The sequence below is a fragment of the Hakea prostrata genome, chromosome 7, assembly GCF_041222555.1.
Source record: "Hakea prostrata isolate BN-2017 chromosome 7, UWA_Hpros_2, whole genome shotgun sequence".
Lineage (NCBI taxonomy): Eukaryota > Viridiplantae > Streptophyta > Magnoliopsida > Proteales > Proteaceae > Hakea > Hakea prostrata.
This window is the reverse complement of record NC_142606.1, coordinates 67,875,139-67,947,227: the sequence shown is the minus strand read 5'-3', so window position 1 is coordinate 67,947,227 and position 72,089 is coordinate 67,875,139. Positions and strand designations below refer to the sequence as shown.

General features: G+C 36.9%; 3 protein-coding genes across 13 annotated transcripts; 2 read left to right on the top strand and 1 right to left on the bottom strand.

Moving 5' to 3' along the window:
* The first annotated feature begins 6,635 nt into the window (after positions 1-6,635).
* LOC149011810 (threonine synthase, chloroplastic-like) lies at positions 6,636-9,698 on the top strand. Its single transcript, XM_089164027.1, has one exon. It carries the CDS (start codon positions 6,774-6,776, stop codon positions 8,373-8,375), a length of 1,602 nt encoding a protein of 533 aa, XP_089020153.1. The 5' UTR covers positions 6,636-6,773; the 3' UTR covers positions 8,376-9,698.
* Positions 9,699-17,415: 7,717 nt separating this feature from the next.
* LOC149011809 (xyloglucan endotransglycosylase/hydrolase protein 8-like) lies at positions 17,416-20,136 on the bottom strand. 2 transcript variants are annotated; one of them, XM_089163146.1, is made up of 2 exons: positions 19,816-20,136; positions 17,416-18,558 (listed from the first exon to the last, which is right to left on the bottom strand). In XM_089163146.1, the coding sequence occupies exon 2, from the start codon at positions 18,402-18,404 to the stop codon at positions 17,760-17,762; it is 645 nt and encodes a 214-aa protein (XP_089019272.1). In that variant the 5' UTR covers positions 18,405-18,558; positions 19,816-20,136; the 3' UTR covers positions 17,416-17,759. The 2 variants fall into 2 exon arrangements, with proteins under 2 accessions (XP_089019272.1, XP_089019271.1); XM_089163145.1 differs by having other exon boundaries at positions 17,416-18,489; positions 19,816-20,135.
* A 19,098-nt stretch (positions 20,137-39,234) lies between these two features.
* LOC149011808 (protein THYLAKOID ASSEMBLY 8-like, chloroplastic) lies at positions 39,235-59,434 on the top strand. 10 transcript variants are annotated; one of them, XM_089160862.1, is made up of 6 exons: positions 39,235-39,598; positions 46,026-46,123; positions 47,026-47,231; positions 48,217-48,639; positions 49,287-49,677; positions 55,631-56,233. In XM_089160862.1, the coding sequence occupies exons 4-5, from the start codon at positions 48,268-48,270 to the stop codon at positions 49,674-49,676; spliced, it is 762 nt and encodes a 253-aa protein (XP_089016988.1). In that variant the 5' UTR covers positions 39,235-39,598; positions 46,026-46,123; positions 47,026-47,231; positions 48,217-48,267; the 3' UTR covers position 49,677; positions 55,631-56,233. The 10 variants fall into 10 exon arrangements, with proteins under 10 accessions (XP_089016988.1, XP_089016989.1, XP_089016992.1 ...); XM_089160863.1 differs by having other exon boundaries at positions 48,200-48,639; XM_089160866.1 differs by lacking the exons at positions 47,026-47,231; positions 55,631-56,233 and adding an exon at positions 59,085-59,434.
* The last annotated feature ends 12,655 nt before the right edge of the window (positions 59,435-72,089 follow it).

The window sequence follows — 72,089 nt, the reverse complement described above, 5'->3', positions numbered from 1 at the left end:
CATTGTCAACGTGAGAAATGAGAGGTTTTATCTAGGATTAAAGCTGGAGCTAGATTTCCCCCCAAATCATGAAACAACGTTTTACAAGTAAATTAGATAAGTTGAAAGAATTTAATATATAAATTTTAAAAATAATATCAATAAATTTTTTATTTTTTTTTTTAACAATTTTACACTTGTTTTTAACCGTTGGATTTCCCAACACCAGGTGTTGATCATTCCTAAGTTTGCATAGGTGATATCTACATAGGTGAAAATGAGAATCATGTTAGATGTGCCATTTAGATAGTCCCACTTAAAAAAAGTCACTTTATATCCAAAATAATATACATAAAGTTAGTCTTTGTATTCTTTTCTTACTGTAAAGGTATTCTTTGTAAAATTAATTTAACTATTGCAAATTGTGGCCTTTTCTTTTTCTCAATATTTTATTTAATATTTATTTTTTCTACACACGTATATAAACACACACAAAATAATATTTATATCACCCTAACATATAAAGATGGTTGTTTAACTAAACTTAATCTTGTATAAGCTTCCCCTGTAGCTAAAAAGAATTTATGAAATAAAATTTTTACCCATTTCTTGGACTTCCTAGGGTATACTTAAATAGTTTAAGGATATTGAAAAGATATCTATATAGTCTTTACACCAACTTCTATCATCCATAATGCTTTATTCAAAAAGTATATGATCTTATATTTAATGATAAGTTCTTACCAAGAACATAAAGTATTAAATGATGAGCCATTATAAATTTATTTGGTTTTTTCTCCTTTGTTTTTTTAATCATAAATTACAAAAGTTATAGTGAAATTAACAAATGCAATTGTATTCAATAATTTTATTTAACCACCCTTTTTTGACCAAGAAGTATTGGGGATGAAGGGATGAAGGGATGAAGGGATGAATAAATATTCATTAAAAAAAAAAAAAACCCAAGCAAACAATCACATGATAAAGGGAGTTCTTTGAAATGAAGGATTTTTTTTTTTGAGAGGGTTCAAAGAAACGAAGGATTCTAAAGAACAAACATATGTATTACTTTGTAAATGTTTTTCTTGTCTTTAAAGCATAATGTTTTTCAGTAAAAAAAACCAAGATTGCACCATACCTAAATCACAAATCATTCCGAACACAAAATGATCATACAAACCGAGATCACTCATTCTGATGATCTTGAAAAGCTAAACCCATTGCATGCATCAACAAAATCTTCATCAATTAAATATGTAAGGAAGATCTACAATTGATCTTTGCAAACATTGGGCACTGAGAAATGAAAAGCATCGCATAGAGATCAATCCCCGTGGTCACTAACTTGACAAATATATTTGGGTTATCTTAGTCTGCAGTGTCACTGTGTTCTCATGTTGTCAAAGAATTTTCTAGTTGATGTCAGTAGTTGCTCGCTAGGTACATCATGTTGCTCTGGAACTTAATCAATCAAGTAAGCCGAGCTCTACAGTAGATCACCGGACTCCAATGGAGGTGACTTGTTCAGTTTCTACTCAGTTAATGAACAATGGCTAGAATTTTGCTCAACTCATTTTCCAACAGTATGGTGAAAAACATCTTTTTATAAATCCTAATTTAGACAGGGTGGTTTTTTTTATAATTTAGAAAAGCTGCTAAACCTAAGAAACCTAATGACCAAATTACTCATTCCTTCTTGCCCTTAGCCATACGACCTCTCGTACCTGTGCCAAGTTGCCAACCAGTAGTGATCAATTGCTTGCTCAGATAGAAATGCAGGGTGCATCAATCATCTCGTATGGAAATCTTAGATTGTGAAAGTGGTTTTGGGTCCCATTCAATCTTCTTTTTATAGGCTTTTAGTTTGATCTATATGTTATTATGGAATTGGGACCCATTGCCTTTACCATTTGGCATCTTGGTCCGAAAATTGTTGTTATCTTGTTGCAATATTACATATGAAGCTTTGTGCATTTGATCTAAAGGTTGAAGTGTTACTTAGTCGGTTCATGTTGGTTAATATTTTATGTTATTAGCATTTTCAATATGGTGGTATGTCTTTTATACTTTTATGTTTGATGATAACATATAGTTTTTTTTTTAATATGATTGATTGTTTCATAAAATAAGAGTTTCTGCCCGTGATCTTTTTATTTAAATTTTTTTTTACATGACTTGTTGTGCATTTTATATTGATTTCATGAAAACACCAATTAGGAATAGCAAAAGTGGTGTACTCAATTTTCTTGATAATTCAAAAAAATTATAAATGAGGTATGTAAAAACAAACATAAAATGTTTCGAGGAAAATATACACTTTTTTGCAATTGAAATGATTTATCTATTCAAATTTCTAGTTGATTTGTTTGTGGTAATGCTTGTTGAGTGAGAGAGAGCCAGTGATTTCATAATTTAGTTGATGTTGATAATACATTTTTATATTTGATGTAGGAATTATTTTTTCTATAGATGTTTTTCACGCATACATGCATTAAACTATGTGATTGTGATAGTGTATTGGAAACGATTTTTTTCTTTCATTGTCCAAATGTAGTTTTAGACGCAATTAATGGATTCATCATTGACTATGGCATTGGGCTTGAATGTGTGTTTGGCATTTGAATATGACGATATTCAGGTGTATGATGAAGAACCTACATAGAAATAATATTATTTATGTAATTACAATTGCTAGAATTTATTGTTTATTTATCTCATTTTGGTTATGTTAATAAATAGAAATTTGTTATGATTGATAAAATTAAAGACATATTCCACCTGATGAGGTATATATTATGGTATTGTTCGACATTGTAAACTTATTAATTGGGTTAATGATTGATGACAGATTTTGTGAGTGAGATTTCATAACCACATCGATTGATTTTGATAGAGTAATTAATTTATCCAAAGTGAAAGATTGTTAGGTTATCCTAGACGATATGTGAGTTTACATTATTTATTGGAGTTAATAATCAATGGGGTCTCAACATATTTGTTAAAGCAACCTAGAGGGGGGGGGGTGAATATGTTGCACATAGTGGATTTGCTTATTTTTTTTGTTTTATTGCAAATACAAGATTAATTGTAAATTTAAATGAAATTAAAATATTGCAAGTAACCACAAGACAAATTATTTTATAATGGCTGACTTTACAAGTCTATGTCTACTCCTCTCTTGGCCTCAAGAGATATTTCACTAGTTATTTTCTTTCAATACACTGGATAGATATCAAACTCTTACAATTTATGTTCAATAGGGCAAGAGCACCCTTTATAATATTTGTTTATCCTAAGGTAAGTTCATCCCTAACCAATTCTAATCAACCTAGACTTAGAATTGAACAAATACAATATAAGAAATGAAAGATATTATCTAACCAAGAGTAGTGTGATACTTTTTTCCTTGTGTGAGTGTGATGCAATTAGAATGAATGCTCAAATGAATTTGGATGAAACACTAATAGCTTTCAATCACCTCAAGCTTGGCTCCAATGAGCTAGCTTAGAATCCTTGGTATGTTCTTCAATGTTGAGTGAGGATAGAAGGCAATAACAAATAAATATTTACAAATTTGAGAGCTTTAAGAGTTATAGGGGAGTAATTGTTCAATAGGCAAGGTAGAAGCTCTCAAATTGGGTTGGGTAGGCTTATAAAGATAGCATTCAATTCCTTGGCCCAACCTCCCAACGCATATAAATTTCTGTGACATTTAAGCCCAGACAGATCGCCATTTGATTCAAACGGAGCTTCGTCTTTGAAAATAGTCGTTACGCTTAATTTTACTAGATGGAGCTCCATCTAGTCAAATGGAATTTTCGTCTAGGTCATTGTGACCAGACAGATGACCGTCTGCAGCACAAAAAGCCTAATAATGGAAATACAGGGACTTCATTTTTAGGAATTTCTAGCCAACCCTAAACTTCATACACTCTTCTAACATGTCATAGGTCAGTCTAATGACTGATATATTTGATTTTGATAAAATTAAGTGCAATTACATATGAATGTGCATGGAAGTTGCTTAAGTCCTAAATTTTATAAGTTTTCTTGCTTGAGCTTGACTTGGTATTCTTGAATCTTTTTGTGCTTCAATCTTCATGCTCATCTTGACTTAAACTTCTTGTTCAAAATTGGCTTGGCTTTGACTTGGGCTTGAACATCCGGTGAATTGGATCCAGGCCACTTGCTTTTATATTAAATTTGACAAATATCATTTAGTATAGACATCAACACTTCATGTTTATTAACATCAAAATTAATGGTGGCTGATGTGGCAATGTTGACATGACATTTTCCATCAATATTGGATTGATGCACTGTCATTTAGTTTGAGATGGGATACATTAGTTTATTGTTGAATGTGGACTAGGCTTACATTATGATAGGTTCATTCCAATTACAACAAGTCCTTTTTTTTTTCCTTCTCTTTGTTCTGCACAAGAAGGAGATATACAAAGGAAGACAACAAGATTAGAGAAAGCTTTATCATTTTAAAGGTTTCAGTGTTTGGATTAATATTCTTCATATATGTTGGAATAAGGTGTGTGCAAAGGTTTCATCATTCTAAAGGTTTCAATGTTTTGATTTAAATATTACATGTATCCTAATTTTTATATGCATGTCGACTAGAGTTTTGAAAATTTTTATGAATGTTCTAACACTTTTCACTAAGAGGTATTTGATCATTGCCAATTAAGTAACATTTTGATGGTTATTTTAAAAAGTGTTTGCCTTTGGTTGCTATAAAGGCTTCACTTAAAAGACAATATATTGGAAAAAAAATTTAAAAAAAATAAAAAAGCATTTCCACCAATGGCTACATTATAAAAGTATGAACTCAATGTAAATGGCTACATTTATTTCCACCAATATCCCTTTGAATTCACTCAATTAGATTTTAGCATTTTTTTTGCATTAATTGAAGATGATGTCTATAATGGTAGATTACCTCGTATGAACTGAAAGGATATTTCGTATTTAATTATTTATGAACTTAAAAGACATTCCCTACGTAATAATTATGTATGAACTCATAAGGAGAACAGCTTTCACTGTTTTCCATGTAATTATCTATGAAATCACTCAATTAGATCATGTCTATAATGGTAAATTACCACGTATGAACTTAAAAGACATTTCGTATGTAATTATCTATGAACTTAAAAGACATTACCTATGTAATAATTATGTATGAACTCATAAGGAGAATGATTTTCACTGTTTCCCATGTAATTATCTATGAAATCACTCAATTAAATGATGTTTATAATGGTAAATTACCACGTATGAACTGAAAGGACATTTCATGAGTGGAACAAACAATCATGTATGAATGAAGGTTTGTTGTATCTCACATTACCCCACGTGTTTCCTCTATAAATTTCCTAACCAATTGTAGCGTAGTTGTTTGTAATTGCAACCGTTACAGAATGGACATGAAATGACATATTTTGTGGGAATTTAAAATCATAATGAGGACTTTCCACCAATGAGCTTCAACACGTCTCTCACTAATGCCGTACATTCTTTATTGTTTCCAAATTCTGTTGAGCTTTTCAAGTAATAGACCATAACCTCATACACAACATAATTGAGAAAACAACATAAAATCCTTCACGTGCACAATTCCAACCTCACGTGCACAATATTTTTTTAGTACTGTATGAAAAAGAAGAAAGAAGAGAAACGAAATAGTGAAGGAAAGAGAAGAGAATAAATATGTAAGAATTGTAAGGATCGAGGAGTTAAATTTTTATCAGGATTTAACTACTTCTTCCTTAAAAATAGGATCTTAAAAGGGGAGAGAAGACCCTATGTAATTCTGCCTTGGTGAGCATGATCTGGCTGAAGTCACGGCACCTAAGAAAAGCATAGACCGTTAAACATCGGATGACAAAACAACTGTCACTAGAAAGGAATTCAAACCTAATCACGATTTTTATCCGGTACACAGAAATGGACTATTCGTTTCTTTATACATCAGCGACATATGTCCAAAATTATATCTAATGTTTGAATTTAAGTTAAAATAAAAAAAAATTTATCTTCTAAATTTAATCTCATCTTTTAGATCTAATTTTAAATACATATTATTCATTCATAAGAAAATAAAAATGAAAATGAATAAGATAAAAGATCGACAGTCCGAACACGGAACGGAAATTTATTAGGTCTATTTCTAACAAGAAAATGGACCATCAATTTCTTTATAGATGTGTGCCATGTGTCACAACCCCATATCAAATGATTAAGATTTGTTTATCAGTCACAATAAAGAGTTGATTGATATGACTGACAAGGAAATGCACCTGATTTTGGTCCGGAACGTAAATTTATCAGGTCCATTTCTAACAAGAGAATGGACCATACCTGATTTTGGTCCGTCACTGATACCTTCCAGCCTATCCAAACGAAGCCCATGGGCCTTCCAACTTGTCCACCTGGCTGCCGACCAGTTTTGATGCATTTCTACTTTAGGGAAGAAAAAACCAGTTGAGATGTAACGTTACCGCCTACCCAAATGGAAACCCAGGGTGCACCGATGGATCATCTCGCATGAGAATTTTACATCGTTAAAAGTGGTAGTGGGTCCCGTTGAAACTTCATTTTTATAGGGACCCACCGCCTTTAACATTTGGGATCCTTGGCTGCGGAGCCCTAAGGCTATAAAAAACCCGTCTGTGTCTGACTGGAATTTGGCTCTGCAACTTTTGCTTTGATCTCTTGATCTTCTTGAAACGCAAAGAAATCGAAAGCGGAAAAACCCAGAGAGAGAGAGAGAGAGAGGAAGAATGGCTTCCTTGTCACAGCTCCATGTCTCTCATGGCTTCGCCGGGCACAAATCTGTATCGCGGTGTCGAAACCCCAAAAGAATCGACGGTCGTTCTTCTGCACAAATGATAATCCGTGCTTCTTCCTTGTCGTCGGAAAACTCTCCAGCACCGAATTCTGCTGCTGCTCCTACTGTTCTTAAGCATCGCCGCCCGGCAGACGAGAACATTCGAGAGGAAGCTCGCCGTCACAACAACGGCACTCACAGTCTTGGCTTCTCTGCCAAATACGTCCCATTCAACGCAGATCCCTCATCTACGGAATGTTATTCCCTTGATGAGATCGTCTACCGTAGCCGCTCCGGTGGACTTCTCGACGTCCAGCACGACATGGATGCTCTCAAGAAATTCGATGGCAATTACTGGAAGTCACTCTTCGATTCCCGCATCGGCAAGACTACTTGGCCCTATGGCTCCGGCGTCTGGAGCAAGAAAGAATGGGTTCTTCCTGAAATTGATGGCGACGACATCGTCAGCGCTTTCGAGGGTAATTCCAATCTATTCTGGGCTGAGCGTTTTGGCAAACAGTTTCTGGGCATGAATGATCTTTGGGTCAAGCATTGTGGTATCAGCCATACTGGAAGTTTCAAGGATCTGGGCATGACGGTTTTGGTCAGCCAGGTGAACCGATTGATTAAGATGAAACGACCTGTTGTTGGTGTGGGCTGCGCTTCCACCGGAGATACTTCTGCGGCTCTCTCTGCTTATTGCGCTGCTGCTGGGATTCCATCCTTCGTGTTCCTTCCTGCCAACAAGATCTCGATGGCCCAGTTGGTTCAACCCATCGCTAATGGGGCTTATGTTCTTAGTATTGATACAGATTTTGATGGTTGCATGCAGTTGATTCGAGAGGTTACGGCGGAGCTGCCTATCTATCTTGCCAACTCTTTGAACAGCCTGAGGCTTGAAGGCCAGAAGACCGCTGCAATCGAGATACTTCAACAATTCGATTGGGAAGTACCAGATTGGGTTATTGTTCCTGGAGGAAACCTTGGGAATATCTACGCTTTCTATAAGGGTTTCCAGATGTGCAAAGAATTGGGGCTAGTTGATCGGATCCCCAGGCTTGTTTGTGCTCAGGCTGCGAACGCCAACCCACTTTACCTGTATTATACTTCAGGTTGGTCTGAGTTCAAGCCTGTGAGAGCTAATACTACTTTTGCTTCTGCCATACAGATTGGAGACCCAGTTTCTATTGATCGAGCTGTGTATGCTCTACAGAAGTCAAATGGGATTGTGGAAGAAGCAACTGAAGAGGAACTTATGGATGCCATGGCCCAGGCTGATTCCACTGGGATGTTCATATGCCCTCACACTGGTGTTGCGCTTTCAGCTTTGTTTAAGCTTAGGAAGAGTGGGGTTATTGGAGCCACAGATCGAACAGTGGTTGTCAGCACTGCTCATGGACTGAAATTTACCCAGTCCAAAGTTGATTATCACTCCAAGGAGATTCCAGATATGACTTGCGGGTTTGCTAACCCGCCTGTGAGTGTCAAAGCAGATTTTGGATCAGTTATGGACGTACTGAAGAAACACTTATTGAGGCAGAATTCAAAATTCTAGTTCCATCTTCGGGCACTATAAGTTCAATCCCAGAACTCTAAACTGCTATGTTTGCTTTTAGCCTTTTAGGTTTTTCTTATTGCAAGTTCCCATTTCTTTCTTTGATGCTTCTTTGGAGATTTTGGAATGGTCCATCCCTATAAGGTTTTGGCAGAGGAAAACCATTTTGTAATGGCCTGTAAACTACAAGATTGTTAAGCAGTGTTCTTTTGTGGACCAAAGGACTTGTATTTTTGGTGTCCTAACTCCAAAGTGGTTTTATAGTGCAGATTTCTTTTAGCTCCACCTTTGATGTGATGGTAGACTCTACATTTTCAGAGCAATTGCGGGATCTATACTTTGATTGATTGTTTAAGAACTGGACTGGTATGTTTTCACTTTTCACTCTTAATTGGTTGTATCATACCTCATGGTTTGGAAACCGGGAACCCAAAATCCTGAGTTCCAAGGTTGGAATCGGTTACAATTTTCTTAGGATCTGATATTTGGCAAACCCGGGACCTTTCAAGAAAGTATGTTCTAACAGCTGCCCTGATATTCTCCCACTCTTGTCAAATTGGATCTCAACAAATTTACCAAAACGACTTCATCGTGATGCCATGTTGAACATGAAACAGAGTGTGTTAAGTTCCTCGAACAAGGGTTAAAATAGAAACAGAATGGGCAGGAAATACTTGTTGAATAACATTCTGGAGAGTATTTAAATTCTAATCCCAACAGGTGCATGTATAATGAGAAGTTTTGTAGGGACTGAAAAATCATTCCCATTTCTCCTAGTCATTTGGGGCTGCTAAGCTTGGTTGCTTGAGGCCTTCTTGTCAAGTTGTCAAGGTGACTTTCCATTTTCCTGTCTGAACGAGCAGCTAAGGGAGACTCATCATAGCCGAAATTCAACCTTCCTTGAAGGCTCAGGTTCTTTATCTCCCCTGAGAGACTCTAAAGTAGTAGCAGGTAAGCTCGGGGATTTACAGTTTGATTCTTTAACCTCATTATTGCAGATTTGCCAAGCTCTTCTGCAAGACTGAAACTTCACACCAATAGGGCTGGGCCGGCTGGCTAACAACCAATAAAAGCGCAAGTGGACTGATGGGGGTGGGGTGGATTATATCCAAACTGAGGTCTTTTAAGTTTACATAATTGTTAACCAATCAAGTCCTGTAATTAACTTTGGTATTCGTGAGGCTCTTCTAGGTGCGGCTGCGGAGGGGTTTGATCATCACATGGTGGACAATGATTGTTAGCCGTTGGTCAATGTTTTAAATTTTAAAGTTCCTACTCATGTTGATATTTTGAATATTGTAGAGGATATTATCCGCCACTCTTCTTATTTTATGGATTGTAGTTTTCACTTTGTTCTTAAGGGATGCAGCATTGTTGCTCATTCTCTAGTTGGAAAGACAGTTAACTTAACACGGAGGACTAATTGGCCAAATTCCACTACTTGGTTGTTGGATCTTTGTAATTTTGACACTTTGTCCTCTCCCTGTTCTTTGAAATGGGTGTTGATTTACCACAAAAAAAAAAAGACTTTGGAAGACCACATATTAATAGAATTATGGATGCACTGCTTCAGGGTGGGGAGTAAGAGTAAGATAAGCACTGAAAATCACCTGAATGCAACATTATGCAATTCAATAACATGAGGACTCAACTCCACAAAAAGCTGCACCTTTATATTGCTCCATCATATGGGTATGAGACAGGTGAGGTAATCTTTGAAATGGATTTATTGCAATAAGGATATTCCCAGAATATCAGGAGCAGCTGTTAGAACATACCTTCTTGAAGGTCCCAGGTTTGCCAAATATCAGATCCTGAGAGAACCTTCCATTGCTTTTACCTTCTTTGTTGTTGATCGTAAACTTGAGTAAGATTGATGTGTCAAGGTTTTACTTTTGTTCCAAAAAATTCGATCTGATGTTTATTTGATTGGTAACAGATTCGTCTTTTAAGCATTTTGGAGGGTTTCATCCATGCTTTTTGATTATTGAAACTTGAGAGAGCCAAAGTGAAACTTAATCCACTGGGTAGTCTGCATTCACTTTGAAAAGTGATTGATCATCTCTACATCCCATGACTTTTTTGTTCCATATTCTGGATATTTTCTCTTCTAAATTTCCCCACTTTTCTTTTACAGATATGTACAGTGACAGGTCTCTGGTTCCCCAGCTTTTCTGCATATCCAACAAGAAAACCTTTGGACAAGTTGACCCATCTATCTTGCCAACTCTTAGAACAGCCTGAGACTTGAAGCTAGAAGACCGCTGCAATCGAGATGCTTCAACAATTCGATTGGGTAGTACCAGATTGGGTTTTTGTTCTCGGAGGAAACTAGGGAATATCTATGCTTTCTATCAGGTTTCAGATGTGCAAAGAATTAGGCTAGTTGATAGAATTTAAACACCAATCCACTTTACCTCTATTACACTTCAGGGTGGACTGAGTTCAAGCCTGTGAGAGCTAATACTACTTTTGCTTCTGCTATACAAATTGGAGACAATTCTATTGATCGAGCTAGTGTATGCTTGTTAGGATTAGAGTGATCAATCACACACAATCGAATAGAGAACAAGGAAGAAAGGGACACAAAATTTACCCTGGTTTGCCTCCATGTGATGTTACGTCCAGCATTAGGTTCTCAAAACAACTACTACAGATGTTCTTTACAAGAGAATATATATATACACTTAGAAACCCTAAGCCACAACTATTCATAGACCCAAGCGCAAACTGAAAGAAATTCCAAGGCCCCAAGAGATGTGGATCCTCTATAGGCTCCAGGGGCGTTGCCCCCACACCTTTGTTGGGCCGCCTCCCCGGACCCCTACCGTCCTTCGGCAACACAATGTGATGCATGAGCCATACTCAATATTCTCCACTACGTGAATGCTTTACATGCTTCCTCAAACCCAAAGCAGTTGTCCACCATTCAAACTTCTCATAAATTAATTATCGTGGTAAGAAAATCAGCACTATTTACTTTTGTGTCAATTTTCTCTAGCATCACAACCTTTTGTTCTATCTTCTCTCTGATAAAATGGTACTGTATGTTGATATGCTTGGTCCTTGTGTGAAAACCTAGTTTTTTGGCCAAGAATATTGTACTCTGGCTATCACACTCAATTGCCACTCCACCTTGTGTAAAACCAAGCTCTTTACAACCTACACAGCCAAATCACTTCCTTGATAGCATGTGTCAAGGCCATGTACTCTGCCTCTGTTGTAGATAAGGCAATTGTGTTCTACCTCTTGCTCATCCAATTGACAACTCTGTCAAATAAAGAAACAACATATCCACTGGTAGATCTTCTACTATCAATGTCACATCCCCAGTCAGCATCCATAGAGCGTTGTAGCTCTAATTGTGCCTGTTCCTTTGAGCTCTTTATGCGTCATAACATAACCCAAAATCAGATGTAGCGCAAAGATAGCAAAACATACATTTCATTGCCATCCAATGCTCTTTCTTTGGCTTGGACATATATCTGCTCAATACTCCCACTGCGTGGGCAATATCTAGACGAGTACAAATCATGGTATACATCAAACTCCCAACAACAATTGCATAGGGAATTGGTGCCATATCTTCTTCCTCCTCCTCAGTCTTAGGGCACTGGAGAGTTGATAACTTGCAACCTGTAGGCATGGGAGTTTTCGCTGGCTTACAATCTGACATATTGAATTTCTTCAGAACATTTTCAATATATTTCTTGACTCAACAACAACCTTCTTTTTTCACGATCTCTCTTAATCTGCATCCCCAAGATTAGATTTGTTGGGCCTAAATCTTTCATCTCAAACTACTCTGCTTGCAGTCCTTTAACTGCACGGATTATCTTCATGGTGTTTCCAACAAATAACATGTCATTTACATACAATGTTAAAATAACAAAATTACCTTCTAACTTTTTTACATAGACACAATGATTAGCATCACAACTATCAAACCCAAACTTCAAGACATATGAGTCAAATTTCTGTTACCACAACCTCAAGCCATACAAGACTTATTTAACTTGCACTCTAAGTCTTCATTTCCTTTGACCACAAATACCTTTGGCTGCTTTATGTAGATATCCTCCTCCAAATCACCATGGAGGACTGAAGTCTTTACATCTAGTTGCTCCCCCTCCATTATATACAGCCGCTATAGATAGAACAAGTCTTATGGAATTTAATTTTGCAACAGGTGAAAATACGTCACCATAATCAACCCCTTCTATCTGAGAGTATCTTTTGCAACCAACCAAACTTTGTAGCTTTCTATCTCCCCATTTGCACCAACATTTTTCTTAAACACCCACTTGCATCCAATTGCATTGCGATCTGCAGGTAGTCTCACCAAACTCCAAGTTTTGTTTTTATTCTAGGAGTTAATTTCAACTTTCATAGCCTCCTCCCACTGTTTGACATCATCCGAGCTTCTAGCTTGCTTTACTGTGCTTGGATCATCACCTATGACATTAAGCGCACAATTATCATTACTGGTATAAAGAATATAATTACTAGGTGTATACCTCTCAGATGGTATTCTTTCCCTCGTGGATCTCCTTGACACTGGACCAGCTATTGCTTCAACCTCAGCCTCAGCCTCAACCTGTGTTTCAAAATCTATATCCTTTGCCTCATTAGGTTCGACAAATTCAGAATCTGAATTTTCTGCTGCACTTTGTGTACTGACTAACTCTTCTTCAAAACCCACATCTAACGTCACTGTGTGTGGCCTTTCTAGAGCATCTAGAAAAATTTGATTCAAATTTGATTCTCTGAACACAACATCTGTATTGTAAGAGATATGTCTGGTTTCTGGATTCCACAACTTATATCCCTTGATACCATATTTGTACCCAATAGAGATGCACTTCTCTGACTTCCTATCAAGCTTGTTTTTTTTTTGGCCTTTGGCACGTGTATATATGCCTCACAACCAAACACTCTGAGATGAGAAATTTCTGGCGTCTTCCCAAACAATGCTTTAAATGGGGTCTGATCCTTCAAAGCTGATGTAAGGGACTTGTTTTTGAGGTAACAGGTCGTAGCTACTGCTTCTACCCAAAATTCAGCTGCTAAACCTGCACCGCTTAGAAAGCATCTTGCCTTCTCCATGAGTCCCCGTTCAACCTCTGTTGAGGTGAATATATTTGTGTATTTTGCCTTGTAATCATCCCACTGTTCGAACAAAATTTGTTAAACTTCGTTGAACAATATTCTTTTTCATTGTCAGTCCTTAAGACTTTGACTTTTCTGTCAAACTGATTTTCCACCAAGGCTTTGAACTCTTGAAAATTTTCAAATACCTCATCTTTGCTCCGCAAGAAATATAACCATTCATATCTTGAAAAATTATCAGTAAAAGAAACATAATACCTTGATTTTCCAAGTGATGCATTAGGTGTACGTTCGAAGACATCATTGTGGATCAAGTCCAGAATACCTTTTGCTCTACCTCCTTTGAATTTAAATGAAACCCGCTTTTATTTCCTATATAGACAACGTTCACAGAACTTAAATCCCATAGAACATCTTGGCATTCCATCCATTAGCTTCTTTGTTGTCAGGGTCTCTAGTCCCTTCCAACCAATATGACCCAACCTTCTATACCACAACATTGAAGTGTCCTCCTCCACCTGCTCAGAGATATAGCTATCGCCACTGAACACTGTGTTACACAGTAGTTTCCATAGCTTTCCATGTCGTTCTCCTCTACCAATTACCATAGACCCATGAGTTAGTTTGCATTAATACTTGTCACTATTGAACTTGACACCAACATCTGCCATTGTTCTTATTGAGATAAAAATTTTGGTAAGACCTGGAATATGCATCACACCAAGCAAATCGTTGATTGTTCCATCTTTCATCTTCAGCCTCACCTTTCCACGACCAACTATATCAAGTTCTGTGTCATCTCCTATCCTCACTGTACATGACATGGCTCATAACTACAGAACCATTCCCTATGATGTGTCATATGGAAAGATGCTCTAGTAACAATTATCCATTCATTGCAATCACTTTGAGGTGAACTACCTACCATGTACAGATTTCATGTGCTACTGTCATCGTCCTTCTTTGTAGCAAAAGATGATAACTCATCTCACTTTTCTGGGCATACACTTTTACTTCTGCAATCCTTCCTCAAATGTATAACCTTTTTGCACTTCCGACACTTTACTTCAAATTTATCTCGGGACTTAGATCTTCCCCTAGATTTACTTCTATCACCAAATTTAGATTTCTCACTACTCCTCCCTCTAACCATCAGAGCCTCATTCGTGGTACTTTCAGAACCCATCTTTCTCATCTCTTCGGACAACAAGGCTGCTATTATAGCCTCAAAAGATAGTTTGCTAACATCAGAACAAATCGAAATAATTATATGCTCCCACGAGTTAGGTAGTGAACAAAGTAAAGTACAAGCTTTATCTTCCTCATCTAGATTAACATCTATAGATGCAAGTTGTCCACATATAGTATTAAATTCATTTATATGCTCAAAAAACGAATCACCTTCACTCATCCGTAGAGTATACAACTTCTTTCACAGAAACAACTTATTCACGAGTGGTTTGCTTTGATAAAAGCTTCCTAGCTTCGTCCAAAGATTTTTTGTTGTCTTCTCAGAAGTCATGTTCACCAAAACATTATTTGCAAGGCACAACTAGATTAGACTTCAAGCTTTCCGATCATTTTTTTATCCATTCCTTCATCTCAACAGAGACAACTGCCTCGGATGATCCATCTTCTGTGGTTTTCGTTGGCATAGATGGTTAGTCGTCTTTAACCATGTACCACATATCTCTATCCATGAGCAAAGTCTCCATCTTTAACTTCCATAACTCAAAACCCTTTCCTCCGACTTCTCCACCTCAATTCACGATTGACCAGTTGACATCTTTTACAGATAGATTTGCAGATTATTCTTCACCAAGAAAACTATATCGCAAATCTTAATTTGCAAAAGAAAGGTAACCTAATCGCAAAACCTAGCGCTCTAATACCAAATATTAGGATTAGAGCGATCAATCACATACAATCGAATATAAAACAAGGAAGAAAAAACACGGATTTTACTTGGTTCACCTCAATGTAAGGCTACATCCAACATTAGGTTTTCACTATATTCTTCTCAAAACAACTACTCCGGATGATCTCTTACAAGAGAATATATATATATATATATATATATATATATATATATATATATATATATATATATATATATATATATATATATATATGCTTAAAATGCTATGCCCAGCCCGAAACTGAAAGAAAATCCGAGGCTCAAACAGATGTGGATCCTCTACAAGCTCCGGGGATGCTGCCCCCACACCATTGCGTCCCAAACTGAAAGAAAATTCGAGTTCCCATAGTCAGGCACTGTAAGTTCGATCTCAAGACTCTGAATTTCTCTGTTTGCTTTTAGCTTTTTAGGTTGTTCTCAGTGCAAGGTTTCCATTTCTTTCTTGGATGTTTCTTTGAAATGGTCCATCTCTTTTAAGGTTTGGTAGCGGAAAAACATTTTGTAATGGCCTGTCAGTCAATTACGAGATCGTTAAGCAGTTCTCTATTTTGGACCGAAGGATTTTTTGTGACCAAACTCCAACAGATTTCTTTTAGCTCCATTTTGATGTGATGGTAGACTTTAGATTTTCATAGAATTTGTGGGATCTTACAAGTTCTGATTTCTATACTTTGATTGGTTTTTTATGTTTTTTTCTTTTTTGGTTCAAGATTGATTGTTTAAGAATTGGACTGGATATGTTTTCACTTTTGACTCTTATTGGTTGTATCATACCTCATGGTCCGATAAGTGGAATCCAAAACCCTTAATTCCGCAGCTGGAATTGGCGTAAACCAACCTCTTCAATAAATTTAACATTTTGAAAAAAGTTTAAGAGAACTAGCAAGAAAGGATATGCATAGCTTAGACCTTGTATCTAGCATGATCTCAAATAAAGCTGATTAGAAGGTTAGAATCTATATAGCCGACCCCATTTAGTTGGGACAAGTTTTGATGATGACGGTGATAATGAAGAAAAAAATATGGTAATTGGGTTAGTAGTTTTGTGCAGAGATTCATGGGGATGCAAAATGATCGACCTTGAATCACCTCCCCATTGAAGGAGCACATACTGCTCCCTAATGCTTCTCCACCATCCAGTTGGTGTAGCTCTAATGTGGATTTACTGGGTCCACATCTGAATTAATTTAATAGTGCTTAGACTGGATTCCACACCAAATGTGTGGCAAAAAAGCATCAGGGGACAGTATGGCTCCCATGTCCCACTTCTGAATTATTTTATTATGCTTAGACTGGGCTCTACACCAAATATGTGGTGGAGAAGGGTTAGAAGAGCAGTGTGTGTTCACCTGATGGGGAGGTGATCTAGACTCGAAACGATCACCCTATTCCCATGGAAACACACACAGTAAAATGACCTCTTCCTTTTTTTCTCTCTATTCTTGATTAATGTTAAAGGATCAAATTGTAGTATAAAGTATCTCTTTGTTTTTTCTGAAATCAATCCCTTTAGGCTAGGTTTGGTTGACAAGGGATGAATTGGGATTACCATAAAAAACCATGTTGTTTTACTGATGAATTGCTAACTAGAATTGAGCATTCTAAACTTAAGAATACACTTCAGCAGAATGTGTTCAATGTTCTCATTCTTACTTTGAAATTATGCATCTAAACCATGTTTGCATTTTCAATTAATTTCATTACGAGAATGGGGATGGCAGTGCATCTTTATCAAACATAACTCTAAATTCGAAACCATTTTTATGGAAAAATGTTTTCTTTCTCAGACAAGATCGCATTTTAGATAAAAGGCTGCTTCTGTACTCGTGTAAAGAAGTGAGAATCTAGTTGTGTACTATGGTAAGATCTGGCCCAAAGTTTTCTGCAGTTTCCCTCATTTCCAAAGTGTGAGAAAACATCGACTATTATGATCCAAAAGCTAAACCTGGCCATCTTATAATCCAAAAGCTAGTCATTTTGATGGAAAAGGAAGAACAGAAATCAATGCATCAAAGTCCATGTATTAGTTCAGCCATTTTCCATCAATCAGTCATTTCAAAATCATTGAAGGACGATGCAATGTTCTAACCATGTTACAGAAAGAAAAAAAATATGACAATGGCAGTAGCCAGGGAATGTTACCATATGGCAAAACTAGGTTGGCAGAAAAAGGCTAGAAGAAGAAGCACAACTCTAACACCCATCAACCACATATTTTAGAACTGCATGGCACTTCTCCTCAACTGCAATGGTAGAAAGGTACGGTTACAGAACCTTATTCAGTTCATCCAACAAAGCTATTGTACAGACAAATGAAAGGGAGAACACCAAATGAGAGAAGCAAACTCAAAGTCCCCTCAGTCTTCTGCCACAGCTGCGGCAGCAGGAACTCGAACATCCTTGTAACGACAAACATACGGTGCATCGCAACCAATGTAAGGCCCTGTCCACCGTCCTTCATCAATATAGCTGGCATCCCACACTGATGCATAAAGGAACATGGGTTTCTCAGGAAACGCTTTGCTCTCCTTCCTTTCTTCCCTCCTAACAACCTTTCCATCGATTGACCACTCTATGAATTCTCTGGTCCATTTTATCTCGTAACTGTGATATCCATCAGAGCAATCAAACTCTAATTTGTGAACTTTCTCTTGGTTCCCTGTCCCTGATGTGTAAAAGTTCGTCTGAACAATGGTTTTGTCTTTGCCCAAGAACTCAAAATCGATCTCGTCTTGTGATTTATCTCCTTCAAGAGAGGATAGGTAGATGTTGAAGTTGAGACCACTAGTATTGCCTTTAGGGCACTCAATTTGAGCACCAAAGGTGCCAAACTGAAAGCGTGTCTTGGATCGCCAGCGAGCACCACCCCTCTCATCAAATACAACGATGATTTCATCAGATTCTGGTGAGTGAGTGCACATATCAGGACAATAGTCAACAGTAATTTCTTTGAGCTTCTGAGTATGGTGAACTGTCTCGGGGTGAAGTGCAGGACTGGCCATTGGAATCTGCACTATGCTACCAAAGGTTGTCGAAGATATAGTTGTCTAGTGGAAACCAGAATTTTGTCTTGCAACTGCTACAATTCTATTACAAAAAGAAAGGAAGGGTTTGAGAAATCTTGCATACTCGATCAACAGATGTCAGAGATCAATTCTGCACAGTAATTTGATAGAGATCATTGTTACTGTTACAGTGGTATACCATGAAATCATGTTATAAAATCCAATTGTTACTGTTCAATCTAGTCTACATTCATACAGCTAAACCAAGTGCACTGAGAGCTACATAAAAGGAGATTAACCTTAAAAAAAAAACACACAATCAGGACTCTGGTTTTTTTTTTTTTTTTTAGGCTGCCTACAGCAACAACTAGGGTCAAGCAGACATTGTTTATTCTTGCCATTTGTGACAGCAGGAGACTTCCAAGTTCCAATTCAACCAAAACAATGTAGAAAAACCAACGGGAGAAAGAGAAGGGGCTTAAAAGCATAAAGATTTGCAGGTGAATTTAATAATGAACGAATGAGAGGAATCACATAAAATTCAATGATAAACAACTATCAATGTGGTAGAAAACTAGAAATGTCCATCAAGGAACTTCAGTAAGGAGACAATAAGTGGGGTATCCAGAGGCCAGAGCATTAAAATGATCCTAGCTCTAACACTTTGAAGCTGAAGAAACTCGTTAATCAACTCAGAAATCCAAACCAACAGTAACACCCGCTGGGATTTTACAGAAGTGAGATGATTTCAGCTTTCAAATGTTGTATCAAATCCAAAGCAACCATTCTACGAGCACTATGACTAATATTACTAAAAAAGAGTTGGCCCCATTCCAACATTCACACTAGAAATGTAAATTAGATGGTAACACCAGTGGATTTACAACAAATTTTAAGTGTTTGTGCATAAAGACACTCAGTTCCAAAGCGACAGAATCATAACCAAACTCTGCATCACCTGATGATTGACACTTCTCCTTTCAATTTTATATGTTTATGTTCCAACAACAGAGCCCAAAGGGAAATGCATTCAAAGAGAGGACTGAGCAGACTCATGTGAGTCCCTTCCTCAAAACAACTCATTTGGTTCAACAAACCAAGCAATCCCAGCGAGACAAAAAAGAATTAAACTCCAATCCAGCAGCCAAGGGATTGAGACTAGTCCAGCCATGCAAAAACCCAGAAGCATGAGAAGGATAAAGACCAGTAGAGAAGAGGAAAAGCATCGAACACATGGTAGCCTATACTTGATGAATACCAAAAGAGGTTCGGATGGGTGGCATTTCTATTCCTTCACCGGAAAAGGGAGAATAGGTCAATTTTCATGTATTGTGAACTGATCCATTACAAATCATATAGCTAAGCAAAAACCCATCAAACAAGCAATGCCAGAAAAAAGAGTATTTACTTCAAGAGTTGATGTGAATCCGCTCATGTATCTGCTTCGATAAAAGACTGGGCATCATTGCACGAAGTTGAAGAAGCAGAATATATAACCTAGTTTTGAATCGTTTTACGGTGTCGGAAACTGTCAGGAACAAATAATTGAAGATGAACACTTCGTGAAGCCGATCAGCCTCTTCAGATTTATGAAACGTGCCAACGACAGGATGAGTCGTCGTGGACGTTGTTAGACCGTTGGACTCATCAAATTGTCCACCGGCTCTCTGATTTTCCCTTCTTTTCTCAATGTTTCCTTTTCTTGGTGAAGATCATCTTTACCTAATTAGTCATTTCACTCATACAGTCATATTCACATGTAGACCTATAAATAGATATCCTAAATTTGTCTCATAAATAAATATTCGAAAGCCTCTAATTTCATTCGCATTCACTTAAGGGTGTCTGTATCCAGAATTTTCTTTCCAAAAAAATATTTGTATATATCCGCTAAGCAACCGAATTCAGATAATTCCTTATCGAGTCAGATAACATCCGAATAGAGTAAAATATACAGCATTATTTTCTCTGAAATGAGATGATAATCGGATTCGCCAATTCGAAAACCGGAGATTGGTAATCGGATAATCGAAAATTTTCTGGTTAGAGTAAAGTATTAAATATTTTTCTCTAAAAAAGGGTTGATAATCGGATTTGAAAACCGGTAATCTGAAATTGGAAATCGAAATTAAATTAAAAAATAAAAGAAAATAAGACAATCACCAATCAATAATCGAATTATTATCGAATATCCGATAAAGTTACGAATTCGAATTTGAATTCGGATATTGATGTATCCAAGCTGAATCTGATCTGTTTATAGGTCTACTCACATTGTATCCAAGCTGAATCTGATCTGTTTATAGGTCTACTCACATAAGTATGAGACTCACATTCATATAGCTTGTATATGCTCTTCCACCCATACAGTCATACTCACATGAGTATAATACCACACTCATAGAACTTGTTTGTACTCCTCTATTCATATAGGCACGCTTACATGAGTATGTCTCATACTCATATGAGTGTCGTTGTATTAGTAGAGAGACAAGCTAGGTGGAGACCAAAGAGGATCTGAACTCTTTCTTTTGGCGTTTTACAGCTAAATGTTCTTTTTCAATGGCTTCAGCCTATAGGCTATAGCTTTCCCTGAATTGAATGATAAATGTAGCAGCATGTGGTTGAAACTGTGGCATTTACCAATGCCATGGAAGGTGCTTCACTTTCTTTGGAAACTGATTCATCATGAAGGCTCACTCTGTAGGAAGTCTTAAGGAAAAAATTAAGTGCTCATTTTGATCTATGCAAATTGTGCTCAACACTAGAGAGTTCCAAGAATGTTTGGAAAGACATTCAGAGAGTAACATGGAATTCTTCTATTTCAGTTCAGCAACAAACGGCAAGGACGATCAATAAAATGCAAGTGAAGGTAGCCCTTCCTATTCATCTCTCTCCAGCCTGATGATTCTGTGGACTCTTTGAATCAAAAATTTTCCTTTTCTTCAAGAAATTCTGAATCCTTTTTTCTTTTCACCTCATCTTTTGAGAAAACTTATTATATAAGTCCAACGGTCTCTTCAGTAGTTATTAGCTTGAAGTCTAGACACACAGCAAAATAGTGTAGGAAAACCACGAAAATCACCCATGGACTCTGTTTGTGCGAAAGCCTTCTTCAACACCGCGTTCTTCCTTTCTTTCAACTACATTCGTAATTGAAGTAAGAGCAACAACCATTTGATGCTTCCAACTCCATCATCCTGGACCTAAATGGAGAAATAAGAGGAATAAAACAACGGATTTTCAGGTTAAGACACACATAATCCCTCCTCACCTTTTCTCCCTTTTTTCCCCCTCTTTTATTAATATGCTGTTATGATTTTACTACTCATGAATTTAAAAGGACTAGTGAAATTTGGAGAAAGAAGAAAAGTATTATGGAAGAGTATAATAGATAATCAGAAACCCTCTTTGAAATATCCTCCACATTACCCTGAAGATTTAAGTTGTTCAAAGGTGGTAATCAGAAACCTCTGGTACTTTCATGGTAAACTAAATATTGTATCAGATACAATACAGTTTAAATTCAAGGATTATGATTTTGGAATAGCAATTTGCAGCTACGCCAAATGATTTCCTTCCTCAGGACAGAAGAACGAAAAAAATCCAGGAACACATAGAAAGGAGCAGTCAAAAGAATAATCTTAGATAGGCAGATGCAAAGGCAAGAAATAAAGTATTAACCTAGCTCAAGCAAAAGCATGTCGATGAAATGAGAAGTCGAGAAATGCAAAAATCACTGACCTGAAACAAGATTTAGAATGGCATTGATGAACATGGGTCCACAATAAGTTGATTACAATTTTAGTTCAGAAGGCAAATTGAAGCATATACAACCACGATTCCAACTAAAATATCAAGAGAAGATTGAAGCAAAATGGCACTTGGTGCTGAACAACAACATAGAAATCAGAAATAGACTTCACAGGTGAAAACAAGTAAGACAATGATATTTGCTCATCTTAGATAGGTAACAAGCTAGGGAATGTGGTTTTGATTTTGAAACTAAAGACTTGGAGCCAGGTACTCATCAAAAATTTTGAACAGTTCCAGAGCACCTGAAATTACCAAGTGATAATGCCAGTTATATGGGTTGATTAAAAGTTTTGAAGGAGAAACAGAAAGCATGGAGACTCAAACCTGCTACAATAACCAATGAATTTATTATGGATTATCATCTCTAAGTTCAAATAATTAAAAACAAATAAGTAATCTTTGAATATGATAAATGACAGGTGGAAACTTACTACTTTAGGAGTTCCATGAGGAATACTGGCAAGCAAACAAAATTAACAATAGAAGTTCTGATCAACTAGGCATCCTTGTTTTCAAGCAAGTTGCATCTGTGGGAAATGCCTAGAGAAAACCCCGGCAGCTAAAATCATCAGCAACAAGAGACATCAAAGCACCAACCGAAGCCACAATTGGTCAGCATAACATCAACCAAATAGCTAACACTATTATAACACTATCTAAAGTGTGAAAGGAAGAAATTCATCCATTAAAAAAAAGAGTGAAGGAAGATGTTCTCATCATCAATCTAGAAAAGTCACATTTAGTTCAATAAACCTTCTTAACCTAAATCAGATGACACATAAAACTTAACCCCCTCACATCAGAAAAGTCAAATCTATTGAACCATTTTTTTGGTAATAATCTGTCCAACATCACATACATACAAATTAAGTCTTCTACCTCAAAAGATCCTTCAAGCATTAGTCATATATATTGTCCTTATATTCATTTAAGAAAAATTCTAGCACTTGCAGCTTCACATCATCACTTTCACCCAAAAATATATACCCTAACTCCTTCTTCTTCAAAAACAATGCTTTGGCATCCATTGCGGTGTCGAAATCCAAAGACGGGAGTGCATCAACAGCATCACATATCTCTTTTGCACTATTACTTTGTGCTTGATTCTTCGCCATAACACCAAGTGCATCAGCAATCCTTCTTAAAAACCTATAAATCTCGTCAACACTGTCTTTCTTTTTCTTCTTTTTGCGACTCATAACATCTGGTCGAGGCCTCTTACAGGAGCCATTGCTACTGGCAACAGGTGTTAATCGTGAATTTGCTCCATCTTGAAAATCAGAATCTCCAACCGTATCAATGTTTTGAACTTCCTCAAATGGCACAATGGCCTTCCACTTCATTGGGTATGTTAGCTGGATGCATTGTGTCATTTCCATGTGATGTTGCAGTTCCAATGTGGCTGGGCATCGCTCTATGCTCTTTCCAATATTTTTGTTTCTTTTTCTGCCTTACACAATCAAAGTAGTCAAATCTATACCTATTATTAAGCGCAAAAAGAAGTAGTAAAATTCATATGGTGAATCATAAAAGGCTGTTACTTGGAATTTAGCCAGTAGATGTTTTGAAGTGTAACCACGGTGACGCTGTCTACGAAGACAAAAATTTTTCTATTGTTCCATAGCTATAACAACAGTAGTAGCCACTAAAATAACTACCATCTTGATGTTGATAAAGCTCTCCATGTTTTCAGAAGAACTACACTTCAGAATAGATTGGATCACATTAGTTTGTCTTTCTTACGCCTTGAGTTTTTTCTTTTTCTTTTCCGGGGGTCGGGGGGCAGAGGAGAGGGGGACTGACTCTATCTCTTTCTATTTGAACATCGACTAGAGAACTATTATTTTTGTCTAGTAAAAAGACATGTTATCTTTAACATGACACCTCTATCAGAGTGGAAATTTGATAGATATAATGACTTCATGATCTATATATCCACATCTAGACGGATATAAGCTTCACGATTATTCACGATTTCAAACTTCAGCAAATTAGCATAGTTTCAGTTTAAACTTGAAACTACGAGTCCCAAAGTTCCAACATGGTTGATGTAAATTGTTTCCAGGGGCAGCATAGGGCATTGGGTTTTTACTCTCCCCAAAACCTAACTGAACCAGGGGTATTTTGGTAATTTTGTGGAGTCCAAGGTTAGGGTCTTACTGGGTCCAGCTTGTTATTAGGATCAAGTTCTATTTCTTAATTTTAATTTGAGTCAATATTTTGTGAGTTATTGAAGAGTCCTCGTTAGGGTATGATTTCTAGGTTCTGTGGGGACCACCTAGTTTCAGTCAGCTTCTTGTTAGGATTCCATATCTATCCTTAGATTCCAAATTGGATCGTTCTAGAGCAAGATATGATAGAATCCTTGTTTGAAGTAGAGTCTTTAGTTAAGTAAGATTCGTACTTAGAATTAGGGTGTTAGTTTGAAACCAAGAAGGTTTCCTAAGGTGAGTCTTAGTTTCTTTTCTTTTTGAGACTATAAATAAAGCCTCCATCCTCTATACTTGCAAATTGAAATGATTAACAAAATCAAGATTAAGAATTTGGAGGCAAAGGGGTCATGGGTTTCCTTTGGGGAGGCCCACGGTGGGCATTAGGGTGTGTCTTCCACAAGTTTCCTTCAATTCCAGCAGCTTCTCCCCGTTCCCAAGTAAGTAAAGCATACCCCAGCCCCCTTCTCCCTTCCCCCTAGCATCCACAAGCTTTCTAGCACCTTCCATACAATAGCAGAAGCACCCCCCCCCCCTCTTAATTACTTACTTTCCTAGAATGTTGTCAAAGCCTCCGCTAGACGGCAAGGCAGTTTTTCAACCGCCTTGTTTTGAACTGCTTAATTGACACTATTTTTTTACGTAACCGTCTTGTGCGCCTTATTGCCGCCTAGACACTAAAACAGTCGTTTTTTTTTGACATTTTGAACATAATATTTTTTTCACAAAATTTATTCTACAAACCGTATATAAGTTTAATAGCTTAGTCATTTCGGAATCGATGCCCAAATTGCTCGCCCTAGTTCAGCAGGGCTGAAGTATGGAAAGCTTAAGAGTGTGACGGACCTTCAAAGTTTCTTATTCTACTGAATCTTACATTCAGTTTCTACACTCTTATTAAAAGAAAAAGGTTAAAGGGGATCAATGGAAGCGCCTACAATATTTATCTATTATGAATCTTAGGTTTAAAACTAATCTTTTCTTTTCTTACTCTGTTCAAGCATAATCTAACGTTCTCATTGCTTTAACTATGTACCCCAGATCGGACACGGAGATGTGAGGCCACCACCCTCAACCGAAAAAGAAAAATTCCTCCTAACCCAACACAGCAGGATATATAGCTCGAGAGTAAAAAAGTGGGAAAAGTAGGAGAGAGATACAGTAACAACATCGTGCAGTACCACAAAATTAGGGTTTACAGAGTGAGAGAGAAAAAGAGACGGAAACGACTGGAGAAGCGATGAAATGTGAGAATCATACCTTTAACGGTTGCAGAGGTTGCAGAAGACAATGGAGTACTCGCGGTATAGCGGAGGTAGAAGCCCTAGCTCTTGAAATCTCGTTACTTGTAGTCTACAATGATCCACATTGTAATCGCTATGGATTTCGCCCAAGATGATCTAAATATTTCAACCAAACGGTTTTATCAGAATCGTGATTCCACATAATCATATTCCGTGGATTCACGCAACCAAACGCTACCAAGCATTCGCGACTGGAACCAGCTGAAATCTGCCATTCTCTATTGTGATTATTCAGCATATCTATATCCAACTTGAGAACGAGCTCGTTATTTCATTGTCAATCAATCAATCTTCCAAAAAATAAAAAAAAGGGAAACCACTCCGTGAAACAAATTAAATGTTGGGAATTATCATCATGGGAAGGTAGGAACAACTCAATCTCCACGATCTCTCTGGTTTTTTTTTTTTTGGTAAATACTTTTATTAAGGTAGGGCAGAAGCCAAGGAGTAGAAAGAGGCCAAACTGTCGACACCGCAATCGACAGGGACTTCCTTGCTAGAACATGAGTAATTATATTGTTCAACGTAGAGATAACATCAAACCTACAGTCAAGTGAATTTTTCGAATATCCATGAAGATAGGATCAAGGATCGAAGTGCCTCACTCAACCGATTCTGAATAAACCTAATGAGCCGAGTGCAATCAGATTGAAACACCACACGATCAATACCTTCTCCAATAGCATTCATCATAGCCCATCTGAGTGCTAAGGCTTCACCCAGTAAGGCAGTATCAAACTAAGCGTTTGTGGAAACAGCTTTCATCATGACTCCATTCTATTGACTAATGTAGTCTCTTCACGTTTTTTTTTTTTTTTTTGGGTAAACTGTAAACATCTCTCTAAAGATTGTTAAAAAAACACAAGGTGGAGGTAGATTATCTCTAAATTTTCAATATTGCATTGCAATCAAAGTTGATCTAAGCATGCAAGTCTAACATATACTTTTTTTTGGTTGAAAGCATAGGATTTGATGTTCTTTTGACTTATCCATTCATCAAAAAATGATATACAACAAATATTAGATACTTCAAATCATTAGAAGTTAATACATCATTTTTCTATTAACAATTAATATGGTTAAAAATGTATATATATTTTATATTATGTCATATTAAAAAATCTATAGATCATGTCATTCAAATTTTTTTTGAGAACTTTTTACTTTGAAATTTTACTTACATGTTCCAAATTAGGATTATCAATTTATAAAACTTATGCTTATGTATAAGGATGACTTGAATTGGTTTTCAATTATTATTTATAGTATGAGTCTAGCACGCATATATACACTTAATTAAGCTTGTTTTATTATTTGATTCGTTAAAAAACACCTAGAATAGTTTAATTGGAATTTTGACTATAAAATGCCCTTGGTTAAGAGTAACGATTTGTGACATTAAATTTATAGCCTTTAAAATGTATCTCAGTTTGATTAGAATAATTATTCTAAATTACTCTAATTAAGTCAAATTATAAATTTGATTACATCTATTTAAGTCAATAATTATTTATATAAATATATTTAATAAGAATGTAGGATGTTACAACTGACCTAGTCTATTTTTTACGGTATCATACTCGAATTTTTTTTTTTAATTCATTTATTTTTACTAATGACAATAAAAAGAACAATATAAAACTAAGTGGACTCACTGATCAAAATGACTTAGAGTCAAAATTAGGGCTTGGATCAAGGTTAGTGGTCAATATTAGGATGAAATCCAAATCAAGGTCAAGATTGGGGCCCAAAATCAGGATCAGGATTAGGGACAAATCAGGGCCAAAAATCAAGGACAAACAGTAATCTCAGGCCTGCCCTCAGCCTTGATTCAGTGCTGGAATATTTGAGCCTAGGCCCTGTTCGGTTCAAACTTGCACATCTATTAATTTTTCAATTTCCTACTCAATCATGGAGGGAGCTGCCATATTTAACTTGGTTTGCATGTCGATAATATTGTTCTTTTTTTGTTTTACTCTACTGATCAGAACTTAGAAATCCACACAGGTGACTCAAGGTCGTACCTTAATTAATATAAGTAGATCGCCATTAATTGCTCAATGCAAAGAAGAAATACCTCTATGGGTTTAAGGGCATTTTGGTCATAAGAATGGTCTAATTAACTCATATCGTTGGATCATTAACAGTTTGTTCTTTTTTTTTCTTTTTTTTTTTTTGATAATAAAAACACTTATATATATATTTACTTAAAGACAATTACACATATAGTTAGGCAGTTCATTATAGTCTATATAACCCATTGTAGCATTTACTGCTAGATAGGTAATCCTAGAATGAAGCTGAGGGGTTGGGAATCCTTCAAAAGAAGTTTCAACATTCCTAGTCGCTATCTACATCGACCTTTCTATTACAGAGAAGGGCCAGGTTAGCTGATAAGGTCTGGATAATAGTTTCCTTCGCACCGGCTGATTACTCCAAACATATTTTATTTCGAGTCTCAAAATCTTCGCAGCTTTGAATCATTCTTGCAATCCAACTAGTGCTGCTTCCAAAGCATCATCAGTATTAAACATACAAAAATTGACAAACTGTATATGTCCATCTACCGCAATCCCCATGCACCATCCAGCCGCATTTACCCGTTTGTTATAAATCCCGGCACACATTAATATAACATTAGTATTTAGTGAAATAAGAGGGCATATTTGGGTTTGTGTTTCATTGTGTTGTATCTCATTACAAAATTCATCACTTTGCCATTCCCTCTGAATCCCGTTCAGATTTGGTTTAGGTTGAATCAGGCCCACACAATAATTGATTCGATTAATAATTGAAGTTGGATCAAGTTTTTTGTTTGAAAAGACAACATCATTTCGTTCCTGCCATCTTAAATAGCAAGAAATGATAAAGACAACCAGAATCCATGTAGCATATTTTCTCCCCATTTGAGAGAAAATTTGTTGACACATCCCTAAGACTGATGTATCAACTCAATATTCAGTTCTTAAACCTACAGGACCAGCCGCGTGGATTCTTTTTGTCCAATCACACGAAATCAAAGCATGCCAAATAGTTTCCCTTTCCCTTCCACAGAACACACAATCTGATTGAATGTTTGTCCATTGAGCAATTGTAGCTCGGATAGGTAACCCATGATTTAATGTACGCCAAAAGAAAACAAGGAATTTAGGATGGATGGGTAATTTCCACATAAATTTCCACCACCTAGATTCCATTTCAGTCATTAAAGGTTATCTTCTTTTTTCTATTTCAGCCATTGCTAATTTGACTGTGAAATCTCCCCTTGCATTTAATCTAGATACCCTCCTATCATCCTCATCAACTAGAACAGATAGTTGTGGAAAAATTGGATTTGGATTAGAAACATTAATCAAATTATCAATATTAGAAAATACTTCCCTTTCAATCATTTGTGCATTGCTGACGATGTCTGCCACCGTGCTTTGTCTCGGCCAGAGTGAGAAATCCTGGTTTGAAAAGAGCCTATCATGTTGGCTTGGTAACCATGGATCAAACCAAAACGAAGTTTGTGTTCCCCTCCCAACCTTCCGCTTAATCATTGATCTTAATTGTGGTAGTATACTAGCAATACTATTCCACGTCCACGATTCTCTCTTTCTTCGAACCTTTGGATAAAAAATGGAGGAGTTCTTAAAATATCTTGCTCTTAAAACTTTGACCTATAGTGCCTGAGATTGGGTAATCATCCTCCATCCTTGTTTGAGTAAAAATGCAGTATTATAATCCTCCATCTTCTTAAAACCTAATCCACCTTGTTCTTTCCTTTGGCAGCATTTCGCCCATGAAATCACATGCAAATGTCGTTTTTCCCTTGTTTTCCCATTCCAAAATCTCCGACAAATTGTATCAATTTTCGTGCAAACACCTTTAGGATATCTAATGCATTACATTTGATACAATGCCATTGATTGCAATGCTGATTGCATAAGAACCCCTCTCCCATCATAAGATAAATTATTTGCTTTCCATCCAGCCATCTTCCTTGCCATTCGATCCAAAACTGATTGCAATTTTCGAGTTTTTCCTCTCCCTACCAACAGAGTAGAACCTAGATAAGTGATTTCTCTCTTGATTTCTGGTACTAGTAGAATCGCCATTGAACTAACTTTATCTTTATGTGAGACACTTTGACTAAAGAAAACCCCGCTCTTTTCCAGATTAATTTCCTATCCAGTTAAATCCGAAAAGAGTTCTAAAATAGCTTTTAAAGCTAGAACTTCCTCCCTATCCGCCTTACAGAAAAGAAATGTATCATCCGCAAAGAAAAGATGTGATATTTCTGGTGCCCCTTGTCCAACCTTAATCCCGCTCAAAAGATTCAAATTCCTGTACTCATCAAGTAACCCAGATAACACTTCTATAATTAAGAGAAATAAATAAGGACTTAAGGGTCATCATTGTCTAAGTCCACGGGAACCAGAAAACCACTGATAAGGAGACCCATTTAGTTTAATGGAAAATGTAGGTGAGGAAATTAGAGCTTTAATGAGTGAACACCATTTGACATCAAAACCCAAAAAACAGAAAAGATTCAAAATAATATTTCGATCAGCCTTATCATACGCTTTGGACATGTCCAATTTTAGCACTAGAAACTCGACTTTGGACCGAGATATTTTCATATAATGAAAAATTTCTTGAGCAATGAAAATGTTATTCAAAATCTATCTATTTTCCACAAAAGCACCTTGATTTGATGATATAAAACTTGGGAGAAGAGGTTTCAATATTTTAGCCAAAATTTTTGCAATGATTTTGTAAGAAACATTACACAAACTAATAGGCCTGAAATCCGACACTTCCTTGGGTTCACTATTTTTGGGAATAAAACAAAGTAAAAATATGGTTTACTCCATGTGGAAGGAACTCATTGAGAAAGAACATTTGGACAAATTTGACCGCCTCTTGTTGAATTAAATCCCAAAATTTATGAAAGAATAAAGCATTAAATCCATCCACCCCTGGTGCTTTGAAGGGCCTTAGGGAAAACACTGCATTCTTAACCTCTTGAAGATCCGGAAATGATGCTAACTCCCCTAGGGGTCCTTCAATTGGAGGAAAAAGACAGCTGATAAATTCCGGATCCAAGGGATTAGAGGATTGATAAATTTCTTTCATATGATTGGCAAAGACTTCCGCTATATCCCTTGTATTCGAGAAAGTATAACCATTAGCTTTGATTGTCTCAATCTTCCTATGATGAAGATTAATTTTACTTGCCAAATGGTAAAATCTTGTATTTCTATCCCCATCCGAGATATACTTACCTTGCGATTTTTTAAACCAAAACATTTCCTCCGCTTGCAAGGCCCAGTCCAGACTTTGCTTCTTTTGAGTAATGATGTTCCAGTCCGGAAGTCTCTCATTCTCTAGCACCTTGATTTCCAACGAAGCTCTATGAAGTAAATTATCGATTTTACCAAAAACCGATTTGTTCCACTTTTGAAGAAACAGTGATATATTTCCCAGCTTACCAAAAAGGGTCATATCACCATTGTTAACGCATGCACTCTTAAAATCCTCCACAAAATTTGGATGAGAGAACCATGCATTTCGAAAATGAAAAAGTTTCTGCTCAAAAATTGTATTGGGGAGAGGTTCCAAAATTAAAGGATTGTGATTAGATCCCATTACTGGGAGTTTGAGGACTCTGGGGTTTGGAAATTTACCCACCCATGACGGGGATGAGAACACCCTATCCAACTTTTCTCTCACCAAATTTGGCGGAGCTTGTTTGTTGGTCCAAGTGAAGGGGCATCCCGGTGCATCCCATTCCAACAACTGTTCGTTTTGTAAAAGATTTTTAAAAGCAGCAACAGTCCCAGATGGCTTAAAAGGTCCCCCCCAGTTTATCAGTGGCACTCAAAGTCTCATTGAAATCCCCCATTAAGAAAAAAAGTTCTTGAATAGAATTGAGAATGGGTTTTAGGCCTTCCCAAAACTTTTTCCAATTGAGATACAGTGGAGGGGCATAAATAAAACCATCCACCACAAAATAGGATTTCAACTGAAAATGAATAAAAATAATCGATGGATCATAGTATAAAACATCTGTTTGAAGACCTAAAGTCGCTAAAACAATGAGTCCACCCTTAAGACCCTTAGTCCCACAACTCTCCACATGTTGCACAATATAATACTCCTGAAACAACTTTTTTTTCCCTTTGAACAAGTAGTTTATGATCCCTGCATTTGGTCTCACACAAAAACATTAATTGAGGGTGATGCTTCTTAATAATTTTCCCCAAACAATTTAGGGTAAAATTCCCATTAATACCCCTTGTAATATCCAGCCCTATTCTAACCCTGACCCTAACCCGGATCCACTGTTGTATTCAGGTCCGAAGACCCAAAGCGGTGGTAGAAGAGACCTATGGACCATTCTGATTGATGATCATGAGTCGGAGACTGAGCCTATGGACATTGATGATGATACCCCTTGCTTAAATGCATTATCAGTGTTTAAGGAAAGTCTGCGCATCAGAGAAGATTAATCTCGTTGATGTACCTATTGACCTCCTGTGCACAATCCGAAGGTATTCCCCGAAACTAGACTTCTTGATTGAATTGTGGAAGAAAACCTCACTCAAATTGACTTTGTATAGCCTTTCAAATCCCTACTTGAAGTTGCTGAACTAAACTTATTTTTCTGCTGAGAAACATTTTGGTCGATCCTTTTGGTCGATACCATCGACCAAAGTTTCCCAGTCTGCCAAGTTAAAGATTCCATGGAATATTCCTATTCTATTTATTATGACCTCGAGCCTTGAGCCTTATGCAATCATTTTTCTCACCTGAAATCGTGGGGAGAGCTTCCCAAGGCACCTCCTTGGCTAATGTGAAGGGCACCTCATCAAAAACTCATTGTTTACCATTGATTATTGTTTATTTCTTCCACACTAAGGTATGAATCACCATTCCACTCTCTACCCTACCATTTTCTACTCTTTTCTTTTCCTTTCTTGCTGGTGAGACATTGGAAATGGTGCTGCAACCTTGCAACCACCACTCCAAGTGTCTACACATGATTAACCTATGAGTTTCTTAGCCATCCATTGATGCTATGCCTCCACCTCATGCCTAGCTTATGTATTCCTCTATTCTTCTATTAACATCATGTCATTTTGTACCAAACTGAGTTGTAGGGCATGCTATGTTCATGTTTATCACTTCTATATGATTCCAATCGAATTCCTATTAGTTCCTTTAACTATTACATGCCATTCCTCATCAATGCAATCAATTCCAACTCATGCCATGATGTTTATCACTTGAACTTGTTAGCTCAAATTGGGGCTTTTTGTTTGGACCATTGGATTGGGTAATTTTCTTGACTTATAGTGTCCTACTACTGTTGTTAAGTGTTCCCCCAAGTTTCAGATTGATCCGAACACCGGAAAACCAATTTAGGATGAAAACACAAAAAATCCATCATTCTGTCCCGAAGGAAATTTTGGTCAATCCTTTTGGTCGATACCATCGACCAAAACCATCGACCAAAGTTGTTCTTGACAAAGAACCTTGGCCAGTTTTGATCCAATTGATATCCAATCTTCTTAATCCCTTCTCTAACTTATTATTGATGTTTGTTTAGGGCCTTAACAATTATTTTGGACTATTTCTTGGTGCTCTCAATTCATCATCAATTCAACTCAAGGTAAGGATGGTTATCTCCATAAACATATAGATCACCAACTTATGATTTATGTTCTTGTTTATGAATGGAACCTTTTGATTACTTTTAAATCTTTATAAGACTGCTATATATGTGTTAGAACAGTAGTATTGACATCTTTATACTCTTGTCATGTTACATTACTATTCTTGTTTACTTATGTCTATAATGATTCATTTCAATATCATGTTTTAACTTTTATGATAAGATGTATTGGATGCATGAAAGATGATGAACTTGAATATGTGATTGCTTACGTATTGACTTGGGATTGGGGAGTGTTCTATTGACACTTTTGTCCTTAGGCATCGGAGGGAATAGTATGGGATGTTCTCCGATGGTGCCTATTGACACTCTCCTGGGTTATTGGATGACATACATAGGACTGTTTAGTTGGTTGGCTAGGTTTATCCTTGTCGTGTCAGACCCGAATCGGAAGGGCATTGAGACCGAACAACCCGTGGTAGTGTATGGTTGGATGGGCGCTCTAGGCCGGTAACCAATCCGGTAGGGGACATAAACCATGCTACGGATACCTGAAAGGGGCCATTTATTGGTAGAGTTGCATATGGATAGACTTGGGCTCACGGGCGCTCAAGACCGGTAACCAATCTGTGAGAGGACGTGAGAGCTTCCCGTTTACTATATGTGGATGACCAATAGGGTTGATGAGTCCGAAATCCGAGATTTCGCTGACTCTAGTGTGAAGGATACCGGAAAGGATCGCCGGGGGCGAGGAATGGATGTATCTGAATCTGACTTGACCGACAATGACTTGCATTGGGCTAGGCTTTACTGTGACATGCGCCAGTACTTGACCAAATGGTGATGTGAGAGAGCGGTGACCGATCCCCTTACCACGGTTTTTTGATGACTTTACCGATCTTCCCCAGGCATTCCCAAGATATGGAAATGGGAGAGTGACTGACGACCCAAAAAAGTACGGTGCTATGACTTAAAGCATGTCTACCCTAGAGACTAGCATTCATAGAGTTAGACTCATATTTGCATCATATGTTCCATATCCCATTGCATTATACTATGTTCTGAATGTGTATGATTTCTAATTATGGAATAACTGCCTTGCTGAGTTCTTCGAACTCATTCCTTTTTGTGCAAATGTTTTTAGATTATATTCCAGGTACCGAAGACTACGATGGCACCTCCTTTGAGGCGGACTATGATTCCACATAATACCCTCCGAGTAGTGGCGTTGGTGAGAATCCGTATATTGGAGCCGAGGAGGATTACTATCCGCACCAGGGTTAGCCCCACAGTTGTGCGGGAGCGGCAGCGTTGGGTTTACTTCATCCGTACTGTTGAGGAGACTACTATTAGTATAGAAGAAACCCTAGCTTAGTGCCCCATTTCCCTGGTGTATTTTTGGAATACTTGGGCCTGTAATTAATTAACTTTTCGAAATTATCTTTAATACTTGGACATGTACTTAACTACTTTTACTTTCCGCTGCTTTGAGAGAGTGGCTACCACACCTTCTCTCCCTGATATGATTTTGACCACATTCTGACATTATCTATCTTCCGCACTCTGATATATATATTTAATCCTATCTTATACATATTGTTTAGTATTAATTGTTTTTACCATTGATTATTACTGTTCATGATTATGTTACCGTGTATGTGGGAGGCATGGACCTCAAATCATTGATCCTTGGACTATGGATCACATCCCGAGTATTCCAAATGGGGTACCGGCTGGGTGGATGTGACACCCCTCACATTCCACGCAAGAATCTTCATAATCACAACAAAATAATAGAACTGAGTTGTGAGCAATCCAACCTTAGTCAACTGCTTCCACCACCTCCCACCCCAAGTACACAACTCCAACTTGATAAAGAACAACTTAGTGTATATAAGAATACAGCATATGAGCGGCAAGACCTTAATAGTATTACACCACCAAAGAAACTGGGAAATAACCAACATTAAAGCATTACACCACCATAGAAACTGAGAAATAACCAACATTAAGGCAGGGTAGCTTGATACTGGAAACTAACAACTAATTTAAGTAAAGAACCTATTTCTAGAGACAGGATGTAATTTACGCAACCAACTCATCAAAATAGCAAGAATGGAGATAAACAGAACAATGCGAAGTAAAAAAAATTCAGAGTAATTATGGTATGGGAAAACCTGGGGGATGCCAGCTGCCGGTTTGACTATCATATTCTGAAACGCACCAAGAGGAACTTCTTGATTTGGATCCATCTGCTGGATAGGTACAACAGGAGTAGGGCTGCGCAAATAACGAGCTTCCATTGAGCCCTAAGCAGACCATAATAGAGTTTTAGGCTCCATGGATTCTAGCATCAAAGAATAAAAAAACATGTTAAAGCGTTTTAGTGGTGGTAGTTGCATATAATCCAGAGACGTTCTTTGTTGCTTACGTGATTCCGAGGCCAATATGATAGGATTCTCATCCAATCTGATCTCCATATGAGAACCTTCATCAAGAATTGGGTCAGCAACATCAGCATTTTCAACAACCATTTTCGCAAGACCATCCTGCATTACTGTTTGAGTCTGCGCATCCTTGGTTCCAGCTTTTGTTTTAAAAAACCTCTCACCATTATTTGATTCATCCTTAGGGCAATCACACTTGGAAACCAACGTCACTGACTGAGTATTGAGAGAATGAATGGTAATTTTTTCAAGCTGATCCAATTTCTTGAGAAGCAGCTGTATAGACTCATTAGTCACCCCTTACAACCTTCTTGTAGATGATCAAACGCACCTACTTGCACAAAAAGTCTCCTCCTGCTCCTTAGAAGCTTTAATAACATCAGCAGAAAGGCCATCCCCTCAGTCCAGGATCAACTCCAGAAAAACCACCCTCTAGGTCCGAGATCTCCTTCCCTTGTCTTCCCAAACTTGCGTTCCCCAGGCGCTATGAAATGGGGGGTGCTTCCTTCGCCTATCGTATGTATCGGCTTGGCTTCGTCCCGAACCACCCACGTATCACCTTAAGAACCTTTCACCGATTTCGATTGGAATGGAATCTTTTTAGTTCCATCTTCATTTCCTTATTTCCTCATTTTGATATTAAGAACCATCTCATCCTTCTTTTTCAACCCAGCCAAATTCATTCTTTTTAAACCTTTCCCTTGTTGATGCACATCCTTTCGGACCGAAGCCAACTCCAATTCTTCGATGCCCATATCCTTCTCCTTTGAAAGATCATGTGAGATCTTTAAAGTATTTTTGCCCTTGTCACTATCAAAAGGACAATCCTTTCCCGCTATTTCACGCCTGTTCTTGTCACGATCGATGCACCTTCCTTCATCTTCTCTGTTTACAACAATATGTAACTCAAATAAATGCTCCAAACACAGTTTTATCAAGACCTGGGAACTTCCAACACGTAGAGGGTGTGTGAGTATATCCCTATAGATGTTTTCTTGAGCTGAAGAATTTTTCCCATCCCCTTCCTTCAACGAACACTTGAAAGACGTATGATCAACCATCCCACAAGACATACAGATGAAGTGTAATTTATACCTTAGCTCCACATGAACCCATTCATCTCTAAAATTCTTTAACTGACCAAACAGCTTCACAAGATGAGTAAGATCATGCATGATCTTAATCCTAGCAGTCCCCTTTGGTAGTTTCAAAACCCCCGTATCCATATGAACGTCCACAACTTTCCCAAGCTCATTTGCAGCTCTAAGGGGTTGTATGGTAACAATTGTGGCACACTTATTCTGTGCCATTTGCCCACTTTGGCACAGAAGTCAGTAAAAACATGTATGGTAAATCAGTTCAGCTTTTGTGTGCTGGTTCAACAAAATGGTGTTGAACCAAGCGTTTGGCACATAAATTCCTTGTGTCAGAGAAGCTCCAAAAATTGAAGCTTCTCTGACATAGAAGCAATTCTCTACGATTTTGCGGGGCACATGTGATGCTTGTGACCATGGTAAAAAATTTGAGGGAAACTCAAGTTTTGACCGGGTGAAAATGGGAAACTTAGATGGAAACTTGGGATATTTCAAGGAATCCGAGGACTTTTCCGTACAAGTTTCGATAGGTTTTAGAGAGTATTTTAGGGTGGGATCCTATATTTAAGCTAATTAAAGTATAAAAAAATACATTTGTTGTATTTTGCTAAAAACATCAATGTAGAGTTGTCCAAAAAGTACATTATAAACTTAACTACTTAAAACACATAACATTCAATATATAATTTCTAACTTCAAAATAGTTGACAATAAAAGGAAAATACAACTTAGTGTTGAGAGGAGTTCTAAGAGTGGATTCATCTTGTGAGCTGAGTAGTACTATACTTGTAACATCCTCTCATCAAACCAACAAACATAGACATCCCATGACATTTTATGCCTATGGTTGTCAAGTTAATCTATAACTATAACTTTATAAGTCTGATCATCAATATGCTTAAGATAACCAACATGAGAGAATACGCACTTTGGATAGGGAAGTCCTGATGAAGGGGGTATTTGTCGTGATATTTGGAGAAACATGAAATAAACAAAAAAATTGAAAATTTGGAAAAGTTACAAAATTTACAGCAAAAAGTCCCAAGTTTCCATGAAATTTCTCAAGTTTCTCACGAAATTTGGAAATTTTTCCCTCATGAACCAGCTGATCCAACTGGGTTGAACCAAGTTTAGATAGGTTTTGAGGTTTCGAAAGTTTCAACGAAATTTAGACAGTTTCGATCGAAACTAAGGACTTTTTTCCGATCCTCATGATTTCGGCATTTTCCAAAATAGAAAATTTCACGAATGAAATTTTGTTTTATGCTTGTGACCTTGGGATTTTTGTTCGCGCCTGCGCGGGTAACACCCGCGCAAGCACAAAAAGATGACACGTTTTCTTTTCTAATCCAACGACTAAAACTAAGGATACTTTTGTAATTGTATAATTTAAGTTAAAAAAAACCTTTCAAATTTGCAAACACATCCTTCAATAAATTCCAATTCACCTAATGAACCCCAGAAAGCCAAACGATTCAAAAAACGAGAAATCTAAACCTTAACCCACAATATACCCACCATCACAACCGGATCTCTTTGATTTTTTCATCATTTCAAGTTAAAGACCCAAATTTTCATTTTAACTTCCAATATCTTTGATTTTTTCATCATTTCAACTTGAAGATATCTCTTTGGGATGGTGTTAACCCTAGCCGAATACCCTACGGCTCACAATTGTTTATCTCTTGAAAAACCCTAACCTTGATGCTATCGTTACAGAAAAAGAGAAAATCGAAAGAAGTGCAGACCCAAAACAGATAAAAAAAACCCGTAGAACTGTATAACCCTTTTTTCTTCGTGGTTCTCTCCAAAACAAACGGAAAAAAAGGAGAAGTGCAGACCCAAAATCCTTAATCCTAGAGTTCTTCTTTCTTCGTGGTTCTCCTCAGAAGAGAAAAAAAAAAGAAGTGCAGACGCAAAATCGAAATGGAAGAACAAATTCACAGTCGCATTGGATGGATTGGGTCAAAGGTGAGGACAGTCGACCAGGGTTTCCACGATCACAATATCTCGTTTCTGATTAGCTTTTGGGTTCGTTTTGTGAATTGATCTGTTACGAAAGCTACCTTTTGTAAATTCTAACATTTATTTCTAAGTAGGTCATACAATTACCATAATACCCCTTTTTTTTTTATAACCGTTAGATTATAACTTAACACATGGCAAGAAGTTGCAGCCTGCGCGGGTGATACCCGCGCAGGCGCGAACAAAAATCCGTGACGTTGACGAGGGTTATCGGTGTAATTTTCGCGATAACCTGAAAGCTCCTCTCTCTCACTCTCTCTCTCTCTCTCTCTCTCTCTCGTATCTCTCAACTCTCTCGACGCTCTCTGGGTTATCGTCTCTCTTAACGGTCATCTCTCGCAGCCCTAATCGTTAAACAATCTCATCTCTCGCTCGTCTCTCTCTGCTCTCTCTCAACTCTCTCAACTGTCTTGTCTCTCTTTGCTCTCTCTCGTCTCTCTGTCCATCTCTCGACTCTGCTCTCTCTCGTCTCGCTCAAGGATCTGAGTTGCTGGACTATCTCGAGTTTGTCTGCCTGCTTTGTATTGGAGGTTGAAGAAGAGCATCAAGTCGGGCACATCGATTTCGCGAGAAGAGGAGCCCTTGCATCTGTGACTGCACTCCTCCTCTGTCTCTCAGCAATATCGCCCCTGGTATGTTTTTGTCTACTTCTTTTTTCCCCCAATAATTAACGTTCGAACCCAGATAAGGTCATCTTCAGTTCCTGTTTCTGGTAGGTGCATTGTATGCCAGGGAGTCACTTATCCAGAATGCAATGCATATTATTAGCAGGTTTTAGGCATAAATTTCTGATGCAGTAGTTACATACTCTGTTCTATGTGTTCATTTTCTATAATATTGGAGTTGACCTTTCCTATGAGTGTTATATGTTTCATGAATGAGCCACTAGTGAAATGTAATTTCCTCAATTCGTTGTACAACAGACGGGTAATTCAGTGACAAATGTGTCTACAACTGTTGATGGGAAGTTCCTTATCAAGATTGAGAAACATACTGCTGATTCTGTTGAATAACAAGAGTCATAAGACACCATCTTTGCTTTTTCTTTGTGTCTTATTACTCTTGTTTAATAATGTTATTTCCATTTGTGAGTTAAGTATATTTTTACATGTATAAATTTCTGCATTTCATAGCATGGTAAACATAAACAGAATAAAACATATATAAATTTCAGATCTCAGGTTCAGTATGGTAAACATAAACAGAATAAAACATGTAGAATGCCATGAATAAAACTGTTTACATATATAAATGATACAAAAGTGAATCTGACTACAAATAACTGACTACAAATGGAAATGCCATGAATAACTGGTACAGAAGCTGCTATCCACTTAGTTATTCTACGTCAGTTACTATCTCAAGAAAGCTGTTGAACAGAAACCAAGTTTGTGAGCACGAAAAAACAGAACATGATATTGATACATTCCCATCAATGCAATAGTCTATATATTTGATAGTTTTCTTCTACAGAAGAGCATTTCTAGTTATACAAATTCATTAAGGGAGAAGAGAGATGTTATGTAAACAAAGGTAATGCAAAACCATTGTGACCATGATAAAAAGAACAGAAATAAAAAAAATAAAAAAAGGTGTACTTTGAGACACAAGATAATGAAGACCAACTTAAAAGACCATCCCATGAAGCACAAGCAGGCAAAATTTAAAGAAAGTTCCCACAAATGGTAGAGCAATAGGATTTATTCTGTTTTCACACTGCCCGTTATTCTGTTTTCACACTGTGGTGGTAGCAGCAATGAATCTGACTACAAATGGTCAATTTCCATTGTGATTGTGGTTCAACTTCTAATCATTGCAGTGGGGACTACTGCCATCTTATCTAGATGGTTTTCTTTCCTTGTGAAAGATAAAGGGTAATGGTTTACAAATAAACCCTCAAGGTTTGTATTCCTCAAAAAGCCTTTAATTATATTAGCTCCATTCATAAGCTGCCTTTATGGCTCAACCCACTTTGCCGGTCAATCTGATAATTATGCTTAGGTGAAAACATGCATGTGTCATTTATTCTTTTCCTATATTGTAAGTGGGTGGTCCAGGTATTCATGTATGAGTCTAAAGACCCCATGTTTCATTTATTTATTTATTTGGTTGTTAGATTCAGGGTTGGCTGCTGCTAGTAAACAATGCTGTACTGAAACTGTAAAACCTTTATGTTGATGTTCATCTTTATGTGAATAGATTAGGTAGATGTAGGTGTCTACTACTGAATTTCTGGTTCTGATTTCAGATATTATTAGCAGGTTATATTATGGCTTATTAGCTCGGGTAAGATATTGATGTGTTTTAGTTGTTAATGATCGTTTGTTTGTGTTATGGAGATAAGTTGCTTTCTAAATCTTAAGCATTGCATGAAAGATGTGGTTTTATCTTTTATGATCTGTGAAAATTGAAGTGCGACTTAACTGGGTTTGTTGTTGGAGCCATGCCTATTCTCTACTGTTGGAAGAATAATAATTCTTTTATGACTATAAATAGGTTCTTTGCTTAACCTTCTGTTTGTCACAGAAGAAAAATATTTATTTTATGGCTATTTTCATAAATAGGGACTCTTTTGGATTGATCCAACATGTGTTTTTGTAGGCGAGAATCCTTAGCTCAAATGGAAGAGCACCTAGAAAGTTTCTAGGGTATGATGGTTCGATTCCCATTAGGATTCATGTTGTTAATTTTGTTTTTGACAAATAATGAAAACCATCTTTCTATAAATAGATGGAGCCTTTGGTGATCTTTCCTTTGTTTTTAATGTTTTTAAGTGGTATTTGTATTTAGCTTAGTTTTCTTTTGGTTTTATTAAAAAAAAAAGCGTGCCCATTTTGTCTCTGACTTCGTACATACCATACAAGATGCTGTGTCAATTTTGCCAAAGAAACGTGCCCATCTCTGTCCAACCATACATGATTTCAGTACAGATTCTGTGCCAAATTTGCCCAATTCGGCACAGAAGCATAAAAAGTGGATTCTGTGCCGAATTGTGAATTTTGCACAGAATCATTGCCATACAACCCCTAAAAATCAAACCATAATCAAAACAGTCCAGCCTAATCTTCCTCATCTGCACCCAAACCGCTAAAGGTGGAAAACGCCCCTTCTGGTTTTCATTCGGAAACAGCACCAACGCCAAATGAAGTAGCTTTCTTTCGAGCCACCATGGTGACATTGAAATTACTTCATTTCGATTATTTTCAGAACAAAAAATTGTTCTGAATCCATTTCTGCCTAGCACTGAGAAGTCCACCGCCCCAAGAGGAACCCAGAGTTCAACCAAATGTCTACATATATCAGACATTTGTTCAACACGATCCGAGATCACCCTGCCATACAGTGTCCTTGCCGCCAAAATCCTAGCAGTAAAATTTGCAGCCCCTCCAGTGAAAGTTCTAGCATTACTTGTAGACCCAAAATAACGATCCCTTGAAGAAGATCTAGCCCGATATGAAGAGTCGAAGCTATTGTTGAACCCCTCCATACTGCCCCTCGAGCTTGGATTCCTTTGATTCCCCCATATTCCATTGGCCCCGCATTTGAACGTCCGTTTGATTTCTGCAACTATCCCCACCTTCCAACCTCACCACGTTCCTGAGTAACAATTGAGCAGAAGTAAAACAAGTGAAACAGAGAAAAGAAATGGAAAAAAAAAAAAGTCATAACGGAGTTGTTGAAAACTCGCAGAAATAGAACAAACTAGTAGAGGTTAACAAATAGAACGATTAACCCAACAATTCATGTAGACCGTTCACTCAGCACATAAACAGATCAACATGTATATAGGAAACATAAAAACATTAACAAACTAGCACAGATGGACAAATGTTAAGCCTTAAAACTAGCATGGGAAAAAATGCTTAAAGGCAGAAGTTCACACTGTCTGACCAGAAATAGAACGATTGAAAAGGCAGAAGTTCCCTATCTCTGACCAGAAATAGAACGATTGAAAAGGAGGAATGAAAAGGACAGAAAAAGACATTAACTAAACCATTTACCAGACCGATCCTATAGATAGTATACTAAGCAGTAAGAAGCAAGCAACAAGTATATAGGAAACATGAAAACTTTAGAAAACTAGCAAAGGTTAACTGATATTAAACCTTAAAACTAGCAGAGGAAAAAACGCTGAAAGCCTGAAGGCGCCGTTAAAGAAGATGGAATTATCTTACCTGAACAAGTAACCTTGAGCTTGAAAACGACAGGGAAGAAATCACTAAAAATGACAGCGAAGAAATCGCTGAAAACTTACCATATGTGAAGAAATAAGGAGGAAAACGATGAAAAAACACAGAACACCGACAAAACAAGTACGGGATTGATGCTGCAGATAAAGCTGGTTGTTGGGATATTAAGAGGTGGTTGGACATCAATATCGTTGAATTAATGAGACCCTGCAATAAATTGCATCCTGAAAAAAAACCAGCATTACAACAGATCATAATCGCCTAGTTCTCCAATGTGTTTCAGAATATTAAAGTTTTACATGGCACGCTCCATCCCCCAGAGAGTGTTTACTCTACATACTCATCGGAACAAAACATAAAAGGAATAAGAGCACGTATATCCAGGGGAGAGGAGACGGAAGCAGCCATTTTAGCTCAGAACTAGAGGTCCCCAGGGTTGAGTTGGACCTGAATTCAGGTTTGATAAAATTGGATCACTTCTTGTTAGTGGAGAACAATGTGCTCTCCCAATGGTTTTTTTTATCATATAAATTCGAGTGGGGTTCACTGGTTAAATATTGAAAATTGAGAAATGGGAAATTAACAGTTTGTGCTTAATTGCTCTTTTTTGGATACTTCAATGAAGGCACATGGAAAATATCATGTGTTTTGGATCAAAAGTGACTCGATTCAAAACTCAAGGGGTCCAAATGAAAATTAACCAAAAAATTTTGTTGGTAACCTTCATTTGTTGTTGCATGGTCATCCCCAGTGTAGCTCTTGGACAACAACATACAATAAATTTGAGATAGCCAATGAAGGATTGCTCAGTTGGCATTGACTGCACCTCTTAGTGAAATCACGGGTTCAACACTCAACATTTTCCCCCTTCCCCCCTTGGGTGTATGAGCCCCACATCCTTTGTTATTGGGTCAATTTTTCTTTTTTGGGGGTAAATAATTATTGGGTTGATGATGAGCGAAGAAAAAAGAAAGCGTTCAACCTAGTATTGAAGTCATTGGGCATAAAAGGAAACCTCACATTGAAGTCGAACCTGTTGATGTTGTTACCAAAAAACAAATAAAAAAAACACTTTTGTCAATACTTTTACCAAGGTTTATTTTTACCAAAGGTATTAAAATTATTGGAAAAAAAATTTAAACCCTTGTTGCTGTTTTCGTGAGGGCGATTCCTCTTATTCATCTTCGCTGTCTTTGGTGTCCTTGGCCGTTTTAGCCAACATGCTTGTAGTGGTTAAAGAATTATTTTTCTTTGTTGTCTCTAGTTTCCTTGCCCGTTTCGCCAATGCCAGTTGCAATGGTTCATCTCCTCTCGATCTTCTCTATTTTAGCATTTTCTAGTGGTGGGACTGAAGAGTTAATTGAAGTTCAATTAAATAAATCGCAGAACAAATGTTACTGTCAAGCCTTATAGTGGAGTTAGTGTTGTATGGTTTCTTTCTGATAAGTAAATGAAGGAAAGATTAAGCTTTCTCAAAATTTTCATAAATTATGAGAATCATGAATTTCTGGAGATATACTTATTGTAAGGGTTATCTTGAATAATATGTGGGTTTTGAGTAAATACTAGGGTTAATAATTGATAGGGGTCTCAACACATTGAGCCGATGCATTGCTATTGGGTTTGAAATGGGCCAAATTGCTCCATTGTGGAAGTGGACTAGGGTTTGAGATTACTAATTTACTATTATAAATAATTATGATAGAGTCCCTCTAATTACTCAGTCTTTTTATTTTCTTTTCTCTCCACAAAGAAGTACGGTAGAAAAAATAATAAGATTAGAGAAAGTTTGATCAGTGTCCAGGTTTGAAATTCAAGGTTTAGATTAATCTTTTTGGTGTAAGGTATGTTCGATCCTCACTAAATGTTATATTGCGTTTTAATTTTATATGAAGATTCAATTAGAGAAACCCAAGGTTGTTCTAACAGTTACAACATATTTATGTCTTTCGAGTATTTATTAAGGCTATTTTTGGTATCAATTCTCATTTTCTATTATGAGAAATTTTCATTATTTTAAATTATTAGGTATTTATTATTGTTATTATTTTTATTTAAAATAATGGAAAAATCTTCATATTTTGGATTATGGATGAGAATTCATTCTCCCCATTTATGCATAGGTTTACTTGAAATTTTAGAGTTAAGATGGGGGTATAATAGTAATATATATTATTTTGTAAAACCCACTCTCAAACCCCGTCTCAAACCCAAACGTGCTTGAGAACGAACAGCTCTTCTCAACTCCGCAGTCCCTCCTTTCTCACTTCTCGCTCGCGGTAACTCTGCAACGGATTCGTCGAGGAATCATACACTCCAAGCTTCGTTTTCATTTCTTCTTTGTTTTCTTTCCGTCTCCGTTCAGTGTGTTTCTTCTTTTAGTTGCTGGGTTGCTTCAGAACGATCCCAAAGCTTTAATGGCTGCCGCTCTCAATATGTACTGGTGGTAAGCTGCTGCAGCCAGTGCTTCCACGAATGGTCCAACCCAGAAGATCCACTGCACACCATTTCATCCTCAAGCTGCTTACAGTGACGTTTCTCTGTTCTGGTTACTTCTTCTTCCTATTGCATCTTCTCCGTTAATCTGATGTCTTCTTTAAAATCCCATTTGCTTTTTGTGTTTCAGATTTAATTATTTAATTATTTAATTATTTTAACAACCCAATTGTCGATTTCCTCTTTAAGAAGCACATTGCCTTTGAAGTTCTTTGGATGAAATGTCTTCTCGTCATTGTTTTCCCTAAGAGTGCTTTCTGCAAAGAACATGATTATACTGTTTTGAACACTTGATCTGTGTAAGTTTCCTTGATTAATTAAGTGAACTTTGTTATTTTTCATGGCTTATTTTTTATATTTTCTGATTCCTCAGGTTAGTTACGAAGTTGCAAATATTACAACTGATGCAATTCCTGAATTCACAGATGAAGTCAAACAATTTTTCATAAATCTTTTCCAGTATCCAACCGAGTAAGTTCTGAAGCATTATCATTTTAGTACTTGTCAGAGGGTTCTTTTATTTACTTGATTCTCATACGTTGGACCTTTTCCAAGCCCTACTCTCTGAAACAAGAACAATTGTTTCATGATGCTTCAATTATGTTTGGCCATTTAGCGGAAAGGGTATTTTACACTTGCTCTCATGTTTGGATAATTGTGTGAAATGGTGTTCTCACTGATACTATGACATGGATGATTGTAATTGTTAACTACCAGTACATGCTGGCCAATTGAGGTTAGATGTTAATGTAGGTAAGAGTCTATAGATGTAGAACATGATTTCGCTTTTCCATTAGGATTGATGTACTTTCGCAAAGTTGAACTGAACTGGATGTGGGTCAAAAGCATTTTGTGTGTGTTCCTCAACTTAAGGCATGTCTCAAGAGCATATGCTCTGAGGCATATTTTTGAAGTGCAAGTGCACCTAGCTCATGTCCTCTGGATGTTGGGAGGATGATGTAATGTGTGTGAATCATGTGAGCACATGCATGATTGACAGTGCTCCCTTTGTCCTTTGGTTTCTCTAGGAATAGTAGCACCTGATTATGCTGAAACAGAAACAGGGACCTACAGCTTGTAAGTAGGATTTTGCTTCTCTTTTAGGCTTTAGGTTATATTGATCTCTTTCTTAGGGCTTTTCCACAGGGCAGTTCTTTAGATTAGCTCAACAGTGTTCAACTGTTTTCTACATTAGTCGCTGTGTTTTGTACATGATGTAATATTTATCTCCTACCTTGTAAATCCCTTTAAATCATAATTACTCATGTACAGTTGATAACTGCTGTGTCTGTAGCCAACAGTTTTTTTCTTCTTCTTCTTTTCTTTTCTTTCTTTTCCTTTTTAAGAATGGTAGCCTGTTATGGATATCCTAGTGTCGTGTGGCCTTGGATGGATATCCTAGTGTCGTGTAGCCTTGGATCAAAATGAGCTTTAGAATGGCAAGGATGAGGAGTCGCATGAGCAGTGGATATGTGCTTCACTTTTCTTTGGGCTTGTTGGGAAGGGACAACACATGATAATTGGATACTATGGGAAGCTATCCACACTCCTCGTCTGAACTTCTCACATCCACCATCAGGTGACATTTCATATTTTTTATGATGTAATTATGTATATTGTTTGATTTGTTAACATTTTATTAATTGATTTTCTTGTATGAAAGTACTATCTTGTTGATTCTGGATATACAAATGCACCTGGTTATATGGCTCCTTTGAAGAATGTATGGTATCATCAACAAAACTTTAGGCATTGTCAACCTCGAGAACAATATGAGCTATTTAATTTTACACATTTTTCATTGAGAACCGTTATAGAGAGGCCATTTGGGGTGTTGAAGAAACGCTTTCCTATTTTAAAGACAATGCCACCATATAAGTTCAAAACCCAAGTTTTGATCGTTATTGCTTGTGCTATTTTACATAACTTTATTAGAAAACAAGTGGCTTCAGATTGACTTTTTGAGAAAGTTGAGAAGGGAGAGCTTGATGATGAATTTGAAAGTAGTGATAGTGATGATGATGAGGTCTTGGACATTGCCAATGTGGTAGGCCGCATGGAGCAATTACGATGGGAAGCATATCGAAAGGAAATTGTGAAACAAATCATGGAAGCTTATTAGGATAGATGATGAATATATGGATACTTATTTTCCTTACAAGTGTTTGGTGTAGTTTAATTTTAGTAGACATTACATTGATATTGTAGTGAGTATGATTGTTTTCTTTTAAGACTCATAGTTTATATGAATACTGTTAAGCTAATATTTTGTTTGACGCATTTTTTGATAATTTGTTAATTGTCAATATTTAGATTAGTAGGGTTTTTTTTTTTTTTTTTTTTTTTTTGTGTATTCATTTTCATTTTGACATACCTAACTTATTTTTCATTCCATAATTTATTCTCGACAATTGTCACCAAACCATTCTTCATTCTTGACCAATAATGAATTCTTGTACTTATTTCTTTTAAATAGGTATAATAGAGAATGAGAATTGATACCAAAAAGAGCCTAAGTGAATTTCTCTTGGGCTTAACAAATAACAGTTTATTGATAAAAACAGGGTTCAAGCCATTGCTCCACCCCTCAATCAAGCTGTGTCACCAAGGCTTCAATGGCAATTCGAGCATTTTGCAGATTAAGACCATTTTTGAATTCGATGCTCATTCGGGAACTGATTGTTCCCGCTGAAGCATCATATGACCCCGTGAAGACATTAGTTCCAACTCTGGGTGTCATTTCAAGCAAACCCGTGTTTGATTTCCGGAGGTACCATGATGGTAGACCGCGAGGGCCACTTTGGAGAGGCAAGAAACTTATAGGAAAAGAGGCTCTTTTTGTAGTTCTGGGTCTGAAAAGATTCAAAGACGATGAAGAGAAATTGACTAAGTTCATTAAATCACATGTGTTGCGGCTCTTGAAGATGGATATGGTCACTGTACTGATCGAGCTCCAACGACAAGAGGAGGTGGGTTTGGCCCTCAAGGTGGGTTCCTTTTCTGTGATGTTCTGCTTATTCGCTTTGCCAAAATTATGATTTTGGGATAGATTTAGCCTTTTAATTCTCTTTCTTAGGTGTATAAACAAGTGATTTTTTTTTACTTTGGGGGAAAAGAGACCCGGGGGGGGGGGTAAGGAAAGTTGGAGCATAATTTTGAGGGGGGTGATGGAGTTTAGCTTCATGGACTTCATCAGTGGAATGCTTATGATCTTCTGGTTTCCGTCTATCCTTTCTTTTTGGGTTAGATTTTGTCATGTTCTGATTACTAAAGGTAGCTTCTCATGGTTAGTCTGCACTGTATGAGTTGATTTCATTATTTAACAATGTGCTCTGTAGCAGAACTCAAGTGAGTTTATTTGTGAAAGTTGCCTCTTCCAAATCTTGATCTTAATGTTTCTTCAGAACCCCACCTCCCAAAACAAAATAGAAAGAAAAAGGCACCCCCTGTTGGGCTTATTAAAAAATGTTTGGGCCCAAATCATATTTCTTAATTTATACAAACTCTGAATAATGCCTGAGGTTCAAGCCTTCCTCCAGTTTATACTGTTATGTTGTCTTTTTTTTTGTCCTTAGTTTCTTAGCATTAATCATGTGCTCTTAATCGGGTTATAATTAACTGTTTGGCTATTCAGATATTTAGGGTAATTCAACAGCAGGACTGGTACAAGCCTGATGTCTATCTATATAAGGACTTAATTGTTGCATTAGCAAAATGTAAAATGATGGACGATGCAATGCAAATATGGGAAAGCATGAGGAAGGATGACTTATTCCCTGATTCTCAGACATATACTGAAGTTATCAGAGGTTTCTTAAGGTATGGTTCACCTGCAGATGCGATGAATATTTATGAGGATATGAAGAAGTCTCCTGACCCACCAGAGGAGTTGCCCTTCAGGGTTTTGCTGAAGGGCCTTTTGCCACATCCTCTGTTAAGAAACAAAGTCAAGCAAGATTTTGAGGAGATGTTCCCCGATCGGCATGTCTATGACCCTCCAGAGGAGATATTTGGAATTCGATGAGGTATGCGGTTCGCACTTTGGTTTGATTCTCAGTATTTGTTTCCTCCATTTAATTCGATTATGACTGATGGGTTTATGTAAGCATCTCTCAGATTCCTTTTACTTTGCGGAGGGGTTTTTGTTCTAAATTGATGTTAGATAACTTCACTGATTTTTAATTGCTTTTTATTTCCAGAAGTTAGTTTATCATCTTGAACTCCTTAATATGAATAACTATTATGAAAATGTAATTTGATGTGTAATGCTGTTATTATCTCATAAACAGGTCCTTTAATTATTTAATGTATATTACTTAGGTCATTAAATGCTTTTTGTTGGGTTTGCAGTCAATAATATGTTCCCTGTAGCAAATAACAAATAAAAGCTAATTAAGTTCTAATCCTGTAATATATTTTGAAAAAGCAAAGAGTTCTGGTCAAATTGTACCTTTTGGGTTCTTCATGTTCCCCAAGGCATTAAACGTTTCTCCTTTTGTAAATTGAAGCTGATCTGATGAGAGAGAGAGGCAATGCCTCTCCAGCGAGTTTTGACTGTTTGCTGCTTCTGCTCTGATCACTGTTCTTCTCCTTTATGGAAATCAATGTTTGAGGGGTTGTTCATGGCGTCATTTTCTAAAGCTTTTTTTCCAAATATTCTTACAGCAGCTGTTACTCTCACGATCCAACTCTCTCTTCTCTGTCCTTTATCCCTTTGTTTGTCCATCCTTGTTTCTTTTTCTGCTTCCTTATTCCTGTTTTGCATGCTTGTTTATTTCTGCATCATCCTGGTCTTTTTTCCTTCTGCATGTTGCAGTTTGCATTCTGAACCTATACTCCCTCTATTCAATTCCCTTCAATCTCTGACTCTTAGCACAAGCATTCTTGATTTCAATCTCCTTTTCTTTATGTATGGTCTACATGTTCATGTTTACTTTCTTCATTATGAAGATACTCGGCCCTAATTTTCAGGGCCTAGGAAGGCGGACGGTTAAATGAGAGATTTGTTCGCTCTTGTGCTATCTTCTGTTAGATACCTTATTCCTTTCAGGATAAAAAAAAACTCCCTAGTATGGGCTGTAATTCCTTATGTTCCCTTCCCTTTGAGGGTTTCTTATGTATTCCTGCAAGCAACTATGCAGGTGGTTATGTAGGTCCCTACAGAAGTGGAAACCCAAAGCCGAAAAAAGTCCTAGGCCTGCGCCCAAGCAATAAATAGGGCTCAAGTAGCCCATACTTGTCTATTTATTTTTCTTTTTCCTTTTCCCCTTCAGTGCTTTGTCTTTTCCAGACTATTCCTTATTAAAGGTTGATGCAAGTTGTCTAATTAGTCCTTATCAAGGTCGTCAAGAACACCAAAGCAGTTGGGGCACTTAAGCCCTTACGAGATAAAGCGGCACCTAGGCGGCGATACAGTGACCAAAGCGGCTAGGGCACATTTTTTTAATACAACTACTTTATGTTGCACAATAATATTGTAAAAACTGATATAGATTTAGTATAAGTTAAACAAATATTAGAGAATCATAATCATGAAAGATCATCATAAAAAGAGAACATGAATTCATCTCATCATAATACAAATATATAATAGCAATTAGCAACATAATCGGATAATATTATAACATATGATTATGAATTATATAAAATTATAGTTATGGAAATGAAAAAATGGGGAAAATAATTTTTGTTTTAGGGGGAAAAGATTTGTGATAAGATCCCTCAATTCGGCTATGGAATTCAATATCAAATAGAAGAATACACAAGAATTCACTGGTTTTAATGGTGGCAGTCACCCTCAGCCAGAGGCCATCCTAACTCACACACAAATGCTGGATCCCCTCTCCTCTCAATTCCCTCTCTTTTTATAATCCCTTAAATCATCCCTAACCCTCTGTCTCTCCTCCATGTGGCTGCCTCCTAGGGTCTATCATTCCCGCCCTCTTAAATTTCACCTTGTCCTCAAGGTGAAGGAAAATTGGCCGTTTGGTTTTCACGTGTTCCACACAACCATGCGGATTCTGCTTCATAAAAAACAACCTCTTTGCTGGAGCTGACAATTAGGGAGGATGGTGACAAATGTTCTTGACATAGATAAAACTGAGCAATGTATCTAGCTGCATTGCCAAGAGGTCCAAGACTGCCCCTCACTCCACAATGGACAATTGGATTGCCCGATTTAGAAATTGGCAATGAGGGATTTAGGCTTGGAGTTTCACACCTATAATGGAAGTGTTGACGCCCATGCAAGTTCACACCGTGCAACAGCACACCCCAGACAGAGAGCTTAGCTGACAGTAGTAGAACTTCCTTTGATGCTGTTGAGTTTTTAATGTGCTTCTCAAGGATCAAACTGATGGAAACTCCAACACAGAAAAAGGAAAATAACACTGCAAAGTCTGTAAGGGTGACACCAGACCATGGGAAGTGAATAATGGATGGAAATGCCCACCAGCAACTTCAGCCTGAAACTTTAGCACTGATTGTTCATTCACCGTTGAGGGCAGGCCACCAATAGAACCCTGCAGAGCATGTCGTGTTGCTTGCAAAGTCATTGATCTAGATTTGGAAGGAGACAGAGCAATCCATAGACCGAGATCGAGATTCACGCCTCCACTTGTGCCTCTTTTCCACATCCCATTTGTAGTTGTGATGCCTCCACAAGAGCTCAATTTCCCTCCGCCGCAAGACCAAAACCATATCCAACTTTCCTCGGTTTGTACAGAGGAGTTTTATATCTGAGTTATCCTCTTCCCTGACTTTGGCACCTGCAGAAGAGCATCGGAACAGCGTCGATCGTTAGCTCTCTCTGGCAGATCTCCCCTCCCCTCTGTTATGGTTGCTAGTCGCGGCTCCTCAGGTGTTGAGTTGAAGGTAGGAGAAAGAGGAACAATGATGTTCCATAAATGCCCTGGTCATATTGTTTTAAAAATGAGATAAAACTTTCTTGGGCTCCCGTTTGCTCAAATAATTTCTCACTTGCTGGGTTGGGCAATCGGTAAGCTCCTTAAACTGCCCATGATCTAATTCTGGCTTCATCTGTCCCTGGCCCAGCAAATTTGGCTCCAAGATAGTCAAGTCATTTGGCTTCTTAGTCGCCCAATTCTTTTTCTTTGGCCTGTTGCATCAATCGGTCCAAGTCCTGAGCTGAAATTAACCCAAACCCAACTGATTCCTCAACTGCCAGTCACTCTATCTTCTTCCTCTCTTGTCCAGCAGTGATCAAAAGACTAAACACCATTTAAATCTTCGCCATAGGATATAAAATAATTGATTCTAGCACTTTTGCAAATCTTGCCTCCGATTATGATTCACTCCTTACTCCTAGATCAAGGGCAATCCGTCGCCGGAAATTATGCTGTTGCTTCCTCCACAATGCTGACGAGTCCTCTTGCATTGTGTTATCGCCCCCATCCACAATGGCTTTGCTAGAGCTTGTGTTGCCCAATCTATCTCTACTCTATACCAGTGTTGCTTCATCATCTCTCTAATTCCATCGATTTCTTTCTCTTATTCTTCCGCTGTGAAAGACTCCATCAGAGCTTTCCCACGACAATACCGCCGATTTTCAATGCTAAAAGGAATGCGAATACCATCTATCGGGCCATATTGAGTACAAAATGATTCCACAACTTCAATCTTCTCATTAAACTCCAGAGATTCTGCCGCAAGAATTCTTAGATCTACCTGCGCATGATTCTCCTCTGGTTTCACGAGTTCTATAACCCCTCTGATCTGGCCTTCGCCAAAGTCAAATTTAGAGCTTCTTTGAAGCTTGACCAGTTGAACTATGACAATTTCTCTGGTAAATCTAGTCCAACGCATCTTCTTCCAAATGTTGGAGTGCCATTCCCAACCATTGCTCCTCGTCAATCTGGTTTCCTTAGCAAAACATCAAGACCTCAGCTAACCATTGCTGCACTTCTCCTTCATTGGAAAATGAAGATAGTGCCGTATCACCTTCCTGAGATTGTCACTCTTCTGATACCAATTTGATAAGTTCCCTCAATCCAACTATGGAATTCAATATCAAACAGAAGAGTTACACTAGAATTCACTGGTTTTAATGGTGCTAGTCACTCCCAACACCGAATGGTGCCCTCAGCCAGAGCCTGCCCTAACTCACATGCAAATGCTGAATCCCCTCTCCTCTCAATTCCCCCTCTATTTATAATCCCCTCAATCATCCCTAACCCTCTCTCTCTCTCTCTCTCCTCTCCACGTGGCTACCTCGGTCCTATCAATATGCATGATGTGGCCCACAATATATCCAATTCTAAGCTTTTGCTCAACTTAAACATCCGATTTTTTATACTTGACTTCTTTTAAGTAAATGAATAGTTCTCGAATCCAAATAGGAATTTAGTTTGTTTGCTTACTTTGCCAATTCTTTTATTGAACCAATTAATTTATCGATCATATTCTTCCAAAGAAGTCTTCATCTAATGATTCCGGCTTCCAAAATAAATAACTATTATATTTGTGTATGGTTTTGTAGAACAAAATTTGATGTTTTAAAAAATCCTAGACTAAAAGTTTAGGTACAAAATGTAAAAAAATGACCGCTTTGGTGCCTAGGTGGCAATACGGTGGCAATGTCTAGGCGATAAAGTGGTTGAAATCTTACCTTCCCCACCCCCACCCCCCCCCCCCCCCCCAAAAAAAAAAAAAAAAAAAAAAAAAGGCCACACGCAAAAGGAAAAGAAGGGCAACCACCCCCAAAATCTAGTGAATAGGGCACCTTCATTATTTTGTTAATGTTGCAGGTTTGCTGCCTAGTCTCTCGTTCTCCTTATTGTTCTTAGCTAGAATGGTTTTCTCATCCCTTGGTAAATCAAGATCCCAAGTTTTGTTTGAAGGTTTGTTGGGAAGTCCAGCAAGATCCTTAATTTGGTTGTGGTATTCATACTGACATCCATCAAGTATATGTCTTCCACAGTTCAAGACAAGGATCTTCCATGCATGGCATTCAGCATAACCCCCCCCCCCCCCCCCCCACACACACACACACACATCCCCCTTCCTTAAAGGTGAGCCTGGTGCTGAAGGCTTCAACCCAAGTAGAGTCTTGGTTGTGGGAAAGGGGGGGGGGGGCAACTTTTCATGCAGCCTTACACCCACAATTTTGCTGAGTGGTTGTTTCCATTCCTTGACCATAAGGCTACAACTATGGTCCACTGACCATTGTGCCAAGGTCCATGCCATCCCCGTTCCTCTTGCCTCTTTCTTTTTCTTGAATTTTCAAACTCATTAGGACCTTAAAACCTAGAAACCCCCTTTCTTCCTCTTTAGCCATCAAAACACAATCAAACTTGAGGGATAAAATCCTATATCATTACTTACATACCCTCAAAGTTTCAACCCATTCTGACCAGCAAAACCTTAGAAACATGAAGCCCTAATTCTCGAACTTTAGAATTTCAAATTCCAATGTCTTAGTATTCAACCATTGGAATTCAACCAAACTTGGTGAATATCTCCTAGGCACTGGAGCCTAGGTTCAATACAAGTTGCTACCTGAACTGAGAACCCTAAATCCCCAAAACCTAACTCAGTGAATTTACTCGGATAAGCTCCCGTGAGGAACTTTTTCCCCTTTTATGGAAACTGGACTAAACTCTCAATATTGCATTCCAGCCCCATTAAATCCTTTCTAGCCCAAAACCCCACTCAGAACACATTCCTAAAGTCTAACCAACATACTCATAGAAACCTAATTTGAACCTCAAGGTGGTTTTCCCTGAATCTTGTTTTCTGGCCCTCATTCAGTTAAAGGCTACAACAGGCGGTCTTCTCCTTTGTCAACTTAACTTTCTTTGGTCCAGTTTTTGGTGCATTAACGCTGAAATTTATTCCCATCTCGGGGGTCTTTCTTATTTTCGAATGTTTATATGATTTCATATTGTAGGCAGAATCAAATTTAATGGTTACCTCTTTGTCAGTCGATTCATTTTGTTGACCAATCCTGGCTATTGGTAGGTGATCGGATTTCCTGCTGGAGAGAGGACAGACAATATCAACCAGCTCTACTCTTCCACTTCTGTGTTTGATCTTCGTTTCTGCTTTATTGGGCATTCGTATACAGGGCTCACCATTCACTTGAGAGATGACCACTGGCTAGGTTGCAACCGGATTGGGTGTAATTATGGCAATTGCTTCCTTCAACTGACTTTTTTTCTCCTAACATATTTCAGTGCCTGCATCTAATCGTAAAGCCATCCTAATTAATATTGTGTGCTCTTTACCTTGGCACAAATGCCCTTTTAGATTTGAAACTTTTTGGGTCTTAAAATCAAACTTCAAATGCCCTTTCAGATTTGAAGCTTTTGGGTCTTAAAACCAAATTTCTAGCAGGTTGTTTAATTGTTGGACTAATGCACTGACAGGTTCAAGATATTATGCAATTCACAGTCTTTCTAGTCTGAAAATATTATTGGACTCTTGGAACATATCTTTGGTGGGAAATCTGAATGAGTGGAGAAATAACATGTCTCAGCTCTTCTAACCGAATGAAAAATTATTGGAGCAAAAAGCCAGAAAGAATGCTAATACTTGATTATTATTATTATTATTATTATTATTATTATTATTTTTTCTTTCCTTTTTCACTTATCAGTAGTCAAATGTCGAGCTCACAATGTTATTATTTGCATATCCATAATGAATTGGAGCTGACAGACAGGGATTTCACTGCGGCAGCTTTTGATTCCCATTTTAAGGCCTTGTACTGGCCATCAAGGATAACTATCTCAATCGATTTCAAAACAGAGTCACTGCTGAAGATAATTGTAGCTCCTCTGATCTGTCTCTGCTGAGAAGATCAAATTAGCAGTATTCAGTCAATTGATTGGTCCTCATCTTTCTGAAACTAATTTCCTTCAATCAAGACAACTCTACTTTTCATCCTTCAAATGGGCCATCTCTGAGCTCCTTTACTTCCAAGAGGGACTTTGACAAGAAGACTCTTGTCCTTTTACCTATGCATCCTCTGTCTTGAAGTTTTATCTTCACATATTTCCTTACCTCATAATTCTCAGCGAATCCATAGTGTCCAGTTTACTCACTAGTGTGCCAATTTCTCATCTTGCTTTTGTGGATTACTCTTTCTCTTTGGTAAGGCTTCTTCCTCTGAGAGTCCTAATCACATGCTATCCTCCCTACTAACTGTTCCCCATCTCCTAAATGAAGCACATTTCAGTCTTAATGTCCCTTGAAATTCTAAAGGACTTGTTTGACAAATTTGAAATTCATTCGGTTCTTTGCCTCTAGTTCTATGTGGGTAGCCCCTTCTTTGGTGTTAAGCTAAGGGAAATTCCATGGTCATGAGTTAATTCAATGGGTGAGCAGTACATTACTAGTTGGAAGCTCAAGTATCTCTCACCAGGAAGCAAGGAAGTTCTCATACAGTCAACCCTCTTCATTATACCTGTAATACCCTGAGATTTTGCTGAGGGTATTTTGGTCAATTTTCTCATAATATAATCATTAATTATATTATATAGCTATATGTTTTATTTTGTTATAAGGTTAAGTCATGATAGTTATCATTTCTTTAGAAAATAATAATAATAATAAATTAATTAATTAATGAAAAGGGAGTAGGAAACCAAATCACTAAATAACAAGTGAATTAATTATTTTTTAATTCAATTTATAATACTTAAATAAACTCTAATATCAAAATTAATAATTATGATATTAGTTAAGTATTACTATTTATTATTATTATTATTATTATTATTAGTTTAATAAATCTTAAATCTTTTAATACTTTATAATCAACACTGAAATAAATTAATACTCTAATAGGAAAACACTTCATTTGTAATGTTAACTTAAGAAGAAAGTAAAGAAAACAAGTACATTGAGAGTTAAAATACTTAAAATATACTATAATAAATTAAAGTTTATTTATATTAATCAATACTTAATCCTTTTGAGAATTTATCAATACATTTAGTTCTTATTAATTTACTTAATTAAAATTTTTAAAACTTTAATTGTTATTATCATTTTTATGCATATAAATAGGGGGAGGCACTTGACCTTACGGGGAGAGATTTCCTAAGAAAAGAGTGAGGACTCACTAAATCAATGGAAAATTTTAAATTTCTTTTGATTTTAATCTCAAAGAATCCATTTCACTGTAACTGTTTGTCCTAGTTTGTGTTTTCTTGGACTGCTCAAAACATTGCAATATTGTGATCTTGAATCTATTGTGAAGGCAAGTGAGAATCCCTCTTATTATCTATAGTTTGAAACATTGTGTTTTATCTTTATCTGAATTGCAAGTAAAAATCTTTCAAGCATGTCTTCTAATTTGAACCATTGTATTATTTGATTTATATTGCAAATCCCGCACTATATCTACATGTTTGATTTATTTGTTGTCTTTTATTTGATCTAAATTGTAAGTGATAATTTCAGACTATAGCTACATGTTTGAGTTGTTGTCTTTAATTTAATCTATATTGCTAGTGAGGACCTTACATTATATCTACAAATTTGAAACCCTATATTTTATCTGAATCTAGATTGCAATTGAAGATCATGTTTATAGTTTGAAATATGGTGTATCATCTTGATCTTGATTGCTAAATTTGAATCATTGTGTTCTTAGTATAAATTGATTTTTATCTTTTCTCGCATATTATGCTTTGCTATGATTATCGAATGTTTATAAATTTCTATGAATATCAAGATTTAACATTGTATTGTATATTGTATTATAAAAAGAAGAAGACATAAACTTTTCCATTTATCATGGTCCTGTAGAGAATTGGATGGGTTGAAGGTTGTGTAACATGTGTAGGCCACGCAACAGCGTGGATCAACCTTCATTCCTTCCTATTGGGAAAACCATGATAACATTGGAGGGATCAACACACAAAACCATGGTTGTATAACACGTGCATGCCATGTAACACATGGGGTATGATGTGTTGAATCCCATAATTTGGTATAATACACATGTTAGGGTTGTGTAATGTGTGCAGATCATGTAATGGCAATGTATATCGTATTAAATCAAAATAAATAAAATAAATTTACATTTGTGAAAATATAAAAATTTGCATTTATAATGGTGTGATAATGAATTTGATGGGGTTGATAGGATTATGTAACGTGTGGAGGCCACGTAATGACATGGATTAACCTTCATCTCTTCATATTGGGAAAACCCATGATGACACTAGAAGAAGCTATACGCATGTCAAGGCTGTATAACGCGTGCAAGCCATGTAACGACATAGAGTATCGTATTGTTTCGAAATAAGATAAATAATAAAATTGTGCATTAACATTATTGCATTATTTATTACATATGGTTGCATCTCTTGTATTATTTCAATGCATTGTTTCAAATATGTTGGTATCTTATTGGATTTGATATTGTTAAGTATTTTGGAACTTATCCAATATTTTTCTCCAGATGGTGAATGTGTAGGGCACTTTGAGGAATTGAGTCGTGAGGCAGAATTGTTGAGGAATCTCTCAAATATGTTATTTGTTAAGAATATAAAATATGTTTTTATTTATCTTTAAATAATTATGTAATTGGTGATGAAATGTTTTATTTGATAAATATATAGTTGAACCCTTTATTTTAAAAATTTAGAATAATGAAAATGTTTCCATTTATTACAATTTAAAAACAGATTTTCGTTGATAAAATTTTCTGAATTCTCTGAGTTTAATGTTATTAAATTTAACTGGTTTATTTTATCTCCCCAGTTCATTACTTAAGGGAAATTGATTCTTGGGCTAATTATCGACCTTATTTTTCATATTGAAAATCAGGGCGTTACAATACCTCTACATTATGTGAGTCTGGGATCATTTTTGTTTCTTGCTCTTTTTGTGCTGACATAACCGAAAAAAAAAAATCCTCCATTTGGGTTTACCGGTATGTTTTTATGTGCCAGTGAAACGTATTAACTTCTTTTCTTGCCTAATAACACATTTTTCGAAACAAAAATAACCTGATTTCTACCAAAATCCAATTTTTTATACTCCAAAGGGAAGCACCTGTGCCCCCATGTCTACAACTACTCATAAGCTTGTTGAGAGCAGAGTCATCAAGGTGGCATGGCGTTTGGGGGCCTTCCCAAGCAACATAGCGGTTAGGTGTCCACCCGGCGTCGCCTTGGCAAATAAAGTGTTTTAGTTTATGTTTTATTAATGCAACTATTCTATGCGGTACAACTAGCACACAAAAAACTTATATATTTCTACTATAAGCTACACAAATATTAAAAAATTATAATTATATAAATTATTATAGGGTAATTTTCATCAGGACCCCTTGAGGTTTGGTTCAAGTCACTTTTAGTCCAATTTAAGTTTTCTTTTGCATATGGCTCCCCTGTGGTTTTAAGAAATGATTAAATAAGGACAAGCTTAAAAGAATCTGTTAGTTTAATAAATTTTGTGACGAAAATACCCTTCTCTATTTATATGTTTTTATTTTTTTAATAAATTTATTTCTTTTATTCAAAGAATAAATGTAAAATATTCATTTTTATGGTGAAAAGAATCTCTTAACACCACAAGATGAGAACCTCTGATATTTCCTCACCATGCCCTCCGTCTTCTCCGTCGTCGGGCCTGCTCAGCTTGGAGAAAACTCACCGAGCACAAGGGCTCTGAAATGCAGTGGTGGTGTTAGTCTTCATGACACTCTATTTCTAAGCAGGATTGAGATTTATAAGAATAAATTAAAAAATGCAGCTCAGAAGTCACGATATCTAATGAAACAACCTTTGAAGTTTTCAAGCCCAGAACTCCGGAAGAAAGCAAGCAGAGATTCTATGTGATCAAATCCTCAGGACGGACACAACCCATCCAGAATCGATCTGTGAGCTCGAAGCGGGATTTTGTGGCTATTTCCTTTACTATTTGCAATATTTTTTAGCTTGCAATCTGTTGCTCTGTAGCCCCATTGCTCTCTGAAACCCTATATCCTTTGCTTTTGTTGCCGTGTTGAGTTGAGCTGTAATTCATGCAAGATATTTACTGTCACTTGGAATTTGTAGTGTCGATTCAAAATTTAATTTCCAAAATCAACACCTCTCACGACAGCCAATAGACAGCCCTCATAAACTCTTATGTTCTGCAATTTGGCGGAAATCTTTAGGTCTCTCTATGATTGGAGCGACAAGTCGTCATCGATTCAGAAATGATTCATAGACTTGACTTACAGGACCTGTGCAGCATAAATATTAGGCATGATAGCAGTTAGATGATGAATGTGAACAGCAAACAATTAGGACAAAAGCAAAAATTAGAAACCCAAAACGCATCCGCCTACTATAATAACATGTAATGTAGATTCACTTAGCTTAGAGCTACTTGGAGAAGATTAAGGAGAATGAGGTGCACCAACAGGGAGAAGGGGATTATTAGTGAAAGAGACATTGTTACCCAGGAAAGCTGAATTGGGAAACCTGTGAAGAGACATTGGGACATTTCCAGTCAGACTATTGTTCGCAAGGTTTAATTGTTGCAGACTGGGGAGATTTAGAGCAGGGATTTCACCAGAAAGCGAGTTATTTGCGAGATCTAGAGTAGTGAGTTGAGTCAAATTCGAAATAGAATCAGGTATACTGCCGTTGAAGGCGTTGTGGGAGAGATTAAGGATGGTAAGATTTTTCCAAGTTGAGAAATCTGAGGGCAAAGGACCCAAGAAGTGGTTGATTGAAGATATAGGAATGATAGCTTTGTGAGGTTGTAGAAATCTGGAGAGAAGGGGCCAGAGAACGCGTTGGATCTGAAGCTTAAGTTTTGAAGTGTCGTACGGCGACTGAGAGTGCTAGGCGGAATCTGACCTTGAAATCCAACTCCAGGCAATCAAAGAGATACAAATCGGCCCTTGTGTTATTGAAGCAGGGGCTGCTCCTGCACCAACTCGGTGAGTTTTCTCCCGGCTAAGCAACTGCGAGTTCTTTGCCAATGACGGTGAAAACTGAGACACCGGCGAGGAAATACCAGAGGTCTCATTTCGTGGTGTTAAGAGATTATTTTCTAATGAAATTTTTACATTTATTCTTTGAATAAAAGAAATATACTTATTAAAAAAAGAAGAAGAAGGGTATTTTTGCCATAAAAATTATTAAACTAACAGATTCTTTAAGCTTCTCCTTATTTAATATTTTTTGAAACCATAGGGGAGCCATATGCAAAAGAAAACTTAAATTAGACTAAAAGTGACTTGGACCAAACCTCAGGAGTCCAGATGAAGATTACCCATTATTGTATATACAAAAACAAACTTAAGTTCATCTCACCAAAATACAAATATACAGTAGCAACATAATATAATAACACATGATTATGATTCATATAAAATGTAAAAATGAGAGTAGTAGAAGTGTAGAACTCTTTGTAGGAGCCTTGGATAAGAAGACCTCACCAATGTCGTGGACTTGAGGTCAACTGGATAGGGTCTTTGTGGAGAAATCCTCTTTTTTATTGTAATAAGATTATTATTATTTTTATTTATTTATTTATTTTTTAAAAATCTCTATATGATCCCATGCTTCTAGTTGCATGGTATTGTTACATAAACCATTCAGATATGGAAAAAAATTTATGTGATAAATTTTGATAATAAGTACAAAATGTAATAAAACGTCCGTTTTGCCCATAAACCATTGCTTCCCCCCATTGGTACTTGTAGACGTGTTCTCTATGATGGACAAGAAATTCTTGGGATACACCATCCACTAACACTTCAGCCCTTCTGTCAGAGACTAGGAATAATAACTCCAAACGTGAGAATCGTGGAGGTTGTGGTGGTAATTTCGGTGGTTGTGTTTGGGCCTTGTCGCCTTTCTTTTAAGGTTTGGTTTTTTTTTTTTTTTTTTTTTTTTTTTTTTTATCTGAGGTTTCATTCGGGTCGGTTTGCGCACACCTTGATTACATTCTCAGGGGGATGCTTGTCGTTCGCAAGGGTCAAACCCATGACCTCTCCACTGAGAAGTATGGATCTTACCACTCTACCAACCCTGCCTTTCTTCTAAGTTGGTCTCAGATGTTTTGTGACATTTGTTGATAACCATTCCAAGGTCTCTTGGTTATTTAATGACGAATCGTTTTAAGCTATTCTTTATATTTTGTGTATTTGTGTCTGAATTCAAAACCTACTCTGTTTGCAGAAGCATTATGTGATCCTAGATGCATGACAACTATTGAAGAACTATCTGCTTTAAAGCATAATAAAACCTAGGATCTTGTTTTATTATCCTCGGGGAAGTCTACAATTGGTTGCTGATGGGTATTTAAGATCAAAGTTAAACCTAATGGTTCCCTTGCTCACCTAAAGGCAAGGTTGGTTACAAACGGTTATGCTCAAATTTATGGAGTTGACTATTTGGATACATTTTCTCCTGTAGATTCTTGATTTCTCTAGTAGCTGCTTATCAATGGATCTTGTGGCAGTTGGATGTGAAAAATGCATTCTTGCATGACATCCTTCAGGGGAGGTGTATGTGGAGCAACGTTCGTGGTTTATTGCCTATGGGAGACTAGTGGACTGTTTTGTTGCTTTGCAAGTTGAAGAAATTGTTGTATGGCCTCAAACAGTCAATCACTCAGTGTTCTATCGACACTCGCATGCAACGAAATTTTTTATTATTTATTTTTTTTTGGTAAGGCTACGGAATTTTTTGAAATGGTGCATTTTGATGACATCATTATTACGGATGATGATTCTGTTAAGGTAGATGCATTGAAGACATGTTGATGCAAGTCTATGTCTAGCACCAAATTGGCCGACTTCCCTTTGAAATCAACTTATGGTTAATTGGGCCTTTGTTCGACTAGTTTACATGGTCATGGGCCCCATTAGTTTAGGGTTTAGGCCAAGTACGAAAATATATCTTTATTTTAGTTTAATTGGTCTAATTAAGTAAATTCTTCACAACTTAAGTTATAAGGGCAAAATAGTCTTTTTAGTGTGCTGTTTTAGTTTGTGTTAGGTTTGATGAAGTTTACGATATGATAAGTTGTCCTTTTTAGTTAGAAGAGTCCTATTTGAATTTGGGTCGAGCACAACCAGGAAAGTTAGTTACTAAGTCCTAATTTCACTAGGACTTCTTGTGTAATGCTTTAAATAAAACCTGATATGTAAGTAGTAATAGAGGACAAAAGTCAGACTATAATTAATAAAGAGTGTATTGCTACCTAAGAGCAAGGAAACTACACGGAATGGTAGTGGTGTATGCCTCAAGGCAATTGAAGGATTATGAGCGAAACTACCCTACTCAGGATCTGGAGTTATTAGCGGAAATAGTCTTTGCCTTAAAGATTTGGCGTCACTATTTGTTCGGAGAACGAATTGCCATCTACACAGATTATAAGAGTTTGAAGTAGTTTGACTGTGATATTCACGAATATAGTTGCAGATGCTCTCAGTAGGGTAAACGAGAAAAAGTGGATTTGAATGCTCTAAACAAACCGCTTCTGTATTCTATCTGAAGTTTGGACTGGAAATTGTTCTAGAAAGATTAGAAGTAATGCATGCAATTATGACAACAAGGTCCACCTTGAGAGATAGGATACGTGCTCTACTGATTCGAACCTGGAGTTGAAGGAAAAGATGGAAACACCTACCCCGCAACCATTACTTTGAATCTAAACTTTGAGAGGATTCTTCTGTTTGGTTTTAGAAAAAGTTTACAAGATCACTTTCATTTCATTTATTATTCTTTCCCTTCCCTTTCTTTTTCGTTTCTTTTGATCGTCACTAATAAGCTGAGGGACGTTGAACTGAGTGATGATATATTGACTCTTGAGAATGAGAGTGCTAGTTTTTTTTGAAGACGCTCTTTATTGAGATTAGATTTTAGTCAAAATTATATAATATTAACTTTGCATGTATATAGAACACATTTGTATCCAAATTTGGATAAGATATGCTTTAAATTTAAATAGAATGCCTTTTTATCCTTTGGAACTGTGCTGCTTGCTTAATGCAATTATAAGTAAATTCTTTGACTTTGGATAAAAATATCATATAAGGTCGAATTCATGAAAAAATGTTTGGCTAGACTTTTTCTGGTGCCGGCTGCCGACCTGACGCATCAACCCTCCTCCTTAACCCGGGCTTGGGACCGGCAGCAAAACACTGGCGGAGTTTCTTTGGATAAAAATATATTGCTCATAATTTAAGTCAATATTTTTCATTTCAATATGATAGTGATGTCAATCACATGTTAATTTTGTTTAAATAGTCCATTTAATGGCAATGACGTAATAATTAATGGTTTTGGTAAAAACTGTTCCAAAACAGTGTTTACCAAACACCATTGCTGATGTTTTTCTGTTTTGATTTGGAACAAATTTATTTAATGTCATTTTTATGGCCAAAAAACAATTTTCCTAGCACAAAAATAGAAAAGGACATTTTAGGTGAAAAGCAACTGTTTCAGGATAGAAATGTTACCAAACATGGCCAAATCTGTCTTTAGGCTTCCATGATCTATTCTTAATAATCTTGACTCTCTTAGTTGAACTTTTTACTAGTCCATTGGAGAGAAAAAACTTGGCCCCATAGTGAAAATTTGAATATTAAAAAATAGAGCAAATTGCACTGGCACCCCAAAATGGACGCTTTAAAGCACTGACACCCCACTTTATATTTAAAAAGCACAGAGACCTCAAAATTGAATTTTCATTGGATATATTTGTCAAAGTTATCATTGAAAACAGTTAAGTCACTGTTTATTTTAAAAAATATCCCTATAATATATAGTGTCTAAAAGGTTTTTAGTGACAAATTGGAAAAATATATCCAATGAAAATCCAATTTTGGGGTTTTTGTGCTTTTTAAACATAATGTGGGGTGTCAGTGCTTTAAAGCCTCCATTTTGGGCTGCCAATGCAATTTGCTCTAAAAAATATGGTTAATTGTCGGATCTTCAAACTCTTTATTCACATGAATCAGTCTCTTTTGGCCTAAAAGCATGAGAATTGCGTCACCCTTGACTCTCACTGTGTTGTCATCAAATGAAGATAGACATTTTTCTAACTGTTCTTTCCTTAAGCTTCTTGTCCCTGGATGGAGATCTATAATTTATTGCCCAGGCCTTCTCCTTAAGGGTCTCTTTCTTTGACTTAGGAATAGCCAGTCAATAAATCCTTGGATTGAGCCATGAACTCTAGGAATTATAGTTTCAGCAGCACCCTTTCCTCTTCAACCACATTCTCTCAAAGTGATAGCAGATATCCTGGATCCTTAGAGTAGGAGATGGAGTTCACTGTTGGTGCCATCAAATATTGCAGAAGCCATCTTGCTCATTGCTATTCCAATATTTCATACTGAAGATATGTTTGGCCATTCGCTGCTCAAGGTACTTTATAGTATCTTTAACCTATAGAGGTTGGCTCAAACTGCTCATGAAGTAGGGAATTCTAGTCACCAATATGGAATATTGGAAGCTATTGCTGGACATAGTTCCTCTTCCCAACCTTCTCAACAAACGTGGCTATGCATCTAGATATATCCTCTATGCAAATCTTACCTAATGGATTCAGATAATCTTTTCTTGCATTGCCCCCTTCCAAAAACTGATTTGGAGGGTTGCAGGTTTCTCATCCATTACTATCAACACCACCATTCAAAGCTGGTTAACACATTTCATCATCATCGATCTGCCTGTATCACCCGAGAAACACTGGGCCGGTATTCTTTTAGCAACAGTGGTTTGTTATCTCCGGTGTAATTATCTAAACACAATCTTCAAAATTAAGAAATCCCTTCCTCAATTTGTTGTCCATCTTAGCTTCAAAATGGTTGGGTGGTGGGTTGCTTCACCATTAAGGAGCAGCATTCCATTGCATTATGTATTGCTTGGGTGATGCCACGATTAAACACCATCAAGGTCAATATTGATGGTGCATGTTTAGATGCCCAGGACCAGCAAGTATGGGAGGTATATTCCATGATGCTTAAGTCCTTTTTTATATGGATTTTCTGAATTGCACTCCCTCTCCTCTAATGGTTGAGGCATTGGTAATTTGTAAGGCCTTTGAGGTTGTGTTTCAGTTTGACTCCCATAATCTTTGAGCCATAATGACAATCCTCTCCTTATCAACGGTAGGAATAACAACAACAACAACAAGCCTTGTCCCACTAAATGGGGTTGGCTACATGGATTCTTGCCTTCCAATCAGCTTTGTCTGAGGTCGTGCTAGATACAAGGCCTAAGCTATGCATATCCTTTCCAAGGTGCGAAGTATCGCAAATATCGCCCAGTTCGCTACCTAGCGAACCGGGCAACATGGCAAAATTTCGCCCAAAATCTCTTGACTTCGCCCCCATTTTAGGGGTATTTTTGGTCATTTTGAGTCCAAATTTGATGTCTACCCTAATTTGATGCCAATAATTGATAAATTTGAATTATTCTCATTTAAATTCTCCTTCCTAGCCACATTTAACATGTTACCTTCTGAGGCCTAAATCATTCAAAATCCTTTCATAATTTAAATTGTTTTCATAAATTATTTCATGTATATACTCTTCCCTAACCACATTTGGCATGTTGACTTTTGAGGCCTAAATCACTAGAATATAATTGGTAAGATTGCTCATTAATCTTGAAGATTTTGCTATAAAATGTATTCTTAATTTGAATTATTTCCATAAATTATTCTATGTAGATTCTCCTCCCTAATCACATTTAGCACATTAAATTTTGAGTCTTGAATCATTGGGATAGAATTGGTAAGATTTTCCATTGATCCTATAGATTCTGCTATAGAATCGCAACAGAAATTGTTTAAAAATTGCAAGAAAATCTCCTAAAAATCGCAAAATATCGATATTTTAACGATATATCACGAGAAATAGCGAGATATCACCAATATATTGGCAATATCACGCAATATCGAATTAGGTGGTTGTTTCGTTTCGTCAGCCACCGAACCGTCCGAAATTCGGCAATATTTCATCGAATTTCGGTGAAATGGTGTACCTTGATCCTTTCTCACGTCTTAAGGTTAACTTAGGTCTGCCCCTAGCTATCTAATTCCTTCAATCTGGATTATATCATTTCACCATATAGGGGCATTTATAGGCCTCTGTTGAATGTAGCCATGCCATCTTAAACGACTTTCTAGTAGCTTATCACTTTTTAGAGCTACTCCTAGACCCACTCTAATATAATCATTCATAATCTTATCCTTCCTAGTTTTGTCACTCATCCATCTTAGCGTCTTCATTTATGCTACATTGAGTTTATCTATATGATTCTTTTTAACAGTCAAACACTCGCATCATTCATCATAGCTAGTTGAATGACGGTCCATATAATTTTCCTTTAAGCTTTAAAGGAATACATCAATCACACAAGACCACGTACGCAATTATTCACTTCATCCACCTTATTTTAATTCTTTGGGAAATATCATCTATTTTAATTCTCTGGGAAATATCATCCTCTATATCATAATTTTTTTTATTATTTATGATTCAATCAAGGTACCTAAAACAATCATTCTAACGAATCTTGTTATCATCAAACTTCGCCTAATCATTTTCTGTTTGATCATGATCAAAGTTACAAGCTAAATATTCTGTCTTCACTCTACTTAGTTAAAAACTTTTTGATTCTGGAGCTACTATCCATGATTCTAGCTTGGTATGAATCCCTATTTGAGTCTCATCTATTAACACAATATCATCAGCAAAAAGCATACACCAAGGAACCTTGTCTTGAATGTGTTTGGTTAATTCATCCATTATAAGTGCAAATAAGTATGAGCTTAAAACTGATCCTGGATGTAGCCCAATTGTAATTGGGATGGTCTTCTCCTTATCAACGTTAAAAAGTGAACAGTTCGAAATCCTATGGACGATTCACACTATAGTCAAAATTTGCCTTTTTCTTATCTCCTAGTTGCATTTGGTTATATACAATCATGTACTGGACAAGCCCACTAATGCTACTTATGCTCTTGCTATCCATGGTATTTGCATTTTTTGCTCATCTATTTGGACACATCACACCCTCACTCCTTACTTATTTGCTGATTTTTCTGCAGTTATTATGCCTGTTTTGTATACAGACTTCCTCCCACTTCTTAGTATTGCATAATTTTGCTTTTCTGTTTTAGAAAGGAAAAGTTGCATCATACTTCAATTCCCCCCCCCCCCTTGTACATGTCTCTGTGCTTTTTATTTGTAATACTATGCAAAGTTCAGTGGGGGTGTGATGCTTTTCAATTCTGTTGGTTCGATGATTGTGTTGCACAAGCAATTGGGGACTAACTAAGACATGCCAATTTAGTGGAATATGTTGTAGGAAAATGAACCAGCAATAGGGTACTAATTCTCACAACCGCAATCAAGGAACAAACTAAAGAGCATTGCTACTAATTTTCAAAGCAGAGTACCTACCATGAGGCTTTTTAATGTAGGCATTGTTTGCTATTTTTACCATTTTATGTATATCCAGTCTTGTTTGGGAGTAATGTCTATCTAGGTCTATATTGCAACTAAAATTAGGGATTTGCAGTCACTGCTTGTTCTTCTTCTTTTTTCGTTTAATTTTTATTTTTCCCCAAATAGCTAAAGGGAGGGATGATGTAAACGAGGAATCTTTAATCCAAGACCTCTTGATAGCTATGGCTTTTTAACAAAGAACTTATTTGCATAGGTGATTCTCATGGTTTGTGCTAAGAGAGCAACTATTGTATTTTGTAGGAGAAGTCTTTTCATCATATAGTTGTGAATTTTTGTATGTTTCTTGAATATTTTTTATTCATGGGAAGAAAATACAAAGAATGATGCTTTAGATATGATTTTTGTCTGCGCCCAAATGCAACAAAAGAATTTTTATCCTTGCATTTAGCGATTCTAGCACCATATATTCTTTGAAAGATAGAGATGCAGTAAAAAAATCTTAAATTTCATGTGTAATTTGTCATGTAGAATTTAGATGTTCTTTGTCATTGTTATCATCTTTGCTCTCTTTGCCATTGCTAATTAATGTTGGATGTGTGTATTCACAAACATAATTTGGCATTGTTCATTTTGTCATTGAATAGAAAGGGTAACATGGTCCCAAAGGCTTCTGCTTAAGCACGTAGTCCTGGGGATAATTGCTCTACACAATCTTCTGATAAATTTTTTTGCTAAGAGAGTGTTTTGATGCCTAACCTCAAGTTTCAACTGTGGTCCTCTGATTGTTGCGCTGACGTATGCCCCTCATTTTGTGACATGAGTATTAGATATAGAACTTTTAAACATAAGGTGTTAAAAGTTGAGTCTTGAAATAGTAGTTTGATTAACCACATGTATCATGTGGTCTTTGCCTTGGATACATCTAGTCCTGGTAATGACAATATAAATATGACCATATATTTTGTGTGTATTGGTGAAGAATCTACTTGTGTTGATTCTCTTTCTTTTTCCCATGGTTGTCAAAGTGTCCATCTAGGCAGCAAAGTGGTTTTTTAACCGCCTTGTTTTGAATTGTTTAATTGATGCTCAATCTGCAAAGGAACTTCAAGGCCCAAAGTGACAGAGAACTTATTTTTTGCTCAGGAGGCGCTGCCTCCACACTCTGGCTGGGGCGGCCTCCTCAGACTTCGCCTATCGGCAACAGAATTTGAAGCATATGCCATACTCAACATCAAGAATCAATGAATCAGTAAATGCCTAGGCGGACGCTTTAATGAGATAAACTTATTTTTGAATAATTTTTCATAATTATGATAATTGAATCTCTCTTTTTTTTTTTTTTTTTTTTTTTTTTAATTTTATTTATTTATTTTTAATAATAGATGTGACTATTGAATATTTGTTTAGCTTATTATAGAAAGTAGTTGTATTGAAAAAATTTGACCCAATCGCTTTGGTCGCCTTATTGGCGCCTAGGCTCACTTTGTCGCCTGATAGCCTAGGCGGAGCCCCAATTGCTGTGGTCACCTTGCTGCCTTGACAACCATGCTTTTTCCATTGATCGAAATTTAAACCAATCAAAATTGGTGCTTTGTGAGTTAGTCATTCAACAAGGTATCCGCTGCCCAGTGCAAGTAACCATTTGAATTGTTTATGGATGATCAAGTTGAATTTGGGACAAGTACTTCACCTTCTTCTGCAACATGCCTTTCTACTTCTTTTTCTCTCTCTATCTTCTCCCCCAACAAGGGGCTTCTATGCTAGCTTAAACTAGTTTTGGGGGAGTAAGAGATGACTTTACTAGATGGTGACTGGATCTAAGGTGCAGGTATAGGCCGTTTTTACAGGTTGGCTTAGGAGGTGAAGCTTCTAGAGAGATTTCTGCCAAGTTGTTCAATGCTGCCATATTCCATTTATATCACTAGGCTAGTGGATCTCCTCAAATCCATCTTTTACTATCCTGTTTTGTACCCATTTATGTGTCTACAACTATTGCAGGTTTGTTGTTGGTTGAAAGTCTAGTCAGTCACCTTGCCCCTCAACAAGAACACCCCTTTGTGGAAAGGGATCCCCATTGGGTGGTATTGAACCTCGGTCAGAGTTTCCAGGTGGGGTTTGTTTGTAAAATTAAAATAACCACAAGCACATGGTATCATGTAGTTAACGACTTGATCTCAAGGAGATATGCCACTTTAGAATTTAACCTCTCAATGATAATGCGAGGGCGCAATGATTCCAATTTGTTAACTAATTAATTAAACTAAACGAGCGATCCTAATCCATACATCTAATGCAACCGAGTTGAGATGAAAAATAAAGTAAACATAACCAATGCATAATTAATAAAAGGCAGAAAAATGCGAACAATAAATAAATAAAAATAAAAGGGAAGTGATTCGAATGTGGACCCTTTGCTGTAGCTTACAGCCCACTGATCGGAAGAATGGATATTAAAAAGAAAATAATTACAGAAAGGAAATAATCAAAGCAGTAAAAGGAAAAGGGAAACCTTAACCAAAGAGAGGCATGACTGTACACATCTTTGATCAAGGACCTAGGGGAAGGGAGAACAATAAATAAATGCTAAAAGTAAATAATAGAGCAATAAAAGGAAAAAAGAAACCTTAACCAAAGAGAGACACGACTGTAGGCATATGTGATCAAAGACCCAGGGGAAGGGAGAACAATAAATAAATGTTGAGAGTAAATCCTAAATTAAGAATATGGACGGGTAGATAGAAGCGGGAATGGAGGGTGGAGAGAATATTATTGAAGAATGTTACTTACTTGCATCTTTGAACTTCAAATAATAAAAAATAAATAAAAATTAAACAAACGATTCGAATTTCAACCAACCCTAACAACTAGATTTAGATCTAGAATGATCTAGATCTGCAATTGCTAGACCCAGAGAAAAACGAATCCTCAAACTTGAAACTTTGAACTTGAAATTGCATTACATAGAAAAATTAAACCTAAACATTCAATCTAGAAACTAGAATCTTTTTTTTTTTTTTTTGGTAAACATCTAGA

Coding starts and splice junctions, on each gene's coding strand:
- LOC149011810 (XM_089164027.1), top strand. CDS start 6,774: ATGGCTTCCTTGTCACAGCTCCATGTCTCTCATGGCTTCGCCGGGCAC.
- LOC149011809 (XM_089163146.1), bottom strand. CDS start 18,404: ATGGCCAGTCCTGCACTTCACCCCGAGACAGTTCACCATACTCAGAAG.
- LOC149011808 (XM_089160866.1), top strand. CDS start 48,268: ATGGCAATTCGAGCATTTTGCAGATTAAGACCATTTTTGAATTCGATG. Junction 48,640..49,286: donor AGGTGGGTTTGGCCCTCAAG/GTGGGTTCCTTT, acceptor TTGGCTATTCAG/ATATTTAGGGTAATTCAACA.